Source organism: Oncorhynchus mykiss, chromosome 3 (genome assembly GCF_013265735.2).
Source record: "Oncorhynchus mykiss isolate Arlee chromosome 3, USDA_OmykA_1.1, whole genome shotgun sequence".
In the NCBI taxonomy this organism is placed as follows: Eukaryota; Metazoa; Chordata; class Actinopteri; order Salmoniformes; family Salmonidae; genus Oncorhynchus; species Oncorhynchus mykiss.
Window position 1 is genome coordinate 10,909,520 of NC_048567.1, and position 69,810 is coordinate 10,979,329.

The window sequence follows — 69,810 nt, forward strand, 5'->3', positions numbered from 1 at the left end:
ACAAGCTAGACCCAGGGTTTTCTAAAGCTAGCTATCCTAAGTTAGCTTCACATTCCAGCTCAGGCTTTATCCGTACTACGACGATGAATATGTCTTGTCCCCCTGCCGCTGACTTTAGCCACAGCCTGCTGAAATCTAAGTTCAGGCTACGGTGTGAAATAGGAGTGTTGAAGTGACGTCTTTATTTGATCGTTAATGCCGTCTTTGGTGTGCTTATCAATGCACAATAACCTTTTTTCCCCACTCCTAGCGATTAAATAATGGTATTGTCATACAAAAGCTTTACTGTGCATGAAGTTTCAAATGCATTCTCTCATTATTAAATGTGTAATTTGATAGGTATTTTAACATGACTATTTTTTTGCACAAAAAACTTTTGATTAAATATTTTATTAATCAGTCATCTTCCTCAAATGAAGGGGAGAATGACACAATCTTTGCGAGACGGAGGGAACCTGATTTAATTGGTCCTCAACTCGCAGCTCAGACACATCATTCAGGGGAAATGGAGTTAACCTGTCCCTGAGCAGGTTCGTTTTGAAGGATTTGTTGCCATAGAAATGTAACTGGCTAAAAGGTGAGCCACTTTTGTGGTACCGGTTATCCCGAGTTGAACTCAGAGTTGACCAAAGTTACCTCGATAACTCCTCAAACCTGATTTGTAGTATAGGACTCTGATGGAAACACAACAACACTAGAGCTGACATTAACATAAAACACTGATGGTCCACTGGTGTGATGGTAAGTCTCAATGGAAAAGCACCATACGGGATTTACAGGGCGTTACAGCAATACTTCTGTCAAAACAAACACTTAAAGAGGGAGAAGGGAAGGACATGTTAAGAGATTTACAGTAGCAGTCAAACGTTTTGACATACCAACTTATTCCAGGGTTTTTCTTTATTTTACTATTTTCTACATTCTAGAATAATAGTGAAGACATCAAAAACTATGAAAGAACACATATGGAATAATGTAGTAACCAAAAAAGTGTTAAACAAATTTGAGATTTGATATTATTCAAATTTGCCACCCATTGCCTTGATGACAGCTGTGCACACTCTTGGCATTCTCTCAACCAGCTTCGTGAAGTAGTCACCTGGAATGCATTTCAATTAACCCGTGTGCCCTGTTAAAAGTTAATTTTTTGAATTTCTTTCCTTCTTAATGCATTGGAGCCAATCAGTTGTGTTGTGACAAGGGGTTGGGGTTGTAGGGGTTGTATACAGAAGATAAAAGACCAAGTCCATATTATCTCAAGAACAGCTCAAATAAGCAAAGAGAAATGACAGTCCATCATTACTTTAAGACATGAAGGTCAGTCAATCCGGAAAATTTAAAGTGCAGTCGAAAAAACCCTCAAGCGCTGTGATGAAACTGGCTCTCATGAGGACCGCCACAGGAAAGGAAGACCCAGAGTTACCTCTGCTGCAGAGGATAAGTTCATTAGATTTACCAGCCGCAGAAATTACAGCCCAAATAAATGCGTCACAGAGTTCAAGTAACAGACACATCTCAACATCAACTGCTCATAGGAGACTGCGTGAATCAGGCCTTCATGGTCAAATTGCTGCAAAGAAGCCACTACTAATGGACATTAGACCGGTGGAAATCTGTCCTTTGGTCTGATGTGTCCAAGTGTGTGATTTTTGGTTCCAACCGCCGTGTGAGACGCAGAGTAGGTGAAAGGATGATCTCTGCATGTGTGATTCCCGCCGTGAAGCATGGAGGAGGAGGTGTGATGGTGTGGGGGTGCTTTGCTGGTGACACTGTCTGTGATTTATTTAGAATTCAAGGCACACTTAACCAGCATGGCTACCACAGCATTCTGCAGCGATACGCCATCACATCTGGTTTGCGCTTAGTGGGACTATCATTTGTTTTTCAACAGGATAGTGACCCAACACACCTCCAGGCTGTGTAAAGGCTATTTAACCAAGAAGGAGAGTCATGGAGTGCTACATCAGATGACCTGGCCTCCACAATCACCCGACCTCAACCCAATTGAGATGGTTTGCGATGAATTGGACTACAGAGTGAAGGAAAAGCGGCCAACAAGTGCTCAGCATATGTGGGAACTCCTTCAATACTGTTGGAAAAGCATTTCAGGTGAAGCTGGTTGAGAGAATGCAAAGCGTGGCTACTTTGAAGAATCTAGAATCTAAGATATATTTTGATTTGTTTAACACTTTTTTGGTTACTACATGATTCCATATTCGTTATTTCATGGTTTTGATGTCTTCACTATTATTCTACAATGTAGGAAATATTAACAATAAAGAAAACCCTTGAATGAGTAGTGGTGACCAAACTTTTGACTGGTACTGTATGTTTACACTTGCTGTGGAGACAAAACAAAGGCATGATGAGAGACAAGCCAGAGAGAGGATAAACATCTAGGAGCCGAGCTTCCTAAAAAGCATGTGCAGGATGGAGAGAAAGAGACAAGGTGGAGGAGACAGAGAGGGGACAGAAGGGAAGGAGACAAGGTGGAGGAGAGGAATGAGAGAAGGGGTACAGAGGAGAAGGATGAGGGGACAGAATAAAACAAGTGAAGGGGACAGGAGCAGGGAGGAGATGGATAGGATGGAGTAGCAGAGAACGAAAGGTCCAGATGTAAAGGAGGAAAGAGGACAGAGACAGAGGGGTGAAGGAGGGAAGGGGATAGAGACATTAAGGAGGGAAAGGGACAGAGAGGTGAGGGAGGGAAGGGGACAGAGACAGGGTAAAGGAGGGAATGGGGACAGAGACAGGGTGAAGGAGGAAAGGAGGCAGAGACAGAGAGGTGAAGGAAGGAAGTGTTCAGGGGCAGCTGAACTTCCTATAAAAGGCCTGTACAGATGGCTGGTTTAGAATTAGGAGGACCTGCTTAGCTAAACCCATTTAAGTGTCTTTACTAGAACATACAGACTCAAAACCTTAATCAACTACCGCTTACTTTAATAGTCTTAAAAGAGAGAATAGTAATTTACTAGTGTGACCAATCAGACTTGTGTCCTCCACCATGATGCTTGAGACTTATTTTTTGCTTTACATAATAGACTAGAAACTGGTTCAGACAACTTCAGTTTTTGCTCAACAGATGAATATAGAACTCATTGTTACAACTAACAATCTTATACAGTGTCTCTATTGGGTCTATGATCCAGTCTTTCTCCTGGCTAGGTCATGTGGTAACCAAGCAAGGACAAATTCTCCCTTGACGTCTCGTACCTAACTTGTACTTTCAAGTAAATCCTGCATTGATTTAAATTGGGTTTGAGTTACCTACACGTCTTTAAAGTTAGGATTTGGCTCTTATTGAGAAATTTTAATTCTAATGATAACAGGGCCTTGGCCGACACACAGACCAGACAAGAAGAGAGATGGTTTGGCAAAAGAGAATATGGAAATTAAAGTTAATTTGAGTGGAAAGCTCAGCCACCTTAAATCCTGAATTAACTGAATTAATCCAGTCGCCAAAGGTAGCAGTCTAATTCCACCCCCCTCCTTCGTTACTCCATCTATCTATCTACGTCACCCATCAGAATGACAACAGTTCATCCCTAACACATCACTTCACACTCTCTCTACTGCTGACACAGCTGGGTCATGACTCTTTGCTCTGCCTCCCTCTCTGTTCTTTCTCCCTGATATTGAAGGCTTTCGTTGATGCATGGTTCCTAGTGGTACACTGGGTAACACTTCAGTCATTGTAGAGATCTGATTGTCCTTGTTGGCACTACTTCAGAGAGCTTTCGACCATAACTCAGAGATCCCAGTACAGGCTAATACGATGGGGAACGCCAAGAGCAGTGCTATTTCCAAGGAGATCCTGGAGGACCTGAAGCTCAACACCAAGTTCACGGAGAACGAGTTGTGCCAGTGGTACGAGAACTTCCAGAAGCAGTGTCCCACCGGACGCATCTCGCCAGAGGAGTTCGAGACGATCTACGCGCGCTTCTTCCCCGATAGCGAAGCCAAGACCTACGCTCAGCATGTGTTCCGTTCATTCGACACCAACGAGGACGGCACTCTGGACTTCAAGGAATACATCATTGCACTGCACATGACCTCCAGTGGGAAGACGACGAGGAAGCTGGAGTGGGCCTTCTCACTGTTCGACGTGGACAAGAACGGATACATCACCAAGACAGAAGTGGAAGTCATCTGCCAGGTGAGAGATCAAGGACGGATTCTAACCTTGAACCACTTGGTAGAAGAACCTTCTTACAACAACCATCAATGACGGTGATGATCATTTTGAAGATGGGACAAGGGGAAATTGTGGATATAGGCATTCAAAGGTTTTTCTACCATTTACAGTATGTGGCATGGGAATAGTGCGTCACCTCCAAACTGACAGAAGAAAACAAGCCATACAATTTAGTGAGGCTTTTTTTAGGAGAACAAATGATGGACTTGTGGGAATATAGCTTTTCTTAAATGTAGGTCCTGTCTATATATTGAATATCATCAGAAGTCAGTCTGTGGTCAAAAGTGCCCTTATTTTCCTCGGTATGTAGGTTCCATTGGAGGCTGCTGAGGGGAGGACAGCTCATAATAATCAAATCAGACTTTGATTGTCACATGCGCCGAATACAACCTTACTGTGTAAGGCTTACTTACAAGCCCTTGATCAACAATGCAGTTCAAGAAAGAGTTAAGAAAATATTTACCAAATAAATTGATAAAAAGTAACACAATAAAATAACAATAACGAGGCTATATACAGGGGGTACCGGTACAGAGTCAATGTGCAGGGTACAGGTTAGTCGAGGTCATCTGTACATGTAGGTGGGGGTGGCTGGAAATGAGGTAATGGAATGGCACCATCAACATGGAAACCATCATGTGTTTGATGTATTTGGTACCATTCCATCTAGTCCGCTCCAGCCATTACAACGAGCCCGTCCTCCCCAATTAAGGTGCCGCCGACTTCCTGCGTTCAGTCTCAGTCCTAATCATCAATTAGCTAATGTAGAGCTCTTGCCCATTTCAGCCACCCAATCCTTCCTGATAATCCACAAGATTAATGATTTAGCATCCAGAAAATGTAGGCTACTGTACTTACTGTGGTCCCCATGCTTCTGTGCTATACTAAAGTATGTAGTCTGTAGATAATCAACTAACTAAGTAACACACATCACTAATTATGGCTGCGTTTAGACAGGCAGCCCAATTCTGATATTTTTCCACTAATTTGTCTTTTGACAAACTCATCAGATCTTTTCACAGCAGATCTTTTTCAGAGCTGATTTGATTTGTCGATTTGCCTGTGTAAAAGCTGCCCAAGATACTAATTAATATATCCTCTTAGAACCAATGAGATAAATGACGTTGAGAGTAAACTATTTTAAAATGACTATATTAAGATAAATGATGGTCTGCCAATTCAAGTAAGCCTTGTTAATGGGAGTAATTGGTAAACAAAAAAATCAACTGCATACAGGGGGTTAAGTTGAGAAACCCTGTTCTAGACAACATGGGCTGTGTTCACACAGGTGATGTGATGCCGAGCTGGAGTGAAATCCAGCATACCTAGTGGGTGCCCTGGCACAGGATCAATGTTGAGCAACACTGGCCAAGACCAACAGTCATTTCTATCAGCCTTTTTCTATCCCAGCTGCAACCTTTAGGGCAGAGTCAACCAACGTAACACATGGAGACTATAGTTTTTAGAGGTGTCTGGTTGAGGTTGATATTGTGATGGCATCTCTTTCGGTGTTGATACACATATTAGCTCAGAAATGTGAACATGGGTGTTGTGGGGGAAAATAGGTGGTTAAATAGCCGGTCGCTGTGAAAAAGTAACACCTCTAAACTTTCAATGCATTTTTCCCCAAACGGTGGACAAACTGTTGTGCAAAAAAAAAACGTGTTTACTTACGTTTACATCCCACTACACTACTGTAGATAAATAAGTAGACGTGTAGGAGTGGCTGTGAGAACTGTGCAGGAAGCATCTTAATTAACAATAATCTTAATCATTAAATCTGTCCAGGCTGTGGGTTTAGACTGAGAGACAGGGACCGGGCAGGCCAGGCTGTGGGTTTAGACTGAGAGACAGGGACCGGGCAGGCCAGGCTGTGGGTTTAGACTGAGAGACAGGGACCGGGCAGGCCAGGCTGTGGGTTTAGACTGAGAGACAGGGACCGGGCAGGCCAGGCTGTGGGTTTAGACTGAGAGACAGGGACCGGGCAGGCCAGGCTGTGGGTTTAGACTGAGAGACAGGGACCGGGCAGGCCAGGCTGTGGGTTTAGACTGAGAGACAGGGACCGGGCAGGCCAGGCTGTGGGTTTAGACTGAGAGACAGGGACTGGGCAGGCCAGGCTGTGGGTTTAGACTGAGAGACAGGGACCGGGCAGGCCAGGCTGTGGGTTTAGACTGAGAGACAGGGACCGGGCAGGCTAGGCTGTGGGTTTAGACTGAGAGACAGGGACCGGGCAGGCCAGGCTGTGGGTTTAGACTGAGAGACAGGGACCGGGCAGGCCAGGCTGTGGGTTTAGACTGAGAGACAGGGACCGGGCAGGCCAGGCTGTGGGTTTAGACTGAGAGACAGGGACCGGGCAGGCCAGGCTGTGGGTTTAGTCTGAGAGACAGGGACCGGGCAGGCCAGGCTGTGGGTTTAGACTGAGAGACAGGGACTGGGCAGGCCAGGCTGTGGGTTTAGACTGAGAGACAGGGACTGGGCAGGCCAGGCTGTGGGTTTAGACTGAGAGACAGGGACCGGGCAGGCCAGGCTGTGGGTTTAGACTAAGAGACAGGGACCGGGCAGGCCAGGCTGTGGGTTTAGACTGAGAGACAGGGACCGGGCAGGCCAGGCTGTGGGTTTAGACTGAGAGACAGGGACCGGGCAGGCCAGGCTGTGGGTTTAGACTGAGAGACAGGGACCGGGCAGGCTAGGCTGTGGGTTTAGACTGAGAGACAGGGACCGGGCAGGCCAGGCTGTGGGTTTAGACTGAGAGACAGGGACCGGGCAGGCCAGGCTGTGGGTTTAGACTGAGAGACAGGGACCGGGCAGGCCAGGCTGTGGGTTTAGACTGAGAGACAGGGACCGGGCAGGCCAGGCCAGGCTGTGGGTTTAGTCTGAGAGACAGGGACCGGGCAGGCCAGGCTGTGGGTTTAGACTGAGAGACAGGGACTGGGCAGGCCAGGCTGTGGGTTTAGACTGAGAGACAGGGACTGGGCAGGCCAGGCTGTGGGTTTAGACTGAGAGACAGGGACCGGGCAGGCCAGGCTCATGGGCAAAGTGGGAGGGATGTGGAGGTACAGTGCCTTGCGAAAGTATTCGGCCCCCTTGAACTTTGCGACCTTTTGCCACATTTCAGGCTTCAAACATAAAGATATAAAACTGTATTTTTTTTGTGAAGAATCAACAACAAGTGGGACACAATCATGAAGTGGAACGACATTTATTGGATATTTCAAACTTTTTTAACAAATCAAAAACTGAAAAATTGGGCGTGCAAAATTATTCAGCCCCTTTACTTTCAGTGCAGCAAACTCTCCAGAAGTTCAGTGAGGATCTCTGAATGATCCAATGTTGACCTAAATGACTAATGATGATAAATACAATCCACCTGTGTGTAATCAAGTCTCCGTATAAATGCACCTGCACTGTGATAGTCTCAGAGGTCCGTTAAAAGCGCAGAGAGCATCATGAAGAACAAGGAACACACCAGGCAGGTCCGAGATACTGTTGTGAAGAAGTTTAAAGCCGGATTTGGATACAAAAAGATTTCCCAAGCTTTAAACATCCCAAGGAGCACTGTGCAAGCGATAATATTGAAATGGAAGGAGTATCAGACCACTGCAAATCTACCAAGACCTGGCCGTCCCTCTAAACTTTCAGCTCATACAAGGAGAAGACTGATCAGAAATGCAGCCAAGAGGCCCATGATCACTCTGGATGAACTGCAGAGATCTACAGCTGAGGTGGGAGACTCTGTCCATAGGACAACAATCAGTCGTATATTGCACAAATCTGGCCTTTATGGAAGAGTGGCAAGAAGAAAGCCATTTCTTAAAGATATCCATAAAAAGTGTTGTTTAAAGTTTGCCACAAGCCACCTGGGAGACACACCAAACATGTGGAAGAAGGTGCTCTGGTCAGATGAAACCAAAATTGAACTTTTTGGCAACAATGCAAAACGTTATGTTTGGCGTAAAAGCAAAACAGCTCATCACCCTGAACACACCATCCCCACTGTCAAACATGGTGGTGGCAGCATCATGGTTTGGGCCTGCTTTTCTTCAGCAGGGACAGGGAAGATGGTTAAAATTGATGGGAAGATGGATGGAGCCAAATACAGGACCATTCTGGAAGAAAACCTGATGGAGTCTGCAAAAGACTTGAGACTGGGACGGAGATTTGTCTTCCAACAAGACAATGATCCAAAACATAAAGCAAAATCTACAATGGAATGGTTCAAAAATAAACATATCCAGGTGTTAGAATGGCCAAGTCAAAGTCCAGACCTGAATTCAATCGAGAATCTGTGGAAAGAACTGAAAACTGCTGTTCACAAATGCTCTCTATCCAACCTCACTGAGCTCGAGCTGTTTTGCAAGGAGGAATGGGAAAAAATTCAGTCTCTCGATGTGCAAAACTGATAGAGACATACCCCAAGCGACTTACAGCTGTTATCGCAGCAAAAGGTGGCGCTACAAAGTATTAACTTAAGGGGGCTGAATAATTTTGCACGCCCAATTTTTCAGTTTTTGATTTGTTAAAAAAGTTTGAAATATCCAATAAATGTCGTTCCACTTCATGATTGTGTCCCACTTGTTGTTGATTCTTCACAAAAAAATACAGTTTTATATCTTTATGTTTGAAGCCTGAAATGTGGCAAAAGGTCGCAAAGTTCAAGGGGGCCGAATACTTTCGCAAGGCACTGTAAATAGTGTCCAGTACCTTTGCCCTGAGATGAGCCTGTCTCTGTCTGTCTGAAACTGGCTTTACTATATAGGTTGTACTGAATAGCCTGCCAAACCAACCCCTCTCTGGTAAAAGTTGTCTTTAGGCACAGATCTAGGATAATTTCACCCAATCCAAATCTAGGATTAGGCCTAGGGGGTAAAACACTAAATCAACTTTAGGAAATACTCAGCCTAAACCAAACAGGTCAGAGGAGGGAGGGAGGGAGGGAGGGAGGGAGGGAGGGAGGGAGGGAGGGAGGGAGGGAGGGGAAAAAGGAGGAGGACATCTCAGTGTTTGGCCTTATGGCCTGGGTCTTGGCGATAATCCACGTTAATCTGGGTGTTTTAAGTGTGAGAGATGAGTGGTTCCTGTCTCTATGTGGGTCACAGCTTTAAGGCCTGACTCTAAAGTTACACTCAGATGGCCCCTGATTGACTATTGACTTTATAGAGAATCATTTACATCATAGGTCTAGAATCTGTTATTACAGTGGATTTATTTTATTTTGATTGTCGTTGCAAAATCACCTAATTTTGAAATAGCACTTGATTGGCCAAATAGCCCATGATATGTGTGTAATACATACTGCAGGTCATTCCTTCATGCAGGTGTCATCACCTGCCCTACAAACCAAAAGAGCAGTAACTGCATGCTTTGTCACCTGGACAAATATCCTGCCTCCACTGTGTTGTGTTTTGGAGAAAATGGGGGGGTCATATTTGCAGTAACTGGAAAAAGTTACTGTGAAACCAAGGACAGAAAGCAGTAACAACAGTCACTCAAGTCAGTTACTGCCTTTTACCTTGGCTTCACTGAGCTTTGGGCTGTGGTTACTACTACAGTATATGACACTGTATGACACATAGAAATTCACTACATAGACTACAAAAGTATGTGGACACGTGCACAACTCCAGCTGACGTTTGGCATTGCGCATGGTGATCTTAGAATGGTTTGTGGCTGCTCGGCCATGGAAACCCATTTCATGAAGCTTCCGACAAACGTTAGTGAGTGAATTTGTTAGTGAGTGTTGCAACTGAGGGCAGAATATTTTTTACTATGTAGCTATGTGCTTCAGCACTAGGCGGTCCCGTTCTGTGAGCTTGTGTGACTAAGCCCTTGTTGCTGCTAGACGTTTCCACTTACAGCACTTACAGTTGACCGGGTCAGCTCTACAGGGCAGAAATGTTACGAACTGACCTGTTGGAAAGGTGGTATCCTATGACGGTGCCACGTTGAAAGTCACTGAGCTCTTCAGTACGGGCCATTCTACTGGCAATGTTTGTCTATAGAGATTGCATGGCTCTGTGCTCAATTTTATACACCTGTCAGCAACGGGAGTGGCTGAAATAGCCGAATCCACAAATTTGAAGGGATGTCCACATCCTTTTGGCCATGTAGTGTAAAGGGCCAAAGGTAGGGCCAAAGGTAGGGCCAAAGGTCATGTCAGAGGTCAGGGTCGGGGTGAATATAATAAAATAAAAAAAACTCACAGTAAGACAACAGATAACCAAAGCACCAATTATCTGCCTACAAGTCATTTGGCTGGACAATTTAAAAGTGATTTTTCTCAGTTTCATTCTATAAGCAGTTACTGCTCTTGTGCTTGGTAGGGCAGAACACATATCTGACTCAGGGAGCTGAATATGATGTGTCCCAGGAAGTTTACTAAACATCCATTCAATTAACGTAGATTAAATCTTAAAATAATGTGGCCAATTGATGTAGTTCCAAAGATAATGTAAGTGAAAGTGAATATTAGAAGACAAGACAAGCTAACTGGTAAAAATGACACACAGGAGTGGTCAAATGGGTTCCTCTAGTGGTCAGATGGGTTCCTCTAGTGGTCAGATGGGTTCCTCTAGTGGTCAAATGGGTTACTCTAGTGGTCAAATGGGTTCCTCTAGTGGTCAGATGGGTTCCTCTAGTGGTCAGATGGGTTCCTCTAGTGGTCAAATGGGTTCCTCTAGTGGTCAGATGGGTTCCTCTAGTGGTCAAATGGGTTACTCTAGTGGTCAAATGGGTTCCTCTAGTGGTCAGATGGGTTCCTCTAGTGGTCAAATGGGTTACTCTAGTGGTCAAATGGGTTCCTCTAGTGGTCAGATGGGTTCCTCTAGTGGTCAAATGGGTTCCTCTAGTGGTCAAATGGGTTCCTCTAGTGGTCAAATGGGTTACTCTAGTGGTCAGATGGGTTACTCTAGTGGTCAAATGGGTTACTCTAGTGGTCAGATGGGTTCCTCTAGTGGTCAGATGGGTTCCTCTAGTGGTCAGATGGGTTGATCTAGTGGTCAGATGGGTTCCTCTAGTGGTCAATAACTACATATAAACGGTTGCCAGCAGATCATATGTAATATACAGTATTCTGAACTTGTAGATACAGTACCAGTCAAAAGTTGGGACACATATGCCAAGAGTGTGCAAAGCTGTCATCAAGGCGAAGGGTGGCTACTTTGAATAATCTAAAATCTAAAATATATTTCGATTTGTTTAACACTTTCTGTTTAACACTTTGTTGATTACTTCATAATTCCATGTGTTCCATGTATGATCTCTTCACTATTATTCTACAATAATAAAGAAACACCCTGGAATGAGTAGGTGTGTCCAAATGTTTGATTAGTACTGTATATATATATCATGTAAAAGAAGTCTATGCAATCTTACTTGATCTGTTCCCCTACCATCTCTCTCTCTCTATCTCCCTACCCCCTCTTTCTCTGTCTTTTTCTCTCTCCCACACCCCCTCTTCTCTCGCTCTTTCTCTCTCTCCCCCCACCCCCTCTTCTCTCTCTCTTTCTCTCTCTCCCCCCACCCCCTCTTTCTTCTCTCTCTCTCTCTATCTCCCTACCCCCTCTTTCTCTGTCTTTTTCTATCTCCCACACCCCCTCTTCTCTCTCTCTTTCTCTCTCTCCCCCCACCCCCTCTTTCTTCTCTCTCTCTCTCTATCTCCCTACCCCCTCTTTCTCTGTCTTTTTCTCTCTCCCACACCCCCTCTTCTCTCTCTCTTTCTCTCTCTCCCCCACCCCATCTTTCTTCTCTCTCTCTCTCCCTCCCCCTACCCCCTCTTTCTTCTCCCTCTCTCTTTTTCTCTCTCCCCCTACTCCCTCTTTCCTCTCTCTCTCTCTCTCTCTCTCTCTCTCTCTCTCTCTCTCTCTCTCTCTCTCTCTCTCTCTCTCTCTCACTCTCACTCTCACTCTCACTCTCACTCTCTCTCTCACTCTCAGGCCATCTTTAACCTAATCCCCAAGGAAGATCTGCCCAAGTTACCAGCCGACGAGAATACACCAGAGAAGAGAGCCAACAAACTGTGGGGATACTTTGAGAAACCAGACAACGGTAAGAGACAAACACACAGACATGCATGCACGCACACCCAAACACATTCACGCACAAACACACGCACAAACACACAAACTCATGCGCACGCGCACACACACACACACACACACACACACACACACACACACACACACACACACACACACACACACACACACACACACAATAGGTTGTTGTGACTTGCGTTGTTGTGGCAATGAGAGGAAAGGTTTTTATGTCATTATGTTCTTTGCTCAGCAAACATACAGTATGTACTGTTGAAGAACTACTGACAGATGGTATATACAGTACACATACAGTATGTACTGTTGAAGAACTACTGACAGATGGTATATATAGTACACATACAGTATGTAACGTTGAAGAACTACTGACAGATGGTATATACAGTACACATACAGTATGTACTGTTGAAGAACTACAGACAGATGGTATATACAGTACACATACAGTATGTACTGTTGAAGAACTACTGACAGATGGTATATACAGTACACATACAGTATGTACTGTTGAAGAACTACAGACAGATGGTATATACAGTACACATACAGTATGTACTGTTGAAGAACTACTGACAGATGGTATATACAGTACACATACAGTATGTACTGTTGAAGAACTACTGACAGATGGTATATACAGTACACATACAGTATGTACTGTTGAAGAACTACAGACAGATGGTATATACAGTACACATACAGTATGTACTGTTGAAGAACTACTGACAGATGGTATATATAGTACACATACAGTATGTACTGTTGAAGAACTACTGACAGATGGTATATACAGTACACATACAGTATGTACTGTTGAAGAACTACTGACAGATGGTTTATATAGTACACATACAGTATGTACTGTTGAAGAACTACTGACAGATGGTATATACAGTACACATACAGTATGTACTGTTGAAGAACTACTGACAGATGGTATATACAGTACACATACAGTATGTACTGTTGAAGAACTACTGACAGATGGTTTATATAGTACACATACAGTATGTAACGTTGAAGAACTACTGACAGATGGTATATACAGTACACATACAGTATGTACTGTTGAAGAACTACAGACAGATGGTATATACAGTACACATACAGTATGTAACGTTGAAGAACTACTGACAGATGGTATATACAGTACACATACAGTATGTACTGTTGAAGAACTACAGACAGATGGTATATACAGTACACATACAGTATGTACTGTTGAAGAACTACTGACAGATGGTATATACAGTACACATACAGTATGTACTGTTGAAGAACTACGGACAGATGGTATATATAGTACACATACAGTATGTACTGTTGAAGAACTACTGACAGATGGTATATACAGTACACATACAGTATGTACTGTTGAAGAACTACTGACAGATGGTTTATATAGTACACATACAGTATGTAACGTTGAAGAACTACTGACAGATGGTATATACAGTACACATACAGTATGTACTGTTGAAGAACTACAGACAGATGGTATATACAGTACACATACAGTATGTACTGTTGAAGAACTACTGACAGATGGTATATACAGTACACATACAGTATGTACTGTTGAAGAACTACTGACAGATGGTTTATATAGTACACATACAGTATGTAACGTTGAAGAACTACTGACAGATGGTATATACAGTACACATACAGTATGTACTGTTGAAGAACTACAGACAGATGGTATATACAGTACACATACAGTATGTAACGTTGAAGAACTACTGACAGATGGTATATACAGTACACATACAGTATGTACTGTTGAAGAACTACAGACAGATGGTATATACAGTACACATACAGTATGTACTGTTGAAGAACTACAGACAGATGGTATATACAGTACACATACAGTATGTACTGTTGAAGAACTACTGACAGATGGTATATACAGTACACATACAGTATGAACTGTTGAAGAACTACTGAGAGATGGTATATATAGTACACATACAGTATGTACTGTTGAAGAACTACTGACAGATGGTATATACAGTACACATACAGTATGTACTATTGAAGAACTACTGACAGATGGTATATACAGTACACATACAGTATGTACTGTTGAAGAACTACTGACAGATGGTATATACAGTACACATACAGTATGTACTGTTGAAGAACTACTGACAGATGGTATATACAGTACACATACAGTATGTACTGTTGAAGAACTACTGACAGATGGTATATATAGTACACATACAGTATGTACTGTTGAAGAACTACTGACAGATGGTATATACAGTACACATACAGTATGTACTGTTGAAGAACTACTGACAGATGGTATATATGGTACACATACAGTATGTACTGTTGAAGAACTACTGACAGATGGTATATACAGTACACATACAGTATGTACTGTTGAAGGACTACTGACAGATGGTATATACAGTACACATACAGTATGTACTGTTGAAGAACTACTGACAGATGGTATATACAGTGCCTTGCGAAAGTATTCGGCCCCCTTGAACTTTGCGACCTTTTGCCACATTTCAGGCTTCAAACATAAAGATATAAAACTGTATTTTTTTGTGAAGAATCAACAACAAGTGGGACACAATCATGAAGTGGAACGACATTTATTGGATATTTCAAACTTTTTTAACAAATCAAAAACTGAAAAATTGGGCGTGCAAAATTATTCAGCCCCCTTAAGTTAATACTTTGTAGCGCCACCTTTTGCTGCGATTACAGCTGTAAGTCGCTTGGGGTATGTCTCTATCAGTTTTGCACATCGAGAGACTGACATTTTTTCCCATTCCTCCTTGCAAAAAAAATATTTAACCTTTATTTAACTAGGCCAGCCAGTTAAGAACAAATTCTTATTTACAATAACGGCCTACCCCGGCCAAACCCGGACAACGCTGGGCCACTTGTGCGCTGCCCTATGGGACTCCCAATCATGACCGGATGTGATACAGCCTGGATTCGAACCAGGGACTGTAGTGAACCAGGGACTGCTGTGCCACTCAGGAGTCAAACACTAATTATTTTACAACTTCTCTCTGTCTCTGTCTTTCTCTCTGTGTGTCTCCCTTTATTTATTGATGTATTTCTCTCTCTCTGTCTCCCTCAGACCGGTTGGCAGAGGGAGAGTTCATCAAGGGGGTGACGGAGAACGAAAACGCCATGCGTCTCATCCACTACGAACCCATCACTGACTAGTCATCCCTTCTTCTTCCCCTCTTTCTCCTTCACACACTATTTCTTCCTCTCCTCCTCTTTGTCATTGTATTCTAGTGTTCTGTCTTTCTCTTCTGTGTAAATACTCTTGTATGGTGGTGTCTTAATTGTCTTCACTGTACCTTCTAAGAAAGTAGGGGTTTATGTTGGTTATGGTATACATGTCTGTCTGTGCATGTATGCCTAATGGATTGAGGCTGTTTTATGAAGGTAGATGTGATAAATATGAAGGTAGATGGCCACTATTGTAATTAGTGTTTGATGCAATATAAACACGACAGAAACATTGAGGCATAAGTATATTTATTTGTTTGTATATTGATACAATATCCCTGCTAAATGCTGTTTTCCTATCAGATTGAAGTTACAATAGCTTTTTGGTACTGTGAGATGATTGTGAAAAAGTAATGGTGGTCTAGTGTTTAGCAGTGTCCTGAATACTCATGGACTTGATCATTTGGTAACCATTGCTCATTCTATGCATTTCATTATTCTAAGAAGCTCTAAATGGTGTTGCTGTAGAAGGAAAACTTGAAATGTGCAAATGTGATAAATGGTAACAGTTTGGACACAGGTATTTGGGAAAAGAAATTGAAAATCTGTAGAACAAAAAACCTTTTCTCCATTAGGAATTTGCATGGTTGTGATGGCGGCTTTTAGATTTTTATCCTGCAATTGTCTTTTTGTTTTAATCAAAGAGTTATACGCTGCATATGGTGGATTAAAGCTTTTCTCATAAATTCTGTGTATTGCAAATCATTTTGTGTGTGTGTGTGCGTGTGTGTGTGCATGTGTGTGTGCGTGTGTGTGTGCGTGTGTGTGGGCGTGTGTGTGTGCGTGTGTGTGTGCATGTGTGTGTGTGTGTGTGTGTGTGTGTGTGCATGTGTGTGTGTGTGTGTGTGTGTGTGTGTGTGTGTGTGTGTGTGTGTGTGTGTGTGTGTGTGTGTGTGTGTGTGTGTGTGTGTGTGTGTGTGTGTGTGTGTGTGTGTGTGTGTGTGTGTGCATGTGTGTGTGTGCATGTGTGTGTGCGTGTCCGTGATGTCCCACAAATTAGTCCGTGACCTAAAAAAGGTCTGTTTTCAGTAAGAATAGTAGGGTTTCTATACGGTTCCTATTGTCCAAACAGTGACTTCATGTATTCAAATATGTGATTCACAAAGGACAAGGGTCTTATGTTTTTGATCATATTTACACATGGTCAGATAATCCCGGATTTTCTGACACCATGAAAATACGTGCTGTGTGTGTATTATAATGTATTATGCATGCCTGCGCGTGCAAAGTTGTGTCCATGTTCCTATGTTTATTTCCAAGGCCGTTTCTTGTTCCCCACATCCTCCTCCCTCCTTCCTTCCCTCCTCAGTCGTTCCCTTCTTCTCTCTGTCCAACTCAGGATTACTGTCATAATCTGCTGTCCAACATCAGAAAGCAGACAGAAGAAAATTCTCTGTAATCTTTGCATCCCTATCTCTCATTCCATCTCTCTCTTATTTGTCTCTGTCTAGCTGCAGGGGAATTATCTGCCTTGTGTCCTCTTATGCTTGTGTATTGATGAACTAATAGCTAATTTACAGTGTTTTACACACATAGTGGTGGTCAGCCCCTAATATTGAGTCGACAAGGTTTCGAAAGTGCTCCACATTGATGCTGGCTCATGTTGACTCGAATGCCTCCCACAGTTGTGTCAAGTTGGCTGGATGTCCTTTGGGTGGTGGACCAAACCCAGCAGCTCTTGACACAAACCGGTGCACCTGGCACCTACTACCAACCCCCGTTCAAAGGCACTTAAATCTTTTGTCTTGCCCATTCACGCTCTGAATGGCACACTTAACCAATCCATGTCTCAAGGCTTAAAAATTATTATTTAACTTGTCTCTGCCCCTTCATCTACACTGATAGAGAAATACAGAGAGATCTGCAGTAGAGCTACAACAGAGAGATAGAGAAATACAGAGATGTCTACAGTAGAGCTACAACAGAGAGATAGAGAAATACAGCGAGATCTGCAGTAGAGCTACAACAGAGAGATAGAGAAATACAGAGATGTCTACAGTAGAGATACCACAGACAGATGGATAAATATAGAGAAATCTACAGTATAGATACCACAGAGAGATAGAGAAATAGAGATTTACAGTAGAGATACCACAGAGAGATAGAGAGATCTACAGTAGAGCTACCACAGACAGATAGAGAAATGCAGATAAGGTCGATGTCTCCTATAGGGGAGGAGGGGGAGCAGGGCTGAGACTGCATGAATAACATCAGTTCCACTTCAGATTGACACAGAGATGATTGTTTATTTTACAGATTCAGAACGGGACACATTCAGACGAAGTGAAAGCATGATTTACAAAGGTCAGAAAGTATTGGATACTTATGGTAAAACTATTTCTAACATGGATACATTTACACACGCTACTCTTCTAAAGTTTGGGGTCACTCAGAAATGCCCTTGTTTTTGAAAGAAAAGCTCATTTTGTTGTCCATTAAAATAACATCAAATTGATCAGAAATACAGTGTAGACATTGTTAATGTTGTAAATGACTATTATAGCTGGAAATGTCATTAAATAGTACCTGCAAAACACCAGTCTCAACATCAACAGTGAAGAGGCGACTCAGGGATGCTGACCTTCTAGGCAGAGTTCCTCTGTCCAGTGTCTGTGTTCTTTTGCCCATTGTAATCTTTTATTTGTATTGGCCAGTCTGAGATATGGCTTTTTCTTTGCAACTCTGCCTAGAAGGCCAGCATCCTGGAGTCGCCTCTTCACTGTTGACGTTGAGACTGGTGTTTTGCGGGTACTATTTAATGAAGCTGCCAGTTGAGGACTTGTCTGTTTCTCAAACTAGACACTCTAATGTACTTGTCCTCCTGTTCAGTTGTGCTCCGGGGCCTCCCACTCCTCTTTCTATTCTGGTTAGAGACAGTTAGCACTGTTCTGTGAAGGGAGTAGTACACAGCGTTGTACGAGATCTTCAGTTTCTTGGTAATTTTTCACATGGAATAGCCTTCATTTCTCAGAACAACTAAATTGCTTTACTTTCAAAAACAAGGACATTTCTAAGTGACCCCAAACTTTAGAACGGTAGTGTACATGTATACTGTATAACAATCCCTTACCATTAGGCACTACTGTATTAATGAATGACAATGTGAGGAGCGTTAGCCCGAACCATGTATGTCAAGGTGATCTCTGTTCAATGTCAAAGAGGGGATACTGTAGCTCTTACAGCCAACACAGTTCCTGTGTCCCATGTCCATCAAGTGCTGCTTCTGCCCCACAAGCAGTGCAAGAGAAGTATATCAGCATTCCTTATCTCTCATATCTTATGTCAGAACTATTTCCCTCCCACTTTCTCAGTCTCACTATTTTTCGGTCTTACTCTTTCCATCTTGAGAGCTCATGGTGCATATACAGTACCTGAAAAGTGACTACATTACCCATAGTCCTCCTCTGTTCTCTTTAGCCCCACCCATCACTTATTAACAAGGCGAATCAGCTCTTTCCCTCTCCATGGCCTCCTCCATCTCATCCATCTCTCTCTCACAGTCCTCACAGCCCTCTGGCCCACACCCTCCTACCAACACCAGAGTTGGTACATCCCCGTTCCCCACCCCCATCACAGTCCCGTCAGGCGCCCACGCCACGTCAATCATCCCGTCTGGGCACTGCAATAGGCCGCTGACAGAGTAGAGCCCGCTCCCGGGAACCACCTCATTGTAGGGAGGGGCGTGGGTGGCGGCGCGGGCCTCCTCCAATCGGAGCCTCTGTTTGTGGCGTAGCTCGATGATGGTCTTGGTGTAAGAGTTGAGGGTGAAGACTGCAGCTCCCATACAACAGCTGAAGGAGATCCACGCCAGGCTGAGGAGAGACCACAGAGAGATGGGGAGGGGTCATTAGAGAGAGAGGGCTATGAAAGAAGGGTCCCTACTATTCACTACTAAGAGTGTGAATGAATACCCACGCGAATGACCAGCCGTAGTCCCAGGTCTGAGGCCTCCAGTCTTTAGGGCCAACGATGACAGTCATCTGGAACACTGTGGTGTACATCATGTGGGCCACCATCCCCATCAGACCTGGAAGGGGAGAGAGAAAAGTATTGATTTACTGTTTCATTGATTCTTTAACTGAACATCTTGGCTAGAGGATGGGAGGCAGACCGAGATAAAGAGGTGAAGTCTGGAGATGGAAGAATATGAACAAGAGAAGTGCTTCATACAGTAAAGACAGGGGAGGGAGGGAGGGAGTAGAGGCATTACCTGACAGTACGGTGCAGATGGCAGCATAGGCGTTGATTTTGAGAGCGTGTATCTCCTTATGGGAACACAACAACTCCAACCACATCAACAGAAAGCCCATTCCCAATAGACCGATGTAAGTGAACTCAGATATCACCGATAGCCACAACACACCTGGAGACACACACACACAGACACACACACATCTGTTTTACTATCCATGTGGGGACCAAGCAATTGATTCCCATTCAAAATCCTATTTTCCCTAAGCCCTAACCCTAACCTCAACCCCCTAACCCTAATTGTAACCCTAAACCTAACCTGAGCCTAAAATAGCCTTTTTCCTTGTCCCCACATGTCCGAACTTCCCCATATCTGGTCCCCACAAGGATAATAAAACCAAACACACACACTGTATCAATGGGAAGCCCATCCTCAAAATAACATAATGCAAAACTAAACACCACAGGCAAAGAGGAAGCGAGAGAGTGATAGAGAGAGAGAGAGAGAGAGACAGAGAGAGAGAGAGAGAGAGAGAACACACCTTGTGTTTCGCCAGGAGTCAGCTCAATAAAGCTGCGACACTTCTCACCTGGAGGAAAGATTAGAACAATATTAGCAGTTTACAACTTTTTGTGAGAGAGAAAAGTAAAGTGTGCTTGTAGCCTTTCTCACCATCAACGTGTTTCTCACAGCTCTCCCAGAAGCCTGTGTGGAAGTATCTGAAGGTGTACTTGTCCTCTCCTGTCTCCCAGATGTAGTGGACAGCATTGTCCAGCTGTCTCTGGCGGATCTTAGCCAGTTCATCTCTCCTCTGGGGAGACAGGGTTCTGTTGTATGGGTTCTGAGTTGGGCTCTCTGGGGACAGTAGAATATTACATTTCCTTTGGGGGGACAGGGTTCTGTTGTATAGGTTCTGAGTTGGGCTCTCTGGGGAGACAGGGTTCTGTTGTATGGGTTCTGAGTTGGGCTCTCTGGGGAGAGTAGAATATTATATTTCCTCTGGGGAGACAGGGTTCTGTTGTATGGGTTCTGAGTTGGGCTCTCTGGGGAGAGTAGAATATTATATTTCCTCTGGGGGGACAGGGTTCTGTTGTATGGGTTCTGAGTTGGGCTCTCTGGGGAGAGTAGAATATTATATTTCCTCTGGGGAGACAGGGTTCTGTTGTATGGGTTCTGAGTTGGGCTCTCTGGGGAGAGTAGAATATTATATTTCCTCTGGGAGGGACAGGGTTCTGTTGTAAGGGTTCTGAGTTGGGCTCTCTGGGGAGAGTAGAATATTATATTTCCTCTGGGAGGGACAGGGTTCTGTTGTAAGGGTTCTGAGTTGGGCTCTCTGGGGAGAGTAGAATATTATATTTCCTCTGGGGAGGACAGGGTTATGTTGTAAGGGTTCTGAGTTGGGCTCTCTGGGGAGAGTAGAATATTATATTTCCTCTGGGAGACAGGGTTCTGTTGTAAGGGTTCTGAGTTGGGCTCTCTGGGGAGAGTATAATATTATATTTCCTCTGGGAGGGACAGGGTTCTGTTGTAAGGGTTCTGAGTTGGGCTCTCTGGGGAGAGTAGAATATTATATTTCCTCTGGGAGGGACAGGGTTCTGTTGTAAGGGTTCTGAGTTGGGCTCTCTGGGGAGAGTAGAATGTTATATTTCCTCTGGGGAGACAGGGTTCTGTTGTAAGGGTTCTGAGTTGGGCTCTCTGGGGAGAGTAGAATATTATATTTCCTCTGGGGGACAGGGTTCTGTTGTATGGGTTCTGAGTTGGGCTCTCTGGGGAGAGTAGAATATTATATTTCCTCTGGGAGGGACAGGGTTCTGTTGTAAGGGTTCTGAGTTGGGCTCTCTGGGGAGAGTAGAATATTATATTTCCTCTGGGGAGACAGGGTTCTGTTGTAAGGGTTCTGAGTTGGGCTCTCTGGGGAGAGTAGAATATTATATTTCCTCTAGGGAGACAGGGTTCTGTTGTATGGGTTCTGAGTTGGGCTCTCTGGGGAGAGTAGAATATTATATTTCCTCTGGGGAGACAGGGTTCTGTTGTATGGGTTCTGAGTTGGGCTCTCTGGGGAGAGTAGAATATTATATTTCCTCTGGGAGGGACAGGGTTCTGTTGTAAGGGTTCTGAGTTGGGCTCTCTGGGGAGAGTAGAATATTATATTTCCTCTGGGAGGGACAGGGTTCTGTTGTATGGGTTCTGAGTTGGGCTCTCTGGGGAGAGTAGAATATTATATTTCCTCTGGGAGGGACAGGGTTCTGTTGTAAGGGTTCTGAGTTGGGCTCTCTGGGGAGACAGGGTTCTGTTGTAAGGGTTCTGAGTTGGGCTCTCTGGGGAGAGTAGAATATTATATTTCCTCTGGGGAGACAGGGTTCTGTTGTAAGGGTTCTGAGTTGGGCTCTCTGGGGAGAGTAGAATATTATATTTCCTCTGGGAGACAGGGTTCTGTTGTAAGGGTTCTGAGTTGGGCTCTCTGGGGAGAGTAGAATATTATATTTCCTCTGGGGGGGGGACAGGGTTCTGTTGTAAGGGTTCTGAGTTGGGCTCTCTGGGGAGAGTAGAATATTATATTTCCTCTGGGAGACAGGGTTCTGTTGTAAGGGTTCTGAGTTGGGCTCTCTGGGGAGAGTAGAATATTATATTTCCTCTGGGAGACAGGGTTCTGTTGTAAGGGTTCTGAGTTGGGCTCTCTGGGGAGAGTAGAATATTATATTTCCTCTGGGAGACAGGGTTCTGTTGTAAGGGTTCTGAGTTGGGCTCTCTGGGGAGAGTAGAATATTATATTTCCTCTGGGAGACAGGGTTCTGTTGTAAGGGTTCTGAGTTGGGCTCTCTGGGGAGAGTAGAATATTATATTTCCTCTGGGGGGGGGACAGGGTTCTGTTGTATGGGTTCTGAGTTGGGCTCTCTGGGGAGAGTAGAATATTATATTTCCTCTGGGAGGGACAGGGTTCTGTTGTATGGGTTCTGAGTTGGGCTCTCTGGGGAGATTAGAATATTATATTTCCTCTGGGAGGGACAGGGTTCTGTTGTAAGGGTTCTGAGTTGGGCTCTCTGGGGAGAGTATAATATTATATTTCCTCTGGGGAGACAGGGTTCTGTTGTAAGGGTTCTGAGTTGGGCTCTCTGGGGAGAGTAGAATATTATATTTCCTCTGGGAGGGACAGGGTTCTGTTGTAAGGGTTCTGAGTTTGGCTCTCTGGGGAGAGTAGAATATTATATTTCCTCTGGGGGGACAGGGTTCTGTTGTAAGGGTTCTGAGTTTGGCTCTCTGGGGAGAGTAGAATATTATATTTCCTCTGGGGGGACAGGGTTCTGTTGTAAGGGTTCTGAGTTGGGCTCTCTGGGGAGAGTAGAATATTATATTTCCTCTGGGAGGGACAGGGTTCTGTTGTAAGGGTTCTGAGTTGGGCTCTCTGGGGAGAGTAGAATGTTATATTTCCTCTGGGGAGACAGGGTTCTGTTGTAAGGGTTCTGAGTTGGGCTCTCTGGGGAGAGTAGAATATTATATTTCCTCTGGGGAGGACAGGGTTATGTTGTAAGGGTTCTGAGTTGGGCTCTCTGGAGAGAGTATAATATTATCTTGGTATCCATCTGATCTTTCTGTTCACCTCTCTTTTTTAAATGTTATCTTTATTTAACTAGGCAAGTCAGTTAAGAACAAATTCTTATATTCATTGACGGCCTAGGAACAGTGGGTTAACTGTATTATTCAGGGGCAGAACGACAGATTTTAACCTTATCTGCTCGGGGATTCAATCTTGCAACCTTTCGGTTACTAGTCCAACGCTCTAGCCACTAGGCTAGCTGCCGCTCCAGAACCATTAACTTCCAAATAACTGAACATTCTGAGTAAAACCCTAAATTCTTTCGATAAATCCTTTCTAAGAAGTGACCCACTGGGCACACACTGGTTGAATCAACATTGTTTCCATGTCATTTCAAATAAATGAAATAGACGTTGAATTGACGTGAATGCCCAGTAGGGATTGATTAAAATCGCATCCCATTTCTTGGGAATGACACTGGGTCAGCTTGTCGCTCCTATCTCTGTAGTAAAACTCACATTGGATGTAATCCCTCTAAATGGATTCCCTCCCAAATCTATTTCCCATTGTCTACAACACTAAGGTATTTATAACATAACTCCGACAGGATCAACCACCTGTGTTACTAAGTGTGTGTATTTGTTTATTCACATGCATATGTGTGAACGTGGGTGTGTATTCACGTGCATGTGTGTGAGCGTGTGTCAGGTGAGCCTCCTGCTGTGTGTGAGTGTGTGTGTCAGGTGAGCCTCCTGCTTAGTGTGAGCGTGTGCGTCAGGTGAGCCTCCTGCTGTGGTTAGCATGTTTGTCAGGTGAGCCTCCTGCTGTGGTTAGCATGTGTGTCAGGTGAGCCTCCTGCTGTGGTTAGCGGTGCCACAGTACGTACTGAACACTGCAGCTACAGATCTCTAACTGGATTAATGTATGGAGTTATAAAGTGTTAATCTTAATCTCACTGGATTATGCACAATACAGACCAGGGAGCAGAGAGGACAGAACAAAACCCCAGGATTCATCTGCATTCCTCACACCCAGTAGATTACAGCTCAGAGCAAAGTTGTTTTCAATGAGGGATGTGGAGGCAGGTTTGAAAGGTTAGATGAAATATGTACAGTATCATAAACCTTGGGAGAATAGGGGAAGAGGCCACATAAGTGTCCAGAACGTACTGCTGGGATGATCAACTGACAACTTCTTTGAAAACAGTTGATTTGGAGTTAAAAACAAAATCAGACTGGCATCTTTTGGGTGTTTGGCCATTTGGGAGCACTTGGATGTGGGTTGTGATTGGGTTTCAACCCAAGTGGGCATGAAGAGCAAGGCAGACTATCACCGAACACACACAAGCATGCACACATACAGAAGACACTTTCTCTCTCTCACACACACACACACACACACACACACACACACACACACACACACACACACACACACACACACACACACACACACACACACAGTCAGAAGACAGCATGTCATAAATGGCTGGCAGATGTCACCATGGTGTTACAGTTGTGTAATTCTTGTGAAACACTGTCCTTCTACTTGTCTAACACTTAGATGGGTACTTGAACCAAATGAATGCAGTTCAGACTCCCTTGGACATCCAAACGTTTAGATAATAGCTTAGGGCTGGTAGGATCTGTAGGGCTGACTAGTGATGACAGTAACAGGATATACATATGATCACCGTGAGAGGTGGGTCAATAAGTTAGGGTGACACTCTTGGAACTGGGTGTGTTGAGAGTGCCACAGGAAATGACATCACAATTACACAGGTGACAGTTACGTAGGTGGCATACCTGTGGTGTAGGGTTCACTGTTGTTCTGCCCACAGTTCCTCATCTTGACCGGAGACAGGCAGAGAGGCTTGACCACCTTGTGAGTCCCTTCACACCAGTAGGAGGTGCAGAGAGCCAGGATGGACAGGGCCAGAGCCAGAGTGGTCAGGGTCAGGGACAGCAGGGAGCGGGACCGACGAGACATGTTCTCCAACATGGCCACACCGGGAGGAGGGGAGAGGGTAAGAGAAGGTCAAGAAGGAGGGATAGGGCAGGAGGAGAGGAAGTGTGTAGAGACTCAAGGCAGGGGAAAGAGAAGAAGAGGATGGTGAAAGAGATGGACAAAGGGAGGTAGATGGGATATAAGTATCAACAGCAGTATGTGAGGATGAGGTTGTTATTGGTGATGTAGAGGATGATGAAGAAGATGATGACAGTTCTGGTGATAGATTGAAATCAGTGAAAGAGAGTTTCATAAAGAAAGAACAGCGTAAAAAACAAGACAAGATAAAAAACAACGTAGAGAAAAGATTAGAAAATGGGGACAAAGGGAAAGCAAGAATAGAGAGAGAAGGGGAAAGAGAGAGAGTCGGATAAGATTCTGTCAAGGTAAAAGAGGGATGGAAAATAAGAGATGGACAGAATGCACAAATGAACAGAGGAGAGGGGTCAGACCAAGAGAAAAGAAAGGGATGGTAGGAGGACATGTCTGTCCGACCAGGACTCTAGGTTTATGCTGTTATAGATCCCTAGGGCTCTTCACTCTAACCATTCAACAGTAATGGGAGTCAATAGATCACTAGTCCCTAGCCGCCTTTCATCATAAACTTTAGAGCTATTGGATATGCTGTCTAGATCTCTGTCGCCTAACTTTTCACTCTAGTCCCACAGTGAGTTTTGATTATACAGACTTGATACAGATACTATCAGATCCAGCCGTAAAACGTATCATCAAATGTAGAGATATTATTGGAATACATTTTGCTTTGGCGTACAAGTGTTTTCCGTATGATCACATCTTAGGGCAGATACAGTATATCTTACTCACAGTAATGCTTAGGGTGACGGGTCGTACAGGTCCAAGAGTTCACTGTGTGTTTGCATATGGTTCTGGAGTAATCCATACCGTTCTGTGACCTGTACCACGTTATTAACTTTCTACTTCCTGATTAAGAGGTTCTGGCCTGCCTCTACCTCTCACGGCATCCTCCTTACGACTTAAAGTAGAGTAGGAATAAAATGGAGGGAATAAAATGTACAGATTACTTTTTTTGATGAAATCATTAGTTAAGCCTCTGATCTAAATCGTTTTTCTGATAATCCATGTTAATCTGCTCTAATCTGTTTGTGTTAGGTGTGTTAGTGTGAAACCCACTCTGGCTCTCTCTCCTGGTCTCTCTCTCACACTGTGTGCGATCCCTGCAATGTTAACACAGGACAGATTAACCAGTTAGTATGACTGCCGATCACTGTAATATCACTAGAATCTTCAAGTCAGTCTCAGTGGGAAGTATCGGTGCTGAAGGACTCCCTGAAAAATCTGAATTTAAAAAAAAGTTTAACAAAATAGTACTAGTTTTACTAGTTCTGTATTAGCGGACCGATATAGCAGCCTGTAACGCAGGCAAAAACCCGCACCCCCAAACTACTTCCCGCGGCTATGTCTGGTGAAAAACTTTTCAGATTTGCAGGTATTGTTTACAAAGCCCATTATATTCAGGTTTAATACCCAGCACATTCTGTAGCAGTCAATAAACTGAAATCCATTGGCATAACAAATGGGCAATAAAAAATGCTAAACACAAAATGACCTACAGTATGTTAAAAACCCAGTGCCATTTCACTATACCTGCATTTCGCAACACCCACAATAACATCTGCTAAAAATGTGTATGCGACCAATAAAATGTGATTTTCCCTATAATCCTCAGTTACCAACAGCAACATTCTCTTTCAGTCATTTCAGTTGCAATTTTTATACTTTTTTTGAAAGGAAGGACTGGACAGTACAAGACAAATAAACAACCATACAGAGCGCATCAGGAAGGACATCATTCTTTTCTCCATGTCAAACTCTTAACAGCTTACTCAGTTCTAGGAACTACTAATTCTTAGCCTGAAATTTGGCACCAAATCGAAACTGTATCGTTGCCTCACTACAAAAGAAACAGAAGACTATTTTTCTCTTGAGACAACATCCATCACTACAATGCAATCTTTCTACTGCCATCTTTTGCTGACATTAATTTTCCTCCGTCACAGGCTTTCCTTCCTATCCTCTTTCGTATTTTTCTCAGTCCTCTCCGATTTGCTGAGACATTTATGTTGACCAAGCAATAACTTTGCACACATTTTTTGGTATTTTTGTTATCCCGGGTTTAACCCAAGTACTCCGCACTAGTCCTCTCTCTAATACCCCTTTGTCAGAATGAGCAGTTTTGACCCTTACCTCTCCAGCCAGATGCTCCTCTCTCTCTTTATCCTCCTTTCCCACTCTCTCTCATGCTCCAGGACGAGTGTGAGTCCCCCGCCACACTCCTCCTTTTTCTGTCTTTCTTGGGAATTTGTGTCACAGACCCATCCCAAATCCATGTAATCCCTCTAAGTCCATCTGTTACTGTACTTTCTCCCATATCAGTCTCCCTCCCTCCCTAGTACCCCCCTCTACCTTTCTTGACTAACCCCAACTCAACTTTCACCCACTCTTGGCACCATCCCATGTCATGTCATTACAGTGTTTGTGTTTGAATTGTTGCACTCATCTCAATCTGTGTGGGGTTATATTTAGTGTAAGTATCCTAGTCGGACAGGTTATGCCCCCTGTGCAAAGCCAAATCCTGACATTTTCCTATTAATGTCTATAATTGTCTGGAGACAACACAGGGGACAGAGTGGGTTTACTGTATATAGTCATGATTTATTTACATTTGGTTATGTACAGCAAAACAAACAAGAAATTAGCAATGACAACATTGGTTTAGGCAAGGAAGGAGTATAAACAATATTGTGTGTGTATGCGTTTGAACTGAAAAGGGCTAAAAACTGTTAACCCCAGGCTTGAGATTTACAATAATGTAGAACAAGCTTCCCATCGCTGCCAAAACACTGAAAAACACAGAGGGTAAGAGTTACTCTTTTAGAATAGGAAAGGGAGCACAAAACATCAGCTGAAGTATTTAGCGGGTATTTAATAGGGACGGTCAAGGCCATGGGTCAAGATGGGGTCAAGTGGACACTACCACCCTGACCCTTAGATCAGGTGAACTGTGCCTGATAAACCTTCAGCCTTTACCCCAGCGTTAACAGGCCTGAAGAGAATTAGATAGTAAGTCATATGTGATGCTGGCTCGGTCATACAGGCTTGCAATGAGAATAGTGGAGCTTCTGCCAAACATCTATACAGTTCCTTCTGATCTGTAAACACTGAAGGGGTAGCCTTGGGCTAGAGGCTATTTTGTAACCAAATTCTCAGAATCACCTCACATCTTTTCTCACATAATCTTGTTTATGATATTACAGACACCTTAATGCATACGTTTACATTTTATTATGATCTAAACCTTAAAAATAAAACAAAAACATTTTCCTTGTTACTAGCCTCTCAATGGCTAATACATAGCATCAGCAATCCAGGGTTTATATACATCCTTGGTGAATACTCCAGGCCTGTATTGACATAACACATACAGTAGTGTACTGGCCCCAGGGAACAGTAGTCACTGTGGAGATAAGCTCCATCTCACAGGGAATTGCTCATTTAGACCTCCCTCCGGTGGTCAACTAACTTACCACAGGACAAGTAGATAACAGAAAAACTGCATTTCCCAAGGCCTCCAGAAATGATTTCAAATGAAAAGTACTCACTTCAAACAGGACTCCTACTTCCTGATCAGGCGAGGGAGAGAATGACTGGTTGACGTAAATGAACTGTGTGGAGAGAGAGATTTTTTTTATTGTTTATTATCTATTTCACTTGCCAATAAAGCCCATTGTGTGTGTGTGTGTGTGTGTGTGTGTGTGTGTGTGTGTGTGTGTGTGTGTGTGTGTGTGTGTGTGTGTGTGTGTGTGTGTGTGTGTGTGTGTGTGTGTGTGTGTGTGTGTGTGTGTGTGTGTGAGAGTGAGTGAGTGAGAGAGAGTGAGAAATGGGTGTTTAGAATCATTGAACAAGCTGACACACTATGGTCCCAGATCAAAGGCCACAGTGGGTGCATATCAAGGGGCCAGGATGCTTTCTCCAGTTCATACCTCAGTCACAGACAGAAGGGGTAGTCCAGACATGTCACAGGGGCTATAAAGCTGAAGCATCCGTTAAGAACGGTCAAACAGGGAATTGGTTTCAATCGTTTTTCCACCATTCATTTCTCTTAGGGGATTTTTAGAAACACTTAAATGAAGAGCTGCGTTTCATGTAGGCTTACCCTGGCATGACGCTTAGATAACCATGTCAATATCTCTCCGACAAGGTGACTTTTACCAATATATTCACCTCTATTTATCCTCAGATTCAAATATGATAATTAGCATCAGACTAGGCACCCTGCAAGACTGCAAATCCCTGCACGCTTCTGCACATCATCAGACTAGGCACCCTGCAAGACTACAAATCCCTGCACGCTTCTGCACGTCATCAGACTAGGCACCCTGCAAGACTACAAATCCCTGCACGCTTCTGCACATCATCAGACTAGGCACCCTGCAAGACTGCAAATCCCTGCACGCTTCTGCACGTCATCAGACTAGGCACCCTGCAAGACTACAAATCCCTGCACGCTTCTGCACGTCATCAGACTAGGCACCCTGCAAGACTACAAATCCCTGCACGCTTCTGCACGTCATCTCTAGCTGGCACCTTTGCTAACAGGTACATTTTAAGAAATGTTGCCAATTTATTAATTACAACATTTAGCTAACATTAGATAATTACTCCAGAGATTCTTACCTTTGCCTCAATTCGGCACTTGTAGTTCTTTATAATAGCCACATTAGCAGATAATTAGCATTTCATTTGTTGGGGGGTAAATACAGGCAAATATATTGATAAAAGTCACCATGTCTGAGAGAAGTTTACACGGTTATCTAAACGTCACACCAGAGTAAGTGGTGTGGGGGCTGTGCTTTGGCAAAGTGGGTGGGGTTATATCCTTCCTGTTTGGCCCTGTCCGGGGGTGTCCTCAGATGGGGCCACAGTGTCTCCTGACCCCTCTTGTCTCAGCCTCCAGTATTTATGCTGCAGTAGTTTATGTGTCGGGGGGCTAGGGTCAGTTTGTTATATCTGGAGTACTTCTCCTGTCCTATTCGGTGTCCTGGTGTGAATTTAAGTGTGCTCTCTCTAATTCTCTCTTTCTTTCTCTCTCTCTCTCGGAGGACCTGAGCCCTAGGACCATGCCTCAGGACTACCTGACATGATGACTCCTTGCTGTCCCCAGTCCACCTGGCCGTGCTGCTGCTCCAGTTTCAACTGTTCTGCCTTATTATTATTGGACCATGCTGGTCATTTATGAACATTTGAACATCTTGGCCATGTTCTGTTATAATCTCCACCCGGCACAGCCAGAAGAGGACTGGCCACCCCACATAGCCTGGTTCCTCTCTAGGTTTCTTCCTAGGTTTTGGCCTTTCTAGGGAGTTTTTCCTAGCCACCGTGCTTCTACACCTGCATTGCTTGCTGTTTGGGGTTTTAGGCTGGGTTTCTGTACAGCACTTTGAGATATCAGCTGATGTACGAAGGGCTATATAAATCAATTTGATTTGATTTGATTTTGATTTGAGTAAGCCTACACAAAACACAGCCTTTATTTTAAGTGTTTCTAAAAATCCCCTATGGGAAAAATGAATGGTGGAAAAACAATTGGAACCATTTCCCTGTTTGACCGCTAGGTTTTATGGGTATAATGACTCATACTGTGATACTCTATAGGATCGTGCTAGGCTTTACTTGCTCCCACTGTAAAACGACACAGATGAACCATCTTAGGTTAGTTCTAAACATATCTTTGCTTCATTGGTGCATATACCAGAGGTATCACCTGTCCACTTCCTCTAGCTGGAGGGAAGGAGGCAAGAGACAACTATTGAGAAGCACGCACACAATAACTCACCAGCTGTTCATTGGCCTCCATCTTGAGGAATCGAGAGATGAATTGAGAGAGTGATTGCACTGTCCTCCCTTTCTCTACCGACCATTTCTTTGTCTTCATGATGGGGGTGTCTCCTACTGCCTTCAACAACACATCAACTTGGGAGAGGAGGATGAATGGAGAATGAGAGAGAGACAGAATACATGTATATTTTGCATAGCATAACAATAGACTGCTAGACTAAAGTTAATACCCTGATCTGTTATTGGTCACATACACATGATTAGCAGATGTTATTGCAAGTGTAGCGAAATGCTTGTACTTCTAGTTCCAACAGTGCAGCATTATCTAACATGTATTATCTGACATGTAATCAAACAATTCCACAACAGCTACCTAATACACACAAATCTAAGTAAAGGAATGGAATAAGAATATATACATATAAATATATGGAGGGGCAATGACAGAGCGGCATAGGCAAGATGCAATAGATGGTATAAAATGCAATATATACATATGAGATGAGTGATATGTAAACATTATTAAAGTGACTAGTGATCGATGTATTAGCCACATAATTTTGCAACCTAAACTATCATAGGTTTGCAGCTATGTTATAGTCAGCTGGAAAAATACGTATATCTTGGACTGTGAAATCATTATAACCATGACCATGACACACGCCGTAATGTCTGAAAGTGGATTTTGGCATGTTCTATGTAGTAAGAAAAGAAGAAAAAAGAAGATGTCTCAGCCTTAAAGAAAAATGTGTATAATGTGTTAAAGTAAGAGGTAAACATAGTTTGAAATGCAAGCAAACGTGAACCATTCAGCCAGCGCCCGCCCTACTTAAAACATATGAACATCCCTGACCATCGATTCGCTGTTCACAAAATTGTTTCAATTATATTGACTGAGACAACTGTCAATCAACCTCTTCCGGGTCAGTTTACTTGTAAACAGAAAGCACGATATCTTACTGTAATTTTAACTGTGAGTCAAACACTCGCTCATAATTTACTTTTTTTCTTATCGTCTGCCATCCCCGAGTCTTCCGTAGGCTGTTGTGGGGTTGAAGGCTCATCTTTTTGCGTTTCTGTAGGAGACTCTGCGTTGTCAGACATCCTCAGCAGTCCTTATCATGAGTGTGTGCACTAGATTCTGACACGCACTCGTTATGGGGAAAACGCTGCATGCTATTGGCCGAAACCAATGTCAATGTTCAATGCATCTCATTCGATTGGTGTATTGGAAATTGGGGCGTTTTAGGGTAATTTGTGAACAGTGGTCGTAGTTGACAGTTGATCTCTTGGTTTTTCCATCTATTCGTGAATTGTTGAGGTGTGTTGTCAATGCAATTATCGCTGTCTCTGTTTAGCCAATATATTTTTCAGCTTGATCTAGCAATCAATGTCTAATTATATGACAGTCTTGGTCCTTTATTTCACATGCTGAATGTTGGCTGTGTACTGTATGTGTAACCCCGTTTACTCTGTCATAAATCTAAAATGTTCCTAGATTTTGCTAATAAGGAGGGGGTGTCAACTGTCCGGTAGCTGAAGAAAGTTGGACCTTCAAGTTCAACCATTCCACACGTCGACCCCCCACTATCAACTATCAACAGTACGTTTGATTATTTTGCCTTTACCAATTTAATGTTTATATACTTTCTTTTGATAGGCATTCCTGGACATGCATTCCTTTAAAGTTGACATGCATTCCTTTAAAGTTGACATGCATTGAAAACATTACAGTGAAATATCTAAATCTGCTATAGCTATGTGACATACGAGTTCCCTATGAGCATACCCACTGTTTACATTTATTTAACTAGGCAAGTCAGTTAAGAACAAATTCTTATTTTCAATGACGGCCTAGGAACAGGGGCAGAACAACAGATTTGTACCTTGTCAGCTCAGGGAATTCGGTTTCTAGTCCAACACTCTAACCACTAGGCTACCCTGCCAGCATGACATTGAAATAATTACATTCATTGAATCCTCTTGTTGTCTCGTCTGTGACTTGAGTTGAATAAATAAATGTTAAGAGTTGAGAACATGATTTTGCTGTCACAAATGTTTTCTGTCACAGTCCTCTGAATCTGATCCATTGAGCACCCCTTTGATGTAGTACTTCTTCTAGACTCTTCTATTCTCTCCATTTTCTCACTACACATTGCTCTCTCAGTGGCAGGGATTGGCAGACTGTCAACAAAGGGCTCAGTACTCTTACTGTGTGACATGCAGGAGAAGTTCAGACCCAACATCTTCCAGTTCACCAACATTGTCAGCAACGCAGCCAGACTGCTACAGGTACACACACACACACACATATTCATACAGCTCATTACAAATTAAAGTTGTTGCCACCCACATAGCAGCCAATACAAATTCAATGTGTGTGTGTCCACACCCCAGGCAGCCCGTGTTCTGGGCATCCCCCCCATAGTGACAGAGCAGTACCCTAAAGGCCTGGGTCCCACGGTGCCTGAGCTGGGGGCTGGGGACCTGACAGCCCACGCCAAGACCAAGTTCACCATGATGATAGAGCCAGTGGAGAAGGAGCTCAAAGCCCTGGGAGATCCCAAGATAGCCATCCTCTGTGGGATAGAGACACAGGCCTGCATCGCGGTGAGACCACAGGGTCAGATATGACTGGAATTGGTCCCTAAGCTCAGATCTGTGATCAGTTTTTCCCTACCTGCATCTAAGAGCCGTGTTCAGATTGACCCTTGGGAACAAGTTCATAATTAATTGAATTTACTGTAAATAGGGCTCATCTATCTTTTCTTCTCCCACTAATTAGTGCACGACCTTTGACCTGCTGGAGAAGGGTATGGAGGTGCATATCGTGGCTGATGCCGTCTCATCCAGAAGGTACTCCCTACTCCCTCCTGTGTTCCCTACTATTTCTCTTCAATATGACAATACTGTTTTTCTTCAATGACATATGCTCAAATTTTCACTGGTTAAACATTTCTGGTGCTGAGATATTATTTTCCATCTCCAGTCAGACAGACCGGTTGTTTGCCCTGTCCCGGTTGAGGCAGAGTGGAGCCTTCCTGACCACCACAGAGGCCGTCCTACTACAGCTAGTGCAAGATGCCCAACACCCCAACTTTAGAGAGGTACTGTACCATGTGACCTCCACCTTTCAGAATACACACACTGCCTATTGTCTTATCTGTTAGTGTTGTGATTACACTCAGCCTGTTACATGGTAATTACATATGTTATTACACAAGTCGTTACTCTTGTATAAGCCTATGTATTGTAAATAGTGTCCAGCAGTGGATGAATCTGGAATGTTCATGTGATGGTGTTTCCTTCCATAGATCCAGAAGCTGTTGGTCCAGCCATCCCCTGACACAGCCTTGCTGGCCTTCTTCAGCTCTCTGTAGAGAAGACAAGCTCCTTCTTGTTGTCTGTGAAATCATCTGAAACACTGTGTGAACACAAGTACGGAAATAAACCCATGCTGCTGTTTTCCATGCTGACTGCTGATTGTTGATCATCTTTGAAATGGGGGGTAAATGGAGAAGGGAGCATATATAGAAGCCATTTGATGACATCATATTACTGTTGTGAGTTTTGCTTTGCTCTGTATATTTTTTGTATTTTATTTGATTTATTTCACCTTTATTTAACCAGGTAGGCAAGTTGAGAAAAAGTTCTCATTTACAATTGCGACCTGGCCAAGATAAAGCAAAGCAATTCGACACATACAACGACACAGAGTTACACATGGAGTAAAACAAACATACAGTCAATAATACAGTAGAAAAATAAGTCTATATACAATGTGAGCAAATGAGGTGAGATAAGGGAGGTGAAGGCAAAAAAAGGCCATGGTGGCGAAGTAAATACAATACAGCAAGTAAAACACTGAAATTGTAGATTTGCAGTGGAAGAATGTGCAAAGTAGAGATAGAAATAATGGGGTGCAAAGGAGCAAAATAAATAAATACAGTCGGGAAGAGGTAGTTGTTTGGGCTAAATTATAGATGGGCTATGTACAGGTGCAGTAATCTGTGAGCTGCTCTGACAGCTGGTGCTTAAAGCTAGTGAGGGAGACAAGTGTTTCCAGTTTCAGAGATTTTTGTAGTTGGTTCCAGTCATTGGCAGCAGAGAACTGGAAGTAGAGGCAGCTAAAGGAAGAATTGGTTTTGGGGGTGACCAGAGAGATATATCTGCTAGAGCGCGTGCTACAGGTGTATGCTGGTAGGCTTACATCTTTCCTACTCCAAATCACATTTTTGTTGTCACTTGCTTGGTAAACAGCAGGTGTAGACTTAACAGTGAAACGTTTTCTTGTGGGCCCTTCCCAACAATGCAGAGAGAAAGAAAATAGAAATAGTAGAACAATAATAACAAAAGGTACATAATGAGTAATAATAACTATATACACAGGGTACCAGTACTGAATCCACGTGCAGGAGTACAAGGTAATTGAGGTAAATATGTACATACAGGTAAAGGTAGGGATATAGTGACTAGGCAACGAGATAGATAATAAACAGTAACAGCAGTGTATGTGCTGAGTGAAGAGTTAGTGCAAAAATGCATATATTCCAGGTAGCTATAGGTTAAGTATTTAGCTAACTATTTAGCAGTCTCATAGCTTGGGGTAGAGGCTGTTCAGGGTCCTGTTGGTTTCAGACTTGGTGCATCGGTACTGCTTGCCATACGGTAGCAGAGAGAACAGTCTGACTTGGGAGGCTGGAGTCGTTGACCATATTTAGGGCTTTCCTCTGACACTTCCACTCCACCTTCTACAGTCCACAGGGGAGAGATGAGACAGAGGACTAGGTAAAAGTTCATAAATTATCCTATAGACACTGAAATTTGGTCACTTTTGTATTTTCATTCTTAACACCCCACGGAATGAAGGTCTGGTAATCTAATCCTAGAACTGTGGCAACTTCCTCAAGCAGACAAGGGGTGTAGACAACCCTTCAGAGGAGGAGGAACAGAATCTGTGATGTCACAGAGGGGGAGGAGTGGATGACCTCATTCAGGGGCAGACTGAAAGGGAGGGGAAGATAGAGGGAGAGAAAAAGGAAGCAGTCTGCTATACATTTTTTTCTCCAGACTGAAACTTTCAAAAAGAGAAAAGACTATAAGAAAGCCGGTGAGGATCAACCGATTGGGAATGAGAGCGAGAGATAAAGAAAAAGGGAGGAATAACACTAACCTGACACTGAGTATACTGCACAACTGATGAGAACATCAAATATTATGTGTTTGAGGCCTTGGGGCCTTCATTGACCAAGGAGGGAGAGGTAAGTCAATCACTCTTACTCCTAGCTAAACAGAAACCTGTAAACAAACACTTGAAGTGCTAAGACACATAACAAAGTCAGTCTCTATGAGTGTTATAGTTCCATTGAAACACAACATGTGAAATGTAAACAACACCATCTAAAACTGCAGTGCTGACGACAGTATTGCATTACTGTGGTGAGTCTTACTGTAATGTTGTTCTATAGAACTGTTCTTATACGTGTTATATTCTACAGCAGGTGGCCACTTCTAGTCCTGGAGGGTTGCAGTGTGTGCAGGCTTTTACTCCAACCCTCAGAGCCCTGACAGAGAGAGCATGTCTTCTAACTTGGACTCCAGTCTAACCAGCATAGACTGGCTCCCCCAGCTGGGAATCAGCTCACTGCGATCAGGAAGAGAGAGAGGAGGAGAAGAGGGGGAGAGAAAGAAAGAGAGAGGGAGAGAGAGAAGTGATCTTCCTACATCCATCCCTGTCCCCTTTCCTTCCTCTGGATCCAAAGCCAAGCCCCCTCACAGCTATGCCACCCTCATCGCCATGGCGATAGGTGCTGCCCCCAGCAGGAAGTTGAGTTTGAATGACATCTACACGTGGATCAGTGACATGTTCCCCTACTACAGCAGATCTGCCAGGGGATGGAAGGTGCAGTAATCAGAAATAATCCAAACTCTCCATGTGCAAACTATCCAAAGTCCTTTATCCAAAATGATTGTGTTACTGCAATACATGTTCATGCTGATTTTGCCTCCCAGAACTCCATCCGCCATAACCTGTCCCTCAATAAATGCTTCCGGAAGGTTCCTCGACCCCAAAGTGACCCTGGGAAGGTGAGTCATTCTAAAAACATTCAAACAGTGAATGTTTCAAACGGCCACAATGTTGCCACGTGAAGACATTAGGGCCCAGTGCACTCAGTAATCCACTGTATTCTGTGAAATACGATACATAGGCTAGAAATAGATAAAAGTATGATATTTCAAAATATACTGAATATATTACAGTTTCATACTTGTTGGTACTTTTGTAGTAATACTTATAAATTGTGAGAACCCTCCACCTCTTGTGTTTCCAGGGTTCCTATTGGATGATGGACGGCTCCTCAGAGCCCAATCCGCTGAGAGGAACCAAGCGTCCGTATCCATCGGAAGAGGAGGAGGGGTCCATCCAGGTCCCCAATGTCTCAGTGATGCAGGCAGAGAAACAGCATTCACCCCAGACAGACCATTATAGGCCTTTAGCATCGCCACAGACAGACCATTATAGGCCTTTAGCATCTCCACAGACAGACCATTATAGGCCTTTAGCATCTCCACAGACAGACCATTATAGGTATTTAGAATCGCCACAGGAACTCAGTCAACAACTATCCCCCCCACCATGCAAGGTAGAGTAAGTTCAGTCCCAACAAATAGATAAAGATCATGGGTTTTACAACCAAATAATAAGCTGTTGTTGTCTATCACCTTGGTTCCACAGCAACGGCCACCCTATATCCAGTCCCCTGTCTCCTCTCTCCCTGTCCCCCATGATACTGTCTCCCCATCTACTGCCTCTGCTACTCTCCCTTCTCTTTCTATCCCTCACTCTCTCCCCTCTCTTTCTGTCCCTCACTCTCTCCCCTCTCTTTCTATCCCTCACTCTCTCCCCTCTCTTTCTGTCCCTCACTCTCTCCCCTCTCTTTCTGTCCCTCACTCTCTCCCCTCTCTTTCTGTTCCTCACTCTCTCCCCTCTCTTTCTGTCCCTCACTCTCTCCCCTCTCTTTCTATCCCTCACTCTCTCCCCTCTCTTTCTGTTCCTCACTCTCTCCCCTCTCTTTCTGTCCCTCACTCTCTCCCCTCTCTTTCTATCCCTCACTCTCTCCCCTCTCTTTCTGCTCCTCACTCTACTGTCTCCTCTTCTGTCTCCCCTCAAACTCTCCCTTCTTCTGTTCCCGTTCTCTCTGTTCCCTCTCTTTCTGTCCCATCTCTTTCTGTTGCCCCCACCTACGCCTCGTCACACTCCTGTGATCCCCTTCTCCGTTTCTCCTTCTCTGATCTGAACCTGCCAGACCTCTACACCTCCTTCCAGTCCCTCTGCAGAAGCGTCAGGGAGAGAGTGGCCTCGCAATGTACGTTCTCTCTCACTTTCTAAATGAGTGTTTTTATTCATATCTGTCTATGCTGTCAGAGAATCTGTGTATGTGAATGTTTAACTCTCTCGCTCTCTCTCCCTGTAGCGGACGTGGGTCCATTATTCGTGTTGACCAATGACAGTACCCCACTGCACACCCCAACCCTCCCCCCTCTTTCCCCTCACCCTGTACTGTCTGTAGCACCCGGGCCTCCTCCTGAGGCAGACAGACTGTCTCACAGCAGTGGTGATTATAACAACTCCACACCTGAACACCTTAGTACTTCAAAAACCTATTCAACTGTGCCTGTAGGTTTGTCACTGCACTGTGTGAATATGATACGGTAACTAACTCTTTGACAACCTATACCACCTCTCTCTCTGTTTGTCTCTGTAGTGGTGCCAGCAGACTGGTTCAGTACTACAGACACTCTGAAGGAGAGCTTTAGGGTCGCCAGCAGTCTGGACTGGGCCAACATTGACCTCACTAGCCACCCAGGTCACTTAACAAACTACATGATAATTATAGATCAATGCTACCCATTGTTTCTATTGACAAGAATAGTTATCACATTGACAATCTTCCTCTTTCTCCCTGCTATTCGTTTTTCCCCTCCTCCCTCTCTCCTCCAGATCTACTGGAGAGCATGCGCCAGGCCGAGCTCTGTGATTGGGCGCTGGAGCCGACGCTCTTCACTTCGCTCTGTGATTCGTTGAACCGTTTCTTCACTCATAAGGGCCTAATTGGCTCGTCCTCCGGTAACAACTCCCCATTGGCCCATGGTTCCCCTCAATCTCTGCTCCTCCCACCCCTTACTCACAACATCCCCACCCTGGCCACCCTAACCCACCCCTCTCCCCTAGCCTACCCCCCTCTGGTCCCCCCTTCCAGCAGTGGGCAGCCCCCCAGGAGGCCCCTCCACCCCCAAACTCAGGGTGTACAGAGGCCCCACCTGACCCAACCTGGAGCTCCTCAGACCAATGGTGAGACCTCAGCCACAAGACACCTTTGTAAACTATTGACAGTATTTTAGCTCTACAACTTCCAGTACTCAGTAGTGGTGTTTTGGCAAGTGTTTTCATTGCAAAGCCTTTTTTTTTTTTTACAAGTAATATTTTCTACCAGTGTAAAGCTTTGCTTCACTCAATGGTACATGTTGGGATTATTTAGTCAAATATAGTATCACTCTGATGTAATCAAAAGGCTTCCTCTCCTTGTTGCTTCCTGTTTCCTTGCCCTCATTACCACTAATGTAACTATGACAGAGCTGGGTTGGGTTGGTAAGGTAGAAAGTCCACCCCAGTCACATCATGACATCACATAGTGAAGGAGATGAGGAAACAGGAAGTGTTAATAGGGAAGTGAATATTAAACTGCCTTGAAAGGAACTTAAGTTGTACTCCTTGTATTAGTTTGAGGTATGTGCAGTAGTTTCCTTGTCAACAAAGGAGGCTTATGATAGTGTCTTCTCTCCACTCTCTCACACAGCTGGGATCCAACTTCAACCTAAACCCCGTCCCCCTATGAAACATCTCCATAACAACAGCGAGGAGATCCAAGATGACTTTGACTGGGACTCTCTGATCGCTTGACAGAGTGGATTCGGTTTGCCCCACGATTCCATTCAGGAAGTCTACTGGATCAGTGTTGCCTGCTGGCACAGATCTAGGATCAGCTTACACTCCCCAAACAAACCTGGACCACTGGGAGGAAACATGCAAAACTGAACATAGATCAGTATCTAGGGGAAACTTCCTCCTACTCCGAGGGGCCTCCCATACAAAACACTACACCCTATATTCAGCTGCCTCACCACACACGCTACTCTTGCCAGTGAGGATGGTCATTGGTACATTATGATTGAATGCAGTATTGCTATAGTGAAATGGTTGAAAGGTTTTTGGTTCCTACTTATTTTCTGCAATTGTATCCCTATCTGGAAGTCTTCACAGAAGCTTCTGGACATACATATATCCTCCAACTGACAGAGAAGACTTCATATGTTAATAAAATACTAGAAAATTCATTCTTGTCCCAGTTTCTCCCTGTCCAACAGCATTGGAACATCAAACACACAGTGCACCAGACAAATGTATTGGAAAGAAACGTACCCTTTGTGGATTTATTTTATTTCTTTTTTTAAATTTTACTTCTCAAATGTGAATGTTCACAGTTAACACCACACAAAATGTGACCTTACCCAATAAAAGAGATCTTTTAGTTGATATAAAATAACAATCAATTCATCAAACTAAATGAAAAGAAACAGCATGGAGCATGTCATCAAGTTCCCTGTTGTTTAAGTTCGTTCATTCATTGAATTGTCTTTTTAAAAGAAGCATCTGTAGCTCTCCCCCCGTAGGAGCGAGGGTCAGAAAGGAGAGGGTCCAGTCATGTTGAGACACCTGGAGACGAGACACCTGGAGACGAGACATCCTGTATGAAAGAGTGAGAAAGACTAATGCTTCTGATTAATACAAAACATTTGTGAAATAAAATTGGCAGAAAAATGTGATCCTTATAATACCTCATTTGAAATCCCAACATTACATAGCATTGATACAAGTGACAATTTTTAAAAACAAAAATAATAGATTTGTATCTTGCTGAAATAAGCGAGGACGCAGGATGAATGGAGACAGACACACACACACACTCTTCCACACAACACATTTACAAAACACATTCCAGCTCTCCTCAACCAAGTCAATAGATGCCCTCTTGATTTCCATGACAAGAAAAAATAAGCATTTGATTTAATGGCATAATTGCGTAATTTTCCCTCCTTGTTTATTCATTCCCAGGAGCGGAAAAAAATTGAAATAAATGACATGAATTAAAAAATAGAACAGCTATTGAATGATTTGACTATATTGTGGCTGAAATGTTAATGCCAGCTTTTTCAGTCCAAATCTTGTTCAGGAGTTGTTTTTTTTAATCAAATCCTCCTTCAATCCTCCTCTTTTCAGACAAAGAAAGGAAGAGGCAAGTACAGGAATTTGTTTGTGTTTCAGTTTGTTAGTGGCCATGTCCCATCTCTCTCCCCATCTCTGTCAGTGCAATAATGCAATATTATATCAGTGTGACATAACTGATGAAGCCTAACTCTCAAACACCCACCTTTATTTCAGAAAGGACTGAAAGAGAGCAAAACGCATTAAAACAAAATAAAAATAAATAAACGTCTATTTCCCTCCCGCTACATCCCACTGAAATGAAAGGAACCAAAATATTTGTTGTTGGAATTCATCTGAGCTAGGAGAAAAATACATGTAAATTAATCTGAGCTAGGAGAAAAATACATGTATATTCATCTGAGCTAGGAGATAAATACATGGAAATTCATCTGAGCTAGGAGAAAAATACATGTATATTCATCTGAGCTAGGAGAAAAATACATGGAAATTCATCTGAGCTAGGAGAAAAATACATGTAAATTCATCTGAGCTAGGAGAAAAATACATGTATATTCATCTGAGCTAGGAGATAAATACATGTAAATTAATCTGAGCTAGGAGAAAAATACATGTATATTCATCTGAGCTAGGAGATAAATACATGTAAATTCATCTGAGCTAGGAGAAAAATACATGTATATTCATCTGAGCTAGGAGATAAATACATGTAAATTCATCTGAGCTAGGAGAAAAATACATGTAAATTAATCTGAGCTAGGAGAAAAATACATGTATATTCATCTGAGCTAGGAGATAAATACATGTAAATTCATCTGAGCTAGGAGAAAAATACATGTAAATTAATCTGAGCTAGGAGAAAAATACATGTATATTCATCTGAGCTAGGAGATAAATACATGGAAATTCATCTGAGCTAGGAGAAAAATACATGTAAATTCATCTGAGCTAGGAGATAAATACATGTAAATTCATCTGAGCTAGGAGAAAAATACATGGAAATTCATCTGAGCTAGGAGAAAAATACATGTAAATTCATCTGAGCTAGGAGAAAAATACATGTATATTCATCTGAGCTAGGAGAAAAATACATGGAAATTCATCTGAGCTAGGAGATAAATACATGTAAATTCATCTGAGCTAGGAGAAAAATACATGGAAATGCTTCTGAAAGAAAATAACAAATTCAGATTTTCTTTAAATATAGAGATGTACACACGTTTCTTATTGGAAACATAAATTGTTTGTGTTGAAGGAGGATCGCTCTGGGGGGGAAAGGGGGGGCAGTAGATGAGCCAGGGGGTGGGGCAGGGCCTGGATTGGGTGTTGAAGAGGAACGGGGAGTGCCGAAACGCCCTCAAAGAAGAAAGGGATTGGTGCTGGCGCCCGTCACTCCGGCCCCTCCCACTGCTCCCCCGGCTCCCATCACTCCAGCTGCCCCCGTAGGCCCCCCAAAATTCAGCTGTGGGGGCAGGGTCCCTCCGGGCCCCATGAAGTGAGAGGACCCAGGAGGACCCATGGGCGAGAGCCCGCCGTAGGGGGACATTCCCATGGGGCTCTGCATCATACCCATCCCCAGGCCTGGTGCTCCCATACCCATAGGCCCCAAGCCCATGCCAGGGTATGCCATGGGGTTGGGTGGTACAGGGCTGGTGCGGAGGCTGCTGAGGCCCAGTGTGGAGGGCTGTGGGGAGATGGAGGACATGGGGGCGGCCGCTCCAAACGGGTTGGAGGTGGGGGGTGGCGTCGGGGAAACCCCCCTGCTGGAGATTGTGCTGCCCGGGGTGACTGCCATGCCAGGGGCTGAAGACGAGGCTGGAGAGGAGAGAATACTTTAATCAATGTACTTTCATTTATTACAAACACAAAGTGCTTAAAAATGTGTGTGTGTATTTATGTGCTTATGTGTGTGTTATCAGTACCTGTAGTCTGGAGGAAGGGGTTGTGTGTTGAGGAGGAGATTGATGGAGGAGGAGGTTGTTTAGGTTTGGGTTTAGAAGACACCAGTGAGTCCAGGTCCACCAGAGATGCGTTGGGCCCCAGGAACGACTCGGGGGTCTTACGGACAGGAAGTGAAGAGCACAGAGATGTGAGGTCAAAGGGCACCGGAGAACCCGCACTATCGCCCGTTAACTGACCTCGCAGTTCTGGGTGTCCTACAGACCGAGAGAGAGAGAGTGAAGGTGAACATGGAGTACTGTATTTATAGTGACTAACCAGATTAGACACCACAGCATTATACCAGTATTACTGAGGGAGGATGGAATGCAAGACAACTGTGTTTGTGGGTGAATGGGGGGGGGGGGTGCTCAATGAGCATCTCATCCACATGTCCTTGCCATTATGTGTCAGTGTGTGTGTGGATGTACCTGTGCCATTAGTGTGTTTGGCGGAGTCGCTCCATGGGTCAGAGGTGATGATGGGGTCAACCCCGTCCCCAGCCCAGGGGTCTATTGGCCCCCCAAAAGAGGAGGTGGTGGAGAGGGGCACAGAGGGGCCCCAGGGGTCGACACTGGGGGGGGTCACAGCTATGGGGGAGGGAGACAGGCAGGGGTTTGGCTCACATACAACACCAGGGTCGGGTCAATACCATTTCAAGTCAGTCAATTCAAAAGATGAATTGGAATTCCCATCTAAGATTTCAAAAGTGGAATTTAATTTCAATGAGGATTGTTCATCTCTTGAACTGAACAGGAATGGAATACAACTCTGCACAACATCATACAATATACAGGGAACAAGGAGCTGGGCTGGATCCCAATAGTCCAATTTGGCTTTCTTTCCCCAATTTCTCTCATTTATCTGTACTGCTATTGAAGAGCTGGAAAGACAGTATTTTTACCTGAAAGGAGGTAAGAACGGACAGAGATATTTTATTGAAACCAGAGATACCCCTGACTGAGATATGGAGGGTCACATTCCAAATGATCTAAACATGCTGGCCATTTGAAGAGTATTGGGAAAATAGACCAAATGTATTGATGTCCAGTGTGTGGAGGTAGGGGTGTGGGACAAGGAGACGGAATGAGGGTAACAGGTGTAGACGGGGCCAGGGGAGTAAAGGTCAGAGGTCACTAACCTGAGGGTCCCCAGGGGTCAACGGAGTTGACTCTTGAGGAGGCTGTCTCTCCCCAGGGGTCTGGCGGGGGGGCTATCGTTGGGGGGGCCGTCCCTCCACTAGCCCACGGGTCTACGCTGGGGGGTGAGGCAGGCGACGAGGCTCCCCAAGGGTCTGCAGGGGTCAGGCCCCAGGGGCCAGAGGCAGAGGGGGCTGGGAGGGGGACTGTGGGAGGGGGTGAGGGGCCGGCAGAGCCCCCAGAGGCAGCAGCAGGAGCCCCCCAGGGGTCCACAGCACTCAGCTCCATTAACGCACTCTGGGAGAGGATAATACCCAGGTTATAACAACACACTGATGTTGAACAGACACCAAGAGTCAATGAGCTCAAGGCTAGAGTAGTCCGTCTCTCATACACACAACATGAAAATCAGAGCATACAGTCAGTTAACATACACACTAAACAAATGTTGACACACAGGCAACACACAGTTGCCTTGATAAAAGCAGAGGATGAAAAAAGGGATAGATCAACTAGTATCGGGACGGGAGAGAGCGAGGGGTGTTTCTTGTTTCTCAACATGTGGTCTGTTGATGTCAGTCAGATAATTGGCAAACGCTCTGTTCTTAAGCACAACTTTAATTCTAAAAGGTTCCTGTAGGAAATATCATAGCTTACAGTTAGTTACCCGATAGGGTTCAGAAACCCTTCTGGTGTCGGCCTACACTACCTTAGCTTTCAGTTCTCTCCAATCACAGAATGCACAGGTGAGAGACACAACTACAGCAGGTAACACCAGGAGAGAGAAAGAGGAACTGAGTGGTATTGTCTAAAGAGTGTGTGTAGCCCCCATCCATCCCTCCCCTATGGCTGGCGTACACACACGTCACCAAACACACCTCCTCTGGCTTGGCCTTCTCCATCCTGCTCTCCTCGATGGCCATCTGCAGTCTCAGGTCGTCCCCCCTGCGCAGCCTCTCCTCCTGCCAATCACATACAACTGTGGTGTCATCACCTGCGACAAGCGCTAGGGCAGGCCAGCCCATAGGCACAGATCTAGGATCAGCTTACTACCTCCAAATTGTAGCCAAAGCCATTTGGGGAGAAAATGCTAAACTGACATTAGATCAGTGTCTAGGGAGCAACTTCATTTCACTCCCCCAGGAAGCACTATCTGACCATGATGCAAAGCTTCAGGAGAGATGCTGCCTTTAGTGGCTGCTCTCAGATCAGCTCCCCTCAACCCAACTTAGGAAGTTGGAAAACATTCTCCCTTCCTTGAGGAAATCAAAAACTGATTCTAGACCAGCCGCTATGGGCAGCTTCCTCTTCTTTCACCTTCTGAAGAAACTGATCAGGGTCCCAGCAATAGTGGACATGGACTATCTGCCAGGGCTCTCTATTCAACCACTGCCTGTATCCAGAAATATTAATGGGCAGACAAAACAAGTCCTCTTCTTGTGCTTCTACAAGGAAGTTGACATTCTAGAACGAAGTCAGGGTCATATAATTACATTGAGGCTTTATCTATACTTAAGAACTGTGTGAGACAAAAGAACATGGGTTGTTTTTACCCAGTTTGTCTTTATGATAAAGGTAGAGTGTTGTTTTGCCTTAGCCTCTAAACTTCTGAATACCGGTGTTGATTGAATACTGCCCTCCAACTTGCAGAGTGCGGGCACTGGAAGATGCCTTTAATTGAGTGTGTTTAAGTATGTCATTGTGTGTGTAGTTTGAAGCATGCGTTCAGAACAGAGTCATTTGCAATGGAAGAAAAAAAGGGAGTAATCACTCATTCAGAAAGGGTTCAATTGAGTCATTCAAATTATGAAGTCTTTGCCATGCATCATTTTACACTGATTAAATCATAGCGCAGTTATTTTTAAAACTACTTCTTTCCTTCTTACCCTCTTATATTATTAACCCATTGACATGTGTATGTTTGGAATTAATGAAACAGATCATTCCTATAAATATCATTAATTTTGATTGGGATTAAGACTCGATGGAGTGACCGCCGGCTGGGTAGACAGAAAGGTAGATAGGTAGGTAGGTAGGTAGATGATGATCGGCCGGTCAGGTGACCTTTGCCCCCTGACCTGTTCTTGTACTTCCTTGCTGAGTGTGAGTGCATAGCGGAGCTCTGCGTCCTCCAGAGGGGCCACAGTAGTCTGGGGGTCAGGGGTCAGAGGGTAAAGGTGAGTGAATGGAAACACACATTGTCCTGGGTTAACCTTGCTATGCCCGGATACTTCTGTTATAGACTGTAGTTAAGTGTCACCATATATGTGTGTTCTATGTATAGTGGTTGTAGGGTGTACAGTGCATATATCCTATACAAATCAACCCGTTTATCAAGCCATAGGACCTCAGGTTAACAGTGTGGTTGGCCAGCGGGGGCTCTGCCTACCCTCCACCAGCTCCAGGCTGGCTGTACTGTATACCTGTTCCGCCTCCTCCTTGCTCATGGCCAGGGCCAGCTGCAGTTGCAGGTCCTCCTCCCCGGAGCTCTGTGGCCACGCCTGCTCTGGGTCCGCCCCTCCAGAGTGAGAGCCCTGAGACAGCGCTCCACCCCCCAGACCTGGAGCTGAGGGGGCCGAAGAGGCTGGGGGACAGGATGAGGGGAACGGAGAACAGGGAAAGGAGGGGAAAGAAAATGTTATAGTTTGCATCTGGGCATAGTTAGAGCTGGGCAGGAACAAAAGCCTGCAAACACCACATGCATCTTTCCAGGATCAGGGAAGCTCTGTATCACAGCAGACAATTTAAAACTACATTTCTGTCTATGGTTTGCTTTTCTCCTCAATCTGTTTCAGATCCCCTGGTAGCTGGTGCAGGCTGGGTAATGTAGTTGTCTCTCACCACTGGTGGTCTGTGCCATTTTCTCTTTGGTCTTGAGGGCATGGATCCTCTCCTCTCGTAGTCTCTCCTCGTCCTTCAGCAGTGTCACCAGCTGTTTGGCCTTCTCCCGCACATTCACCCCCTGACACACACGCAGTTGAAAGCACATGAGTACATACAACTCAGTGCATAACCTTCCTAACTACACAGCTGTGTCACTGAATAGTTGATAAATGTCAGTTATTTGCTTGCAAACTAAGTGCTACATTCCTGTTTCAGTCGTTCCATTTCCATCAGTGTTTCCCTGTGACCTGCTATATTGCCTTTACCAGCCCATAAACATGTTACTGTTGGCTTTCACTCTATTTGTTTAAGAGGTCACAGTAAAACATTGTAAAGTCCTTGAATGAGAGGCGAGTAGTGATTCAGTACCAGTGTGTGTTTGGGAATGTGTGTACAGTGTGTGTGCATGTGCGTGCGAGCGCGTCGTACCTGGTCCTTGCCGTCTCTGTCGATGAACTGGAAGTCCTTGAGAGTCTGGACAGCGTAGATGTTCTCTCTGCACTGCTGAGCCACGCGCTCTGAACCCGTCTTTATGAGGTACTCCATGAGAGTCATAGCCTGGAGAACACACAGTACAGTAGAAACCACAGAGATATTAAATTACTGGAGATGCTATGTCATAAACCCTCAAAGTTCCAGAACGGGACGAGAATAGCAGCCATAGATGTGGTAAAGAGGTCAATCGAACTCGACCAAAACAATGGAATTGCCAAGGAAGAGTACAGGAAAGTGCAGTGAAGGAATATCCCGAATCTCCTCATTTCCCCCCAGCAGAATTAGCCTACATTTAGGCTATTGTTTATGTGCATTTCACACTATGTTGAGGTAAAAATCAGTGTATAATGCTTGTATGGATACTAACCCCAATACAGGTTCATGTCATCATCACCAAGACAGTTTGCGCTGTTCTGTGAAGGGAGCAGTACACAGCGTTGTACGAGATCTTCAGTTTCTTGGCAATTTCTCAAATGAAATAGCCTTGTTTTCTCAGAACAAGAATAGACTGACGAGTTTCAGAAGAAAGGTCTTTGTTACTGGCCATTTTGAGCCTGTAATCAAACCCACAAATGCTGATGCTCCAGATACTCAACTAGTCTAAAGAAGGCCAGTTTTATTGCTTCTTTAATCAGAAACAACAGTTTTCAGCTGTGCTAACAATTGCAAAAGGGTTTTCTAATAATCAATTAGCCTTTTAAAATGATAAACCTGGATTAGCTAACACAACGTGCCATTGGAACACGGGAGTGATGGTTGCTGATAATGGGCCTCTATACACCTACAGTGGGGCAAAAAAGTAATTAGTCAGCCACCAATTGTGCAAGTCACCCAACATCAATGTGAAAGTCTGGTGGCTAGCATGCCAAGACTCATGAAAGCTGTGATTGAAAATCAGGGTTATTCCTCTAAATATTGATATCTGAACTCTTCCTAAGTTAAAACATTAGTATTGTGTTGTTTAAAAATGAATATGAACTTGTTTTCTTTGCATTACTCGAGGTCTGACAACACTGCATCTTTTGTTATTTTGACCAGTTGTCATTTTCTGCAAATAAATGCTCTAAATGACAATACTTTTATTTGGAATTTGGGAGAAATGTTGTCAGTAGTTCATTGAATAAAACAAAAATGTTCATTTTACCCAAACACATACCTATAAATAGTAAAACCAGAGAAACTGATAATTTTGCAGTGGTCTCTTCATTTTTTCCAGATATATACAGTGGGGCAAAAAAGTGTTTAGTCAGCCACCAATTGTGCAAGTTCTCCCACTTAAAAAGATGAGAGAGGCCTGTAATTTTAATCATAGGTACACTTCAACTATGACAGACAAAATTAGAATTTAAAAAATCCAGACAATCACATTGTAGGATTTTTTTATGAATTTATTTGCAAATTATGGTGGAAAATAAGTATTTGGTCACCTACAAACAAGCAAGATTTCTGGCTCTCACAGACCTGTAACTTTTTTTGGAAAATAAGTATTTGGTCAATAACAAAAATTTCTCAATACTTTGTTATATACCCTTTGTTGGCAATAACAGAGGTCAAACGTTTTCTGTAAGTCTTCACAAGGTTTTCACACACTGTTGCTGGTATTTTGGCCCATGCAGATCTCCTCTAGAGCAGTGATGTTTTGGGGCTGTTGCTGGGCAACACGGACTTTCAACTCCCTCCAAAGATTTTCTATGGGGTTGAGATCTGGAGACTGGCTAGGCCACTCCAGGGCCTTGAAATGCTTCTTACGAAGCCACTCCTTCGTTGCCCGGGCGGTGTGTTTGGGATCATTGTCATGCTGAAAGACCCAGCCACGTTTTATCTTCAATGCCCTTGCTGATGGAAGGAGGTTTTCACTCAAAATCTCACGATACATGGCCCCATTCATTCTTTCCGTTACACGGATCAGTCGTCCTGGTCCCTTTGCAGAAAAACAGCCCAAAAGCATGATGTTTCCACCCCCATGCTTCACAGTAGGTATGGTGTTCTTTGGATGCAACTCAGCATTCTTTGTCCTCCAAACACGACGAGTTGAGTTTTTACCAAAAAGTTATATTTTGGTTTCATCTGACCATATGATATTCTCCCAATCTTCTTCTGGATTATCCAAATGCTCTCTAGCAAACTTCAGACGGGCCTGGACATCTACTGGCTTAAGCAGGGGGACACGTCTGGCACTGCAGGATTTGAGTCCCTCGCGGCGTAGTGTGTTACTGATGGTAGGCTTTGTTACTTTGGTCCCAGCTCTCTGCAGCTCATTCACTAGGTGTGGTTCTGGGATTTTTGCTCACCGTTCTTGTGATCATTTTGACCCCACGGGGTGAGATCTTGCGTGGAGCCCCAGATCGAGGGAGATTATCAGTGGTCTTGTATGTATTCCATTTCCTAATAATTGCTCCCACAGTTGATTTCTTCAAACCAAGCTGCCTACCTATTGCAGATTCAGTCTTCCCAGCCTGGTGCAGGTCTACAATTTTGTTTCTGGTGTCATTTGACAGCTCTTTGGTCTTGGCCATAGTGGAGTTTGGAGTGTCACTGTTTGAGGTTGTGGACAGGTGTCTTTTATACTGATAACAAGTTCAAACAGGGGCCATTAATACAGGTAACGAGTGGAGGACAGAGGAGCCTCTTAAAGAAAAAGTTACAGGTCTGTGAGAGCCAGAAATCTTGCTTGTTTGTAGGTGACCAAATACTTATTTTCCACCATAATTTGCAAATAAATTCATAAAAAAATCCTACAATGTGATTTTCTGGATTTTTTAAATTCTCATTTTGTCTGTCATAGTTGAAGTGTACCTATGATTAAAATTACAGGCCTCTCATCTTTTTAAGTGGGAGAACTTGCACAATTGGTGGCTGACTAAACACTTTTTTGCCCCACTGTATATATCTGGAAAAAATGAAGAGACCACTGCAAAATTATCAGTTTCTCTGGTTTTACTATTTATAGGTATGTGTTTGGGTAAAATGAACATTTTTGTTTTATTCAATAAACTACTGACAACATTTCTCCCAAATTCCAAATAAAAGTATTGTCATTTAGAGCATTTATTTGCAGAAAATGACAACTGGTCAAAATAACAAAAGATGCAGTGTTGTCAGACCTCGAGTAATGCAAAGAAAACAAGTTTATATTCATTTTTAAACAACACAATACTAATGTTTTAACTTAGGAAGAGTTCAGATATCAATATTTAGAGGAATAACCCTGATTTTCAATCACAGCTTTCATGTGTCTTGGCATGCTAGCCACCAGACTTTCACATTGATGTTGGGTGACATTATGCCACTCCTGGCGCAAAAATTCAAGCAGCTCGTCTTTGTTTGATGGCTTGTGGCCATCCATCTTCCTCTTGATCACATTCCAGAGGTTTTCAATGGGGTTCAGGTCTGGCCAATCTTGATCTGGTGGTCCTCCATCCACACCTTGATTGACCTGGCTGTGTGGCATGGAGCATTGTTCTGCTGGAAAAACCAATCCTCAGAGTTGGGGGACATTGTCAGAGCAGAAAGAAGCAAGTTTACTTCCAGGACAACCTTGTACGTGGCTTGATTCATCCGTCCTTCACAAAGACAAATCTGCCCGATTCCAGCCTTGCTGAAGCACCCCCAGATCGTCACTGATCCTGCATCAAATTTCACAGTGGGTGCGAGACACTGGCTTGTAGGCCTTTCCAGGTCTCGCACCCACTGTGAAATTTGGTGGAGGATCTAACCCGGCCAACTCTAAGTGCTGTTATTGTGAAGTGGAAACGTCTAGGGGCAACAACGGCTCAGCCATGAAGTGGTAGGCCACACAAGCATACAGAACGGGACCGCCGAGTGCTGAAGCGTGTAGTGTGAAAAAAAAAAAAAAAAAAGTCTGTCCTCAGTTGCAACACTCACTACAGAGTTCCAAAATGCCTCTGGAAGCATCGTCTGCACAATAACTGTTTATCGGGAGCTTGATGAAATGGATTTCCAAGGCAGAGCAGCCGCACACAAGCCTAAGATCACCATGCACAATGCCAAGCATCGGTTGGAGTGGTGTAAAGCTCACCGCCATTGGACTCTGGAGCAGTGGAAACGTCTTCTCTGGAGTGATGAATCACGCTTCACCATCTGGCAGACGAATCTGGGTTTGGGAAGATGCCAGGAGAACGCTACCTGCCCCAATGCATAGTGCCAACTGTCCAGTTTGTTGGGGATGGAATAATGATCATGGGCTGTTTTTCATGGTTCGGGCAATTAGTTCCAGTGAAGGGAAATCTTAACGCTACAGCATACAATGACATTCTAGACAATTCTGTGTTTCCAACTTCGTGGCAACAGTTTGGGAAGGCCCTGTCCCATTTCACCATGACAATGCCCCCTTGCACAAAGCGAGGTTCATACAGAAATGGTTTGTCGAGATTGGTGTGGAATAACCTCACACTCAACATCAACTAAACAAAGGAGATGATTGTGGACTTTACACTTGTGTGTATAAGGTAGTTGTTGTGAAATTGTTAGGTTAGATTACTCGTTGGATATCAATGCATTGTAGCATTTCGCTACACTCGCATTAACATCTGCTAACCATGTGTATGTGACCAATAACATTTTATTTGATATTAATGGCCATGATTTTGGAATGAGATGTTCGACAAGCAGGTGTCCAGTACTTTTGGTCATGTAGTGTAGCTATGCTACCAGTTTATATGAGTTAGCATTTAGCAGTCAACTTCTTCTAAAGCTGAAAAGGAACTACATCTAAATGCAGTGAAAACAGCCAAATGGGACTTAAGTAACCACATTGTGGGGATGTTACAATATATCAACCATGACGGATTTGACCAATATCCACTTTGTTTGATCAGATTGGAAGAAAGTGTGCCAATCCGGCGTCCTTATTCTATCCCCCAGTCTGCGTTCCATTTACATCTTTAACGCGTCTATGGCAGTTAATTTGAAAAATTCATGGAATCATTAATTCCACTGAAACTGACTGGCTAGCTAACAAGCATAATGTGCACGATATCTTATCACTGGCTGACCTAGTCACTGGACAAAATGACAGATATTTTATACTGTCATATGAAGCCTTAGGTCACAGATAGAACAATGAGACAGATATTTCACCAGATGTATAAATGTGAAGCATCTGTTTGGCATTTCCACTCACTACCAAATATGGTAATGAGAGGAAGCCCAGTGGCCGGCAGTGGATGGAACAAGATGGATTTTGGCAGACATTCTGCACATTTTCTCATCGATAAAACAATTTATCTTAATACAGTTCTCTTCCCAAAACTAAAATGTTAGCGCATGCTAGAAAATATGCAAATGCATGCTAGAACGCGCCAATACGATCTCGCTAGACCGTGCTTGGCTCTGCCCACCTCCTTGCTTGTTCTGCCCACTATGACTAATTTGTTCCCATTTGAAATGACAGGCTGTGGTCTATCTTGGTTTAGTTATACAAATCTTTGGTCATGTCCATTCTAGTATTCTATTTCCTATGTCCACACATACAACAGTGAGCAGACAAACCAGACAGACAGACTACGTCACCCATTGTTATGCTCAACCTTGAACAGATCTCACTCACTCACCTTGTAGACGTGTCTCCAGTTCTTGCCGTGGTCGTTGAGTCGTTTCCACACCATGCTCATGATCTCAGAGAAGGCCACTACGTTGTAGGTCAGGTCTGCAATCTCTGACATCAGAGAGCTGCTGGGGCCCCATGGGTCATTGGACGTCGCTTCCCGCACCTGGAGACAAGGGGGATAGAAGAGAGACCAGGGACGGGGGGGAGGGGGAGAGAGACATACCAGGGACGGGGGAGAGAGAGACCAGGGACAGGGGGGGAGAGAGACATACCAGGGACAGGGGGGGAGAGAGAGACCAAGGGCAGGGGTGTGAGAGAGAGAGACCAGGGACAGGGGTGTGAGAGAGAGAGACCAGGGACAGGGGTGTGAGAGAGAGAGACATACCAGGGACAGGGGTGAGAGAGAGACATACCAGGGACGGGAAGAGAGACAGACATACCAGGGACGGGGGGGAGAGAGAGACATACCAGGGACGGGGGGGAGAGAGAGACCAGGGACAGGGGGGGAGAGAGAGACCAGGGACAGGGGGGGAGAGAGAGACCAGGGACAGGGGGGGAGAGGGAGACCAGGGACAGGGGGGGGAGAGAGAGACCAGGGACAGGGGGGGGAGAGAGAGACCAGGGACAGGGGGGGAGAGAGAGACCAGGGACAGGGGGGGAGAGAGAGACCAGGGACAGGGGGGGAGAGAGAGACCAGGGACAGGGGGGGAGAGAGAGACCAGGGACAGGGGGGGAGAGAGAGACCAGGGACAGGGGGGAGAGAGAGACCAGGGACAGGGGGGGGAGAGAGAGACCAGGGACAGGGGGGGAGAGAGAGACCAGGGACAGGGGGGGAGAGAGAGACCAGGGACAGGGGGGGGAAGAGAGAGACCAGGGACAGGGGGGGGAAGAGAGAGACCAGGGACAGGGGGGGGAAGAGAGAGACCAGGGACAGGGGGGGGAAGAGAGAGACCAGGGACAGGGGGGGGGAGAGAGAGACCAGGGACAGGGGGGGAGAAAGAGACCAGGGACAGGGGGGGAGAAAGAGACCAGGGGCAGGGGGGGAGAAAGAGACCAGGGGCAGGGGGAGAGAGACCAGGGACAGGGGGGGAGAGAGAGACCAGGGACAGGGGGGGGAGAGAGAGACCAGGGACAGGGGGGAGAGAGAGACCAGGGACAGGGGGGGAGAGAGAGACCAGGGACAGGGGGGGAGAGAGAGAGACCAGGGACAGGGGGGGAGAGAGAGAGACCAGGGACAGGGGGGGAGAGAGAGAGAGACCAGGGACAGGGGGGGAGAGAGAGAGAGAGACCAGGGACAGAGGGGGGAGAGAGAGACCAGGGACGTTTTTTTAAAAATAATTAGGCAAGTCAGTTAAGAACAAATTCTTATTTACAATGACGGTCTACAGGGGAACAGTGGGTTAACTGTTCAGGGGTAGAAGGACAGATTTTTACCTTGTCAGCTCGGTAATTCGGTAATACTTGCCCAACGCTCTAACCACTAGGCTACCTGACGCCCCAAAAGCACTCAACATTGAACAATCTAAAGGTGTGATTTATTGATCAATGAATTGATTAATCAACTGGTAGTTTATATCGACAACAGACTATTCATTCCCTTGGCAAGCTCAAGCCAACAAAATGTATTACGATACAAAGCTCCTGACTAAACATGTAAAAACAGACAAAACAATTATGCAAAGTACTTTAATCAAATGAACCCCTGATAAGTCCACAGCCGTGATCGTAGGTCACCTTAACTGATCATCTCTTCTACTCTCTGGGGTGTGGAGATGATGTGATGATAAACAGGCTGGACAGAACCATCATGATGAATGGATAACATGATTACATTAACCCAGATAGCGAGAGGTGGAGATACAGGGAGTACACAGTGGAATGTATTCTTTGGTAAGTGCCAATAGTTAAGACAGAAATAAGGGAGGAGAGGAAGAAAGAGTTGGAGAGGGAGGAAGCAGAGGCGGGGAAGAGTGAGGTGAGATGGCCTTGAACGAAGTGGTGAGGATAGGAGGAAGAGGACAATGGGTAACAGAAGAATAAAAAAATAGAGGTGTGAGGTGTGGGTGGAAAAGTGGTCGGAGAGGAAGAGAGAAAATAGGGAAGAGGACGAGCGAACCTTGATCTCTGCCTCCGAGAAGTTGTGGACAATGTTCTTCACTTGTCGCCGTAGCGATGAGGTCGACATGGCAACTGGCAACCGTCTGGCTGTCGGTTTCCACGGAAAATCTGCCCCACACAGAGAAAGAGAGGGGTTGTAAAACAGTTAATACAACACAAAACAAATAGCAGCCAGGGCAAAGTGTACAGTGAGTTAATACACAGAGAGGAGCCAAACTGAGGAGAAGAAACAAGTAGACAAAAAGAAAAGCAGCAACAGAGAGAGAGACATAAAGAGAGAGAGAGACATCGAGAGACAAGAGACATCAAGAGAGAGAGACAAGAGACATCAAGAGAGACACATCAAGCGAGAGACACATCAAGCGAGAGACACATCAAGCGAGAGACACATCAAGCGAGAGACACATCAAGAGAGACACATCAAGAGAGACACATCAAGAGAGAGACACATCAAGAGAGAGACACATCAAGAGAGAGACACATCAAGAGAGAGACACATCAAGAGAGAGACACATCAAGAGAGGGACAGGGACATCAAGAGAGGGACAGGGACATCAAGAGGGAGAGGGAGAGATCGAGAGGGAGAGGGAGAGATCGAGAGGGAGAGATCGAGAGGGAGAGAGAGAGGGAGACACATCAAGAGAGAGACACATCAAGCAAGAGACACATCAAGAGAGAGACACATCAAGAGAGAGACACATCAAGAGAGAGACACATCAAGAGAGAGACACATCAAGAGAGAGACACATCAAGAGAGAGACACATCAAGAGAGAGACAGGGACATCGAGAGGGAGGGAGAGAGATCGAGAGGGAGGGAGAGAGATCGAGAGGGAGAGATCGAGAGGGAGAGATCGAGAGGGAGAGATCGAGAGGAAGAGATCGAGAGGAAGAGATCGAGAGGGAGAGATCGAGAGGGAGAGATCGAGAGGGAGAGATCAAGAGAGAGACACATCAAGAGAGAGACACATCAAGAGAGAGACACATCAAGAGAGAGACACATCAAGAGAGAGACACATCAAGAGAGAGACACATCAAGAGAGAGACAGGGACATCGAGAGGGAGGGAGATCGAGAGAGAGACACATCAAGAGAGAGACACATCGAGAGAGAGACACATCGAGAGAGAGACACATCGAGAGAGAGACACATCGAGAGAGAGACACATCAAGAGAGACACATCAAGAGAGACACATCAAGAGAGACACATCAAGAGAGACACATCAAGAGAGACATCAAGAGAGACATCGAGAGGGAGAGAGAGCTTAAGAGAGACATCAAGAGAGAGGGAGAGATCGAGAGAGACATCAGAGAGAGACATCAAGAGACAAGATGAATAGGCAAACATTGCTTGAAAGAGAAATGAAACCAGCAATCAATTTTAGTGGACATAGTGCTCCTTTATGTCAACAGAGAGAGAAAGGCAGCACACACACACCTGTTACAAACACAACATAAGCCAGGCAGGGTTTAATTGGAATTAGGCACAGTGTTTTGGGCAGGGGCGCAGCAGACTTGATGTTCTTGTCCACACATACAGTTCCAGGACAGGCATGGTTGACATCTATGAAAAACTCCCAGGCCCCTACTTTACTTTGATTCACTTTCACTATCTGACACACTTAATGCTGTCAGATGAGCATGGCATGCAGGCTTGAATAGTGTCACTATTTTGACACCATTGAACTGTTAGTACTATGTGGACTGTTTAACAATGCTGTGGGACACGGAGCTTAAGAATTTCACTGTGCCCTGCAATTACATCTGTGAGCCTGTGTATGTGACTAACAAACTCATCTAATATGTAGGTACAGCATATTCCTATATGATTTAACTGTCTTCTCTGACAGAATTGTTCCAGTGCTGCTGAATGACCCTAGCAGTGTGGCCGAGCAGACTAATAAGGAGTGGAAGACGACAGGTTGTACAGTACTAATAGATTGCATAACACAGAGAGATAACCATTCCTGAAGTCAGTTTAGAGATTACTGGAGCAACGTTCCAAAGTTCATACAAGGCATCTACCAAGACCGAATGTAGATAAGGGACAAGCTTAGCCCAAATCTCTCACAATTCAACACATCAACAGGGTGCAGGCCACTTCTATGTAAATTGAGGAAGAGATCTGAAATTCCAATTCAAGAATTGAGAAATACTTCAAAAAAAAGTGATATTTCCTTGAAACAGACATATCCTGTGCTGAATTTAAAATGGCAATGACCTCAACCCTACACATCATAGTGTGGAGCACTGCATTAGCTAAGCTCCTTATCAACAGTTGAACTTGACGGTACAACAACATAGCTACATGCTACAGGACAGGAGACGTCCAGGTGTTGTATGTCGCTGTGTTATTGTACTGTCAAGTTCAACTGTTGATAAGGAGCTTAGCTAACGCCATTTAAATATTCAGGACAGCTTACAGTGGAATAAGTATCAGAACTTCCTTGGTTTCACTGACACTAGACATACAATGTGCATTCAATGGCAGATACATTATTAGCAATCAAATCCCAACATGCAAGCTAACTACCAAACTGTTGAATTAGCTAGCAAGCTTAAAGTTATGGCGCTACCAACCCATATTTGTGTTAACGCCAGAAAAACAAGGGCGGTGTAACGATCATGACAATGTCAGAGACACTGTGGCCACTACGCTCGTTCGCACTTGCTAGTCGCTATCAGACAGTCACACACCCTCCTGAGCCAGAGACCCCCACCCAGTTAGCATGCTAACCAGTCTCTCACAGCAGTCTACACAGCAATTCAACACTAATGCAAACATTACAACAGGAAATACTTGAAACGACTACTTTCAAAGAACAAAATGGGAAGTGTAACGAACTTGGTTGGCAAACTTAGAAGGTCATCCAAACCAGATAAAAGGGAACACTAACTAATTAGTTAGCTAGCTATAGGCTGGCTAACGTTAGCTATCTGGTACCACCCTCCCAACTATCAGCTGGAAAACGTTAGCTACTTACCGTTAACTCCCCTTCTCCTTGGCTTTCTCAGTTACGAACAATTTTAACGTTTTACAGTTGTGTTGGGGGTTAAGGGGAAAGCGTGAAAGAGAAACCCGACTAACTAAATATAGGTATTCCTGTCACGACACTGAATGAATCATTGCTATTTACCTAGCTAGGTAGCTGAAGTAGCCAACGGCATAAAACAGATGAGATAACGTTGAACCCTGTTGCTAGCAGTTCAAGTGGCAACAGAATAGGAGTGGTATTTATGATCTGATCGAGTGACACCACCATCCTTAACATAAAACTGATGGTTATGGAACGTTCACTCTGTCAATATTACTTATAATATTTAATAACTGTTGACAATATACCATACTTAACATCTAAATTAAGTCTATACTGACCCTGTTGTAGCTCGAATGATACAAGGAGATGGCGGAACTTCCGGTTCCGTTCCCGAATACAGGAAAGACCGCACCCCTTTGCACGCTCCCATCATTTAATATTTATGAACTGGGCGAGGCTACACAGTCATTATGCATTAAATAGTTTACATTTGATCTACAATCTAACCTATTTCATTGTCTGGATGGGAATGTAGCGCTATTTATCACACTTGTAAATAAGCTTTATACTGTAACATAATGTCAAACTGACCCTTGATATTGATTGTTTTTTATGCAGGAACATGTGGAGCCTATAAAAACACCCGTCAGACCTCTATAATTGTACCTGAAGTTGGGTGTCGGTTGAGAATGTGTGGCGTCGGTTGAGAATGTGTGGCGTCGGTTGAGAATGTGTGGCGTCGGTTGAGAATGTGTGACGTCGGTTGAGAATGTGTGGCGTCGGTTGAGAATATGTGGCGTCGGTGCTGTGCGTAGTCTGTTTAAGAAACATTTGAGGACCAAGATAAATGTAAGTGGTGTGGTCGAATGTGTTCAAATCAAATATATATATTAATTTATTTAACCAGTCAGTTAAGAACAAATTCTTATTTACAACAACGGCCAAACCCCGCTGCCAGTGATGCCTCAAGCCCTGAGATGCAGTGCCTTTGACTGCTGTGCCAAGCACTGAGATGCAGTGCCTTAGACTGCTGTGCCAAGCACTCAGATGCAGTGCCTTAGACTGCTGTGCCAAGCACTCAGATGCAGTGCCTTAGACTGCTGTGCCAAGCACTGAGATGCAGTGCCTTAGACTGCTGTGCCAAGCACTCAGATGCAGTGCCTTAGACTGCTGTGCCAAGCACTGAGATGCAGTGCCTTAGACTGCCTTGCCAAGAACTCAGATGCAGTGCCTTAGACTGCTGTGCCAAGCACTGAGATGCAGTGCCTTAGACTGCTGTGCCAAGCACTGAGATGCAGTGCCTTAGACTGCTGTGCCAAGCACTGAGATGCAGTGCCTTAGACTGCTGTGCCAAGCACTGAGATGCAGTGCCTTAGACTGCTGTGCCAAGCACTCAGATGCAGTGCCTTAGACTGCTGTGCCAAGCACTGAGATGCAGTGCCTTAGACTGCTGTGCCAAGCCCTGAGATGCAGTGCCTTAGACTGCTGTGCCAAGCACTGAGATGCAGTGCCTTAGACTGCTGTGCCAAGCACTGAGATGCAGTGCCTTAGACTGCTGTGCCAAGCACTGAGATGCAGTGCCTTAGACTGCTGTGCCAAGCACTGAGATGCAGTGCCTTAGACTGCTGTGCCAAGCCCTGAGATGCAGTGCCTTAGACTGCTGTGCTAAGCACTGAGATGCAGTGCCTTAGACTGCTGTGCCAAGCACTGAGATGCAGTGCCTTAGACTGCTGTGCCAAGCCCTGAGATGCAGTGCCTTAGACTGCTGTGCCTACAGAGCTTAGTTGAACTGTAGTAACCCATCAGAACCAAAAATATAAGCTTGTTTTACTCCAATGTTTGTAAACAAAGTAAATGTAGACAAACACTGTATAGCCTCAAAACATGGATAAAACTACAATGTTGATATCATGGATGCTTGAATGATCAGTCCTGATCAGTCCTGTATCCATAGCTATGTCTATGATTTTTACAGAAACAGTGTTTGGGAATATGTTTGGTTATTGTTACAACTGCAGATTTCCTCTTTATTTATTTTTTATTTAACCTTTATTTAACTAGGCAAGCCAGTTAAGAACAAATGGTTATTTACAATTAACGGCCTACCCAACCAAACCCTGACGACGCTGGGCCAATTGTGTGCCACCCTATGGGACTCCCAATCACGGCCGGATGTAATTGCGTTAATGTGCTTTGAGTTTATCCTGTTTGAAACAAGAAAACCTATACGTAGCCTGGATCGCTTAATAAACTTAGCTTGTCTTTTTATAGCTGACTCCTGACTGTTTCCCAAACGGGCCTAGAAACCCTTATATAAAAAAAGGATCAAATATGAATATACTTTAGTAATATAAGCATGTTTCAATACTTATATTTCAAAGCATTTATCAAATAAGACAGGATAAAATACTAGCCAACACAAATCATCAAATATATATATTACTAAGGGACAGTAGACAACAAATCATTGAGATTTGTCTGACACTGATTTCAAGAGGGTTAGGCTTGTGTTGTGTCGCTTGACGTTCCTGCAGGCCCACTTCCTAAATTTAGCAGCAAAACCAGTGGCAAATTTTGAGCTATAAATAAAATCAGCTCATATAAATCACCTCGTTGTGAATGGGACTATTCCTCTTATCCACATTCTTCACATTCAGATTCACACAGAAGTGTGTTATGTCATTTTATTGTTGCTCTGGTTTCTGCTGGTATGAATAGTAATCATTAACACCTCTCCACTCCCTCCCTGCTGAATGTCCATCAACACCAAACATCTATCCTGTCCTCTTCAGGCATGAGTCCCTGTTCATGTGCATATCATTATGAATAGTATGATCACAATAAAAGAGAATCATCTTTCAACAGGCACAATCCCGCAAGCGCTGTGACATCCACAGGCATCAATCATTCACATTTTTCCTTCACATTTGTAGAGCTCTTTTTACAATTACACTTGGTACAGTCAGTCGGTAATGTCCAGAGATCACGTTTCCCAGTTTCTAACACCATAACCTCTACCAATAACCCTAACCCAACAGGACACCTCTGAGCCTGGGACATCGTGTGTCTGGGACATGTGCATGTCTGCTGTGGGTCGCTGTGTGAATTGCCCTCAATAACACTACTGTAGCATATAGCATCCACACAGAGGTAACCTCCAGGCTATTTTACAGAGATATAGTATAGCGTCAGAACCCAGCTGAACCATGATAATGCATGGAGGTCAACAGATCAGAAAACCATTATAAGAGCTGCTATACATGTGGGTTACAACTCCTCCTTTTATCCACTATCTACACTGAATCAAAATATAAACTCAACATGTAAAGTGTTGGTCCCATGTTTCATGAGCTGAAATAAAAGATCCCAAAAGCTTATTTATCTCACATTTTGTGAACAATTTTGTTTACATCCCTGTTAGTGAGCATTTCTCCTTTGCCAAGATAACCCATCCAACTGACAGGTGTGGCATATCAAGAAGCTGATTAAACAGCATGATCATTACACAGATGCAGATGGTGCTGGGGGACAATAAAAGGACACTCTAAAATGTGCCGTTTTGTCACAGAACACAATGTGTTCCAGTTCCCGCCAATATCCAGCAACTTCGCAAAGCCATTGATGAGGAGTCGGACAACATTCCACAGGGCACACTCAACAGCCTGATCAACTCTCTGCGAAGAAGATGTGTCATGCTGCATGAGACACTGACTGTTTTTTTGATCCACACCCCTACCTTTTTTAAGGTATCTGTGACAAACATGCATATCTGTATTTCCAGTTTCCATATTTTACCGCCTAAGGAATTTATTTAAATTGACTGATTTCCTTATATGAACTGTAACTCAGTAAAATGTTTGAAATAGTTGAATGTGGCGTTTATATTTTTGCGTTTATATTTTTTCCACAAATACTACTGGAGTCACAGACAACCAAACTCTCTCTCTCTCTCTCCGTCTCTCCGTCTCTCCGTCTCTCTCTCTTGCTCTCTCTCTCTCTCTCTCTCGCTCTCTCTCTGTCTCTCCCTCTCCCCCTATGTTCTGTTAGGATTGCTGGGGACACTTGAGAGGGTGTGGGTCCCGCACTGATCACAGGCACATAGGAAAACACACAAATATGCTTTGGTGTTTCAAATAAATATAGTTTATGCTTGAGTTGCAATGTAAAATCCTTATTAGTGTTTCTTGAAAGGTGGGTCGGGGTAGTGATGGTAGGTTGCCCTTGGGTCATGCTCTAAGATTGGACTGTGTTAGGGAGATTTTATTTGACATTATTTGATGGATCTTATGATAGTTAAAACAAGTTCGGTCACAATATATAACAAATGCTAACCATTCCTTTTAATGCAAAATGTATTAAGTGCAAACATAAAATAGTTCTTATTCTGCCAGTAGCAAGAATTGCAGAAGGACAGGGGACAGATGAACCTGTTATACAGGTACCACAATGCTGTCATTACACGTATTACAGTTTATTCTGAATGCTTAAACACTAACAATGATTCTTGAAGCACATTCTCTGAAACCATTAACACTTGTAGGCAATGTACTTACCAAGTGTGCCAAACTGAATGCACGTTCTCTGAAACCATTAACACTTGTAGGCAACATACTTACCAAGTGTGCCAAACTGAATGCACGTTCTCTGAAACCATTAACACTTGTAGGCAACATACTTACCAAGTGTGCCAAACTGAATGCACGTTCTCTGAAACCATTAACACTTGTAGGCAGCATACTTACCAAGTGTGCCAAGCTGAATGCACGTTCTCTGAATCCATTAACACTTGTAGGCAACATACTTACCAAGTGTGCCAAACTGAATGCACGTTCTCTGAATCCATTAACACTTGTAGGCAACATACTTACCAAGTGTGCCAAGCTGAATGCACGTTCTCTGAATCCATTAACACTTGTAGGCAACATACTTACCAAGTGTGCCAAACTGAATGCACGTTCTCTGAATCCATTAACACTTGTAGGCAACATACTTACCAAGTGTGCCAAACTGAATGCACGTTCTCTGAATCCATTAACACTTGTAGGCAACATACTTACCAAGTGTGCCAAGCTGAATGCACGTTCTCTGAATCCATTAACACTTGTAGGCAACATACTTACCAAGTGTGCCAAACTGAATGCACGTTCTCTGAAACCATTAACACTTGTAGGCAACATACTTACCAAGTGTGCCAAACTGAATGCACGTTCTCTGAATCCATTAACACTTGTAGGCAACATACTTACCAAGTGTGCCAAACTGAATGCATGTTCTCTGAAACCATTAACACTTGTAGGCAACATACTTACCAAGTGTGCCAAACTGAATGCACGTTCTCTGAAACCATTAACACTTGTAGGCAACATACTTGCCAAGTGTGCCAAACTGAATGCACGTTCTCTGAAACCATTAACACTTGTAGGCAACATACTTACCAAGTGTGCCAAACTGAATGCACGTTCTCTGAATCCATTAACACTTGTAGGCAACATACTTACCAAGTGTGCCAAACTGAATGCACGTTCTCTGAATCCATTAACACTTGTAGGCAACATACTTACCAAGTGTGCCAAACTGAATGCACGTTCTCTGAAACCATTAACACTTGTAGGCAACATGCTTACCAAGTGTGCCAAACTGAATGCACGTTCTCTGAAACCATTAACACTTGTAGGCAACATACTTGCCAAGTGTGCCAAACTGAATGCACGTTCTCTGAAACCATTAACACTTGTAGGCAACATACTTACCAAGTGTGCCAAACTGAATGCACGTTCTCTGAATCCATTAACACTTGTAGGCAACATACTTACCAAGTGTGCCAAGCTGAATGCACGTTCTCTGAATCCATTAACACTTGTAGGTAACATACTTACCAAGTGTGCCAAACGGAATGCACGTTCTCTGAAACCATTAACACTTGTAGGCAACATACTTACCAAGTGTGCCAAGCTGAATGCACGTTCTCTGAATCCATTAACACTTGTAGGCAACATACTTACCAAGTGTGCCAAACTGAATGCACATTCTCTGAATCCATTAACACTTGTAGGCAACATACTTACCAAATGTGCCAAGCTGAATGCAAGTTCTCTGCTTTACACTCAGTTTGTAATTTAATAACACTCTTCTAGCAAAACTGTAAATATTGGTCTCTACATTGCTATACTATTTTGCCAATTGCCTTTCCACATTAACACATGTGAAAACACTTTTAGATAATGAGTTCACTTACAAATCAGAGCTTGAGCACTATAAATAGGCCACAGGTAAACATTTGGTTTGGACAACAATGGAGGTCAATATTGGACAGAGAGTAAGAGGGGTGAGAACTAGAGGAGGATGAGTAGGAGGAAGAGGAGGACGAGGAGGTGAAGAAGTAAGAGGAGGAGGAAGAAGAGGTGAAGTAGGATGGGGGAGAAGGAGAGGATGGGGAAGAGGAAGAGGAAGGGGAGTCAGGAACACAATTACAGATGAAATCAGAGTGACTGTGGTTGACCATGTTGTCAACCATGGGATGAGCATGAGGGAGGCTGGGCAACGGGTTCAACCAAATCTGAGCCACTATACTGTTGCAGGTATCATCCGGATATTTCGAAATGAGAACCGGTAAGTAACTGTAAGTGCTGTAGTCTTACTGGTACAGTAATATGTACTGAACTTTCATAGTGAGAAGGATATCTCACTAAAACCATTCAAATGTTTTTACAGAGCTGCAAGAAAACCAGTATCTGGTGGAAGAGGTGGACTGTTCACCCCAGAGCAGGAGCAGTAAATATGGTCATTGGAAATAAATGCAGACTCAGAGAACTGCAGGACCACATAATGTCAGATAACACCATATTCCAAAACGTCAACAGAGTGAGTCTCTCTGCACTGTCTCGTCTACTGAAACAGAGTGAGTCTCTCTGCACTGTCTCGTCTACTGAAACACAATAGAATTAAGATGAAGCAGCTGTACAAAGTCCCTTTCTAAAGAAACTCAGACTGTGTAAAACAACTGAGATATGAATATGTGCAGGTAAGCTATACTTTCCTATCATTGGTACTGGATCTAGACGTGGATGGTGCTACATCATATTGACTGATCCCTGTCTTTTCATACTGTGCTACAGTGTCTTGTCTCTTTCAGAGAGTCATGGAGCTAGAAGCAGATGCAGTGCATCATGAGCTAATATATGTGGACGAGGCAGGTTTCAACCTTGCAAAAACAAGGGGCCACGGCAGAAATATCATCGGACACCGTGCCATCATCAACGTACCGGGACAACGTGTTGGAAACATAACAATGTGTGTGGCTATTAGTCAAAACAGCGTCCTTCACCATCATGCAATCCTAGGCCCATACAACACTGACCACATTTCTGGACACCCTCCACAACAGAGTAATCCCTGGTGCACTTCACAAAACAGATGGCATCATGAGGCAGGGAAATGATGTGGATATATTGAAGCAACATCTCAAGACAGCAGTCAGGTAGTTAAAGCTTCGTCGCAAATGGGTCTTCCAAATGGACAATGACCCCAAGCATACTTCCAAAGTTGTAGCAAAATGACTTAAGGACAACAAAGCCAAGGTATTGGAGTGGCCATCACAAAGCCCTGACCTCCAATCCTATAGAAGATGTGTGGGTAGAACTGAAAAAGCATGTGCGAGCAAGGAGGACTACAAACCTGACTCAGTTACACCAGCTCTGTCAGGAGGAATGGGCCAAAATGTACCCAACTTATTGTGGGAAGCTTGTGGAATGCTACCCGAAACGTTTGACCCAAGTTAAACAATTTAAAGGCAATGCTACCAAATACTAATTGAGTGTATGTAAACTTCTGACCCACTGGGAATGTGATGAAAGAATTGAAAGCTGAAATATGTAATTCTCTCTACTATTATTCTGACATTTCACATTCTTAAAATAAAGTGGTGATCCTAACTGACCTAAGACAGGGAATTGTTACTAGGATTAAATGTCAGGAGTTGTGAAACACTGAGTTCAAATGTATTTGGCTAAGGTGTATGTAAACTTCCGACTTCAAATGTATGTGAAATTAAATTAAATTAAAGCAGAATAGGCCGGGTGTCCATTCATAGGTAGTGATGAGACATGTTCCTGGTGGAGTGGTGGCAGGTTGTCACAGCAGGGGCATGGGGAGCCCACAGAGCGGACCCCCCCCCCCCCACCCAGCAGCTGTAGTAACCTGAGTGTAAATGGGTGGTTGCTATAACAGCCCGTGTTTTAGTTACACAGCACACAGAGAGCGAGAGCCCTCAGCAATAATAGTACAGTAGTATGTAGTATCAGGGGAAATCTGAGTAGACAGAAAGAGTAGGAGGGTGTCGGGGGAGAGAGATGTAGAAGAGGTCCCAGTTCATTGGCGCTAAGCAGGGAAAAGGAGTTGGCATGTAGATGGCACTGTGGTATTAAGCTGTTTGGTAAGGTAAAGTTTCAGCTGTTAGCTTTGTCACTCAAGATATGTAGGGAGAAAGGGGAAAGCCAGAAATGTAGCTTTGAGAGCTTACCAAAAATATATGTTTTGTATGATGAAAAATAGATGACTAATGCATTAGGCTTTTCTAAACTTTGTAGCTGACTAAGAGTTCAGAGGACATGGGTTTTAAAAAATTGATTTTGATGCACAACACTTGATTTCACTTCAGGGAGGGAGAGAGGGAGAGAGAGAGAGAGAGAGAGAGTGTCACGAGTCCGACCGAGGGTGGCTTCCCTTCCCGGTCGGGTGGCGCTCGGCGGTCGTCGTCACCGGCCTACTAGCTGCCACTGATTGTCTTTCCTCCCCCTCCTTGTATGTTTATTGGTAGCACCTGTTGGTGAATGATTAGTTGGGCTTTATTAGACAGCCGGCCCGCCTGTTTGTTGTGCGGGATTCATTATTGTAACCTTCGGTTCTGTAGTAGAGGAACGTGTTTGTTCCTGGTCGTGTATTTCAGTTGTACATTTTTCGTCCCCCGTGTTTGGGGCCGTTATTATTGTGAGCACCCTGTGGTGCGTTTGTGCATTAAAGAGCACAGCATTGCACTCTCTGTTTCCTGCGTCTGACTCCACACCCACGACACCCGGAGCATTACAGAGAGAGAGAGTGTGTGTGTGAGATAGAGATGGGGAGAGAGAGACAGAGAGAGAGAGTGTGTGTGAGATAGAGATGGGGAGAGAGAGACAGAAGGAGAGAGGGAGAGAGAGAGAGAGAGAGAGAGAGAGAGAGAGAGAGAGAAAGAGAGTGTCTGTGTGCGAGATAGCGATGGAGAGAGAGAGTGTCTGTGTGTGAGATAGAGAAGGAGAGAGAGAGAGAGAGAGAGAGAGAGAGTGTGTCTGTGTGTGAGATAGAGAGAGAGAGGGAGGGAGGGAGAGAGAGAGAGAGACAGAGAGAGACAGAGACAGAGACAGACAACCCATATTTATGCTTATTTATTTTCCCGTGTGTACTTTAACCATTTGTACATTGTTACAACACTGTATATATATATATATAATATAATATTTGTAATGTCTTTATTGTTTTGAAACTTCTGTATGTGTAATGTTTACTGTTAATTTTTATTGTTTATTTATCTTTTGTATATTATCTACCTCACTTGCTTTGGCAATGTTAACACATGTTTCCCATGCCAATAAAGCCCCTTGAATTGAATTGAATTGAGAGAGAGAGAGAGAGAGAGAGTCTGTGTGTATGTGTGTGTGTGTGAGATAGAGAAGGAGAGAGAGAGAGTGTCTGTGTGTGAGATAGAGAAGGAGAGAGTGTCTGTGTGTGAGATCGAAATGGAGAGAGAGAGTGTCTGTGTGTGAGATAGAGATGGAGAGAGAGAGAGTGTATGTGTGTGAGAGAGAAGGAGAGAGAGAGTGGCCCTACACAGAGAGTACACAGCGGCAGAATACCTAACCACTGTGACTGACCCAAAATTAAGGAAAGCTTTGACTATGTACAGACTCAGTGAGCATAGCCTTGCTATTGAGAAAGGTTGCCGTAGGCAGACATGGCTCTCAAGAGAAGACAGGCTATGTGCTCACTGCCCACAAAATGAGGTGGAAACTGAGCTGCACTTCCTAACCTCCTGCCCAATGTATGACCATATTAGAGAGACATATTTCCCTCAGATTACACAGATCCACAAAGAATTCGAAAACAAATCCCATTTTGATAAACTCCCATATCTACTGGGTGAAATTCCACAGTGTGCCATCACAGCAGCAAGATATGTGACCTGATGCCACGAGAAAAGGGCAACCAGTGAAGAACAAACACCATTGTAAATACAACCCATATTTATGCTTATTTATTTTATCTTGTGTCCTTTAACCATTTGTACATTGTTAAAACACTGTATATATATAATATGACATTTGTAATGTCTTTATTGTTTTGAAACTTCTGTATATGTAATGTTTACTGTTAATTTGTATTGTTTATTTCACTTTTGTATATTATCTACCTCACTTGCTTTGGCAATGTTAACACATGTTTCCCATGCCAATAAAGCCCCTTGAATTGAATTGATAGAGAGAGAGTGTCTGTGTGTGAGATAGAGAGAGTCTCTGTGTGAGATAGAGAAGGAGAGAGAGAGAGAGTGTCTGTGTGTGAGATAGAGAATGAGAGAGATAAAGAGAGAGATAGAGAGTGTCTGTGTGTGAGATAGAGAGAGAGTGTCTGTGTGTGAGATAGATAAGGAGGGAGAGAAAGAGAGTGCATGTGTGTAAGATAGAGAAGGAGAGAGAGAGAGTGTCTGTGTGTGAGATAGAGATGGAGAGAGAGAGAGAGTGTCTGTGTGTGAGATAGAGATGGAGAGAGAGTGTCTGTGTGTGAGAGAGAGAGAGAGAGAGAGAGTGTTTGTGTGTGAGATAGAGAGAGAGAGTGTGTATGTGTGTGAGATAGAGAAGGAGAGAGAGAGAGAGAGAGAGAGATGGAGAGTGTCTGTGTGTGAAATAGAGATGGAGAGAGAGTGTCTGTGTGTGAGATAGAGATGAGAGAGAGAGAGAGAGAGAGAGATGGAGAGTGTCTGTGTGTGAAATAGAGATGGAGAGAGAGTGTCTGTGTGTGAGATAGAGATGGAGAGAGAGTGTCTGTGTGTGAGATAGAGAGAGAGAGAGAGTGTGTATGTGTGTGAGATAGAGAAGGAGAGAGAGACAGAGTGTGTCTGTGTGTGAGCCAGAGAAGGAGAGAGAGAGTGTATGTGTGTGAGATAGAGAATGAGAGAGAGAGAGAGAGAGAG

At 44.1% G+C, this 69,810-nt stretch overlaps 6 protein-coding genes across 10 annotated transcripts; 3 read left to right on the plus strand and 3 right to left on the minus strand.

The window, feature by feature from the left end:
- Positions 1–3,561: 3,561 nt before the first annotated feature.
- Positions 3,562–16,199, plus strand: LOC110509020 (recoverin). The gene is made up of 3 exons (XM_036968638.1): positions 3,562–4,156; positions 12,127–12,238; positions 15,359–16,199. The coding sequence occupies exons 1-3, from the start codon at positions 3,776–3,778 to the stop codon at positions 15,445–15,447; spliced, it is 582 nt and encodes a 193-aa protein (XP_036824533.1). The 5' UTR covers positions 3,562–3,775; the 3' UTR covers positions 15,448–16,199.
- Positions 16,200–18,475: 2,276 nt separating this feature from the next.
- On the minus strand, positions 18,476–26,732 carry si:ch211-149k23.9 (germ cell-specific gene 1-like protein). Its single transcript, XM_036968647.1, has 6 exons — positions 25,052–26,732; positions 20,384–20,566; positions 20,253–20,300; positions 19,730–19,882; positions 19,435–19,546; positions 18,476–19,331 (listed from the first exon to the last, which is right to left on the minus strand). Exons 1-6 carry the CDS (start codon positions 25,245–25,247, stop codon positions 18,953–18,955), a joined length of 1,071 nt encoding a protein of 356 aa, XP_036824542.1. The 5' UTR covers positions 25,248–26,732; the 3' UTR covers positions 18,476–18,952.
- A 1,190-nt stretch (positions 26,733–27,922) lies between these two features.
- Positions 27,923–32,276, minus strand: LOC110537203 (ATG12 autophagy related 12 homolog (S. cerevisiae)). Its single transcript, XM_036968666.1, has 4 exons — positions 32,132–32,276; positions 31,129–31,265; positions 28,895–28,957; positions 27,923–28,135 (listed from the first exon to the last, which is right to left on the minus strand). The coding sequence occupies exons 1-4, from the start codon at positions 32,232–32,234 to the stop codon at positions 28,076–28,078; spliced, it is 363 nt and encodes a 120-aa protein (XP_036824561.1). The 5' UTR covers positions 32,235–32,276; the 3' UTR covers positions 27,923–28,075.
- On the plus strand, positions 32,262–34,606 carry isoc2 (isochorismatase domain containing 2). Its single transcript, XM_021623027.2, has 7 exons — positions 32,262–32,451; positions 32,629–32,733; positions 33,298–33,422; positions 33,528–33,740; positions 33,916–33,986; positions 34,120–34,237; positions 34,445–34,606. Coding segments are annotated over exons 2-7 (594 nt in total). The 5' UTR covers positions 32,262–32,451; positions 32,629–32,732; the 3' UTR covers positions 34,511–34,606.
- Positions 34,607–36,105: 1,499 nt separating this feature from the next.
- foxj2 (forkhead box J2) lies at positions 36,106–38,013 on the plus strand. The gene is made up of 4 exons (XM_021623014.2): positions 36,106–36,391; positions 36,629–37,032; positions 37,143–37,217; positions 37,463–38,013. The coding sequence occupies exons 2-4, from the start codon at positions 36,709–36,711 to the stop codon at positions 37,781–37,783; spliced, it is 720 nt and encodes a 239-aa protein (XP_021478689.2). The 5' UTR covers positions 36,106–36,391; positions 36,629–36,708; the 3' UTR covers positions 37,784–38,013.
- Positions 38,014–40,613: 2,600 nt separating this feature from the next.
- Positions 40,614–58,996, minus strand: epn1 (epsin 1). 5 transcript variants are annotated; one of them, XM_036968682.1, is made up of 12 exons: positions 58,931–58,996; positions 55,556–55,665; positions 53,444–53,602; positions 47,805–47,933; positions 47,334–47,454; positions 46,916–47,076; positions 46,571–46,642; positions 45,371–45,454; positions 44,495–44,789; positions 43,785–43,943; positions 43,338–43,571; positions 40,614–43,230 (listed from the first exon to the last, which is right to left on the minus strand). In XM_036968682.1, exons 2-12 carry the CDS (start codon positions 55,622–55,624, stop codon positions 42,773–42,775), a joined length of 1,941 nt encoding a protein of 646 aa, XP_036824577.1. In that variant the 5' UTR covers positions 55,625–55,665; positions 58,931–58,996; the 3' UTR covers positions 40,614–42,772. The 5 variants fall into 5 exon arrangements, with proteins under 5 accessions (XP_036824577.1, XP_036824588.1, XP_036824573.1 ...); XM_036968693.1 differs by having other exon boundaries at positions 58,692–58,977; XM_036968678.1 differs by having other exon boundaries at positions 58,539–58,977.
- Between the last annotated feature and the right edge of the window lie 10,814 nt (positions 58,997–69,810).

What these genes read in the sequence shown, in the direction of transcription:
- isoc2 (XM_021623027.2), top strand. An exon ending in AGACACAGGCCTGCATCGCG is followed by an intron (nt 33,741 to 33,915) that starts GTGAGACCACAG and finishes CCCACTAATTAG; the next exon opens with TGCACGACCTTTGACCTGCT. An exon ending in AACACCCCAACTTTAGAGAG is followed by an intron (nt 34,238 to 34,444) that starts GTACTGTACCAT and finishes TTCCTTCCATAG; the next exon opens with ATCCAGAAGCTGTTGGTCCA.
- LOC110537203 (XM_036968666.1), bottom strand. Translation starts at nt 32,234, where the DNA reads ATGTCTGACAACGCAGAGTCTCCTACAGAAACGCAAAAAGATGAGCCT. An exon ending in GGCAGACGATAAGAAAAAAA is followed by an intron (nt 31,266 to 32,131) that starts GTAAATTATGAG and finishes TCCTCTCCCAAG; the next exon opens with TTGATGTGTTGTTGAAGGCA. An exon ending in TGGAGGCCAATGAACAGCTG is followed by an intron (nt 28,958 to 31,128) that starts GTGAGTTATTGT and finishes CTCTCCACACAG; the next exon opens with TTCATTTACGTCAACCAGTC.
- foxj2 (XM_021623014.2), top strand. Translation starts at nt 36,709, where the DNA reads ATGTCTTCTAACTTGGACTCCAGTCTAACCAGCATAGACTGGCTCCCC. An exon ending in GATCTGCCAGGGGATGGAAG is followed by an intron (nt 37,033 to 37,142) that starts GTGCAGTAATCA and finishes TTTGCCTCCCAG; the next exon opens with AACTCCATCCGCCATAACCT. An exon ending in CCCAAAGTGACCCTGGGAAG is followed by an intron (nt 37,218 to 37,462) that starts GTGAGTCATTCT and finishes TTGTGTTTCCAG; the next exon opens with GGTTCCTATTGGATGATGGA.
- si:ch211-149k23.9 (XM_036968647.1), bottom strand. Translation starts at nt 25,247, where the DNA reads ATGTTGGAGAACATGTCTCGTCGGTCCCGCTCCCTGCTGTCCCTGACC. An exon ending in CATCTGCACCGTACTGTCAG is followed by an intron (nt 19,547 to 19,729) that starts GTAATGCCTCTA and finishes CTCCCCTTCCAG; the next exon opens with GTCTGATGGGGATGGTGGCC. An exon ending in GACTACGGCTGGTCATTCGC is followed by an intron (nt 19,332 to 19,434) that starts GTGGGTATTCAT and finishes GTCTCTCCTCAG; the next exon opens with CCTGGCGTGGATCTCCTTCA.
- epn1 (XM_036968682.1), bottom strand. Translation starts at nt 55,624, where the DNA reads ATGTCGACCTCATCGCTACGGCGACAAGTGAAGAACATTGTCCACAAC. An exon ending in ACAGAGACGGCAAGGACCAG is followed by an intron (nt 47,455 to 47,804) that starts GTACGACGCGCT and finishes CGTGTGTGTCAG; the next exon opens with GGGGTGAATGTGCGGGAGAA. An exon ending in GCAAGGAGGAGGCGGAACAG is followed by an intron (nt 46,643 to 46,915) that starts GTATACAGTACA and finishes CCTGACCCCCAG; the next exon opens with ACTACTGTGGCCCCTCTGGA.
- LOC110509020 (XM_036968638.1), top strand. Translation starts at nt 3,776, where the DNA reads ATGGGGAACGCCAAGAGCAGTGCTATTTCCAAGGAGATCCTGGAGGAC. An exon ending in AAGTGGAAGTCATCTGCCAG is followed by an intron (nt 4,157 to 12,126) that starts GTGAGAGATCAA and finishes TCTCACTCTCAG; the next exon opens with GCCATCTTTAACCTAATCCC. An exon ending in CTTTGAGAAACCAGACAACG is followed by an intron (nt 12,239 to 15,358) that starts GTAAGAGACAAA and finishes TGTCTCCCTCAG; the next exon opens with ACCGGTTGGCAGAGGGAGAG.